Consider the following 61,436-nt stretch of genomic DNA (forward strand, 5'->3'; position numbering starts at 1 on the left):
GAAGTTATCACTGAGATCGTTGAGCACACTTAAAATCTATGTTTTTATTTTCTATGTTTCTTTTTTTTATTATTAGTTTTGAATATACAGTACATTGGTTAGACATTTATAAAGTTTATAAAACAATCCTCCTAATTGCTCCTCTCCTCTGGTTTTCCACCTAGCCAATATATTAATACTAACTGCATTCCTGATGCAGTGCTTTCCATCGCCACGACCACCTATCAAGTACTAATTTGTACTTCTTTAACCATTCTCCCCATTCTTCCAGCCCCCCCCAAACATCCCTGCTCTCTGTCTGTCACCAGATTGTCCTTTGTATTTGTGAGTCTGTTTTTGATTAGTTTCTTTTTTGTTCCTTTGATTCCACATGTAAGTGAAATCATATGGTATTTATCTTTCTCTGTCTGACTTATTTCACTCAGCATAATAACCTCTAGGTCAATCCATGTCATTGCAAATGGTAAGATTTCATTTTAATGGCTGAATAATATTCCATTGCATATATGAACCATAACTTCTTTATCTAATCATCTGTTGATGGGCATTTTGGTTGTTTCCATATTTTGGCTATTGTAAATTGTGCTGCCATGAATACTGGGGTGCATAGATCTTTATTGTTTTGGTGTTTTTTTTTGGGGGATAAATACCCAGAAGTACAATTGCTGGGTCAAAAGATATATTCATTTTTAATTTTTTGAGAAAACTCCAGACTGTTTTCCATAGTGGCTATTCCAATTTGCAATCCCACCAACAATGTATGAGGGTTCTCTTTTTTCTGCATACTTGCCAACACTTGTTGTTCTTTGATTTATTGATGATAGCCATTCTGACAGGCATCGGGTAATAGCTCATTGTGGTTTTAATTTGCATTTATTTGATGATTAGTGATGCTGAGCATCTTTTCATATATCTATCTATTGGCCGTTTGTATTTCCTCTTTGGAGAAATATCTGTTCAGGTCTTCTGACCATTTTTTAAATTGGATCATTTGTTTTTTAGGTGTTGAGTTGTATAAGTTCTTTATATATTTTGGATATTAACCTCTTATCAGATATATCATTAGTGAATATCTTCTCCCAATCAGTTGGTTGTCTTTTTGTTTTGTTGATGGTTTCTTTTGCTGTACAAAACTTTTTAGTTTGATGTAGTTCCCTTTGTTTATTTTTTCTTTTGTTTCCCTTGCCTGGGGAGATATATCCAAAAAGAAATTGCTGTTAGCAATATCAGAGAGTTTACTGCCTACGTTTTCTTTTAGAAGTGTTATGGTTTGGGGTCTTACATTTAAATCTTTAATCCATTTCGAATCTATCTTGTATAAGGTGCAAGAAAGTGATCCAGTTTCTTTTTCTTTTTTTTGCATGTATCTGTCTAATTTTCCCAGCCCCATTTATTGAAGAGACTGTCTTTACTCCCTTGTATATTCATACTTCTTTTGTCATATATTAAGTGAGCATATAGGTATGGATTTACTTGTAGGCTCTCTATTTTGTTCCATTGATCTATGTGTCTGTTTTTATACCAATACCATGCTGTTTTGATTACTGTAGCCCTGTAGTATAGTTTGATAACAAGTAATGTGATACCTCCAACTTCGTTCTTTCTCAAGATTGGCTATTTGGGGTCTATTATAGTTCTATATAAATTTTAGGATTATTTGTTCTAGCTCTCTGAAAAATGTCATTGATATTTTGATAGGGATTACATTGAATCTATAGATTGCTTTGGGTAGTATGGCCATTTTAATGATGTTGATTCTGCCTACCCATGAGCACAGTATATACTTCCATTTATTTGTATCTTCTTCAATTTCTTTTTCAATGGTTTATAATTTTCTGAGAACAGGTCTTTTACTTCCTTGGTTAACTTGATTCCCAGGTATTTTATTGTTTTTGATGCAATCATAAATGAGATCATGAGCTCTGAATTTGGTAAACTGCTTGTCTTCATATTGTTTAGTTCTTTTTCTGAAGCTTTGTTTTGTTCTTTCATTTGGGATGTTTCTTTGTCTCCTCATTTTGGCTGCCTTCTTGTATTTGCTTCTATGTATTAGACAGAGCTGCTATATCTCCTGGTCTTAGTGGAGTGACCTTATGTAGTAGGTGTTTTGTGGGGCCTAGTGGCGGAATCTCTCTGGTCACCTGAGCTGGGTGTTCCTTTGTGGGTTGTGTGTGCCATCCTGTTGTAGTAGTTGACCCTTGATTGCTGTTAGCAGGTCAGTAGGAGAGATTTCCCCTCAGGCTGATTAGTGGTGAGGACTGGCATGACTACAGTGGAGGAACTATTCTGCTGGGGCTGACTCTACAGGGAAGGACTCACTTTAGCGAGGCTCTGGTGCCTGCACAGTCTGCCTTTGGAGTGTGTCATTTGTGGAGGTTGTTGTTTGGTGCTCTAGTGTGGTCTAAAGCTGGCCACCAGGTGTGTTGGTTCTGGGGCCTCTTGGGCAGTGCTCTGTTGCGGGCCAAGGTCAGCCGCTGCCTATATCCTGCTTGGAGCCACTTGATGTGAGCTACAAAATGACCTTCAGATGGTTGCCACTTGTGCTGGGCTTGTGGATGCCTGGGAGAGGCTTAGTTGTGAACCAAGGTCAGTTGCCATTAGTGTTGGGCTTGTGGCTGCTTAGCAAGAGGTACAGGGCTTGCCAAGGCCAGTTGCTGCTATAATGGGTTTTGTGAACCTTTGAGAGATTTTAGGAAAGTCCATGGCAGAGCCAAGACAGGCTGTTTGTATTGAGAAGCCACTGGAAGTGGCTTGGATGAACCCACATGTTGGTGGGGGAAGGCCTCAGGGAATCACCAGGATGGGGCTAACAGTGTTAAATAAGTTATGGAGATTCAGATACAGCACCTGCCTGTGTCTGCATGCTGGATGAAGGGAAGACTCAACAAATAATAGTTCGAAAATTTACCAATTATTCTCTCAAGTCACAAGTATTTGATCTGAATTTTAGTCTTCTCATTTATGATATGGAAATAATAATAATAGTATCTAGCTCAAAGGTTGTTGTGTGGATTAAATGATAAATCAGCATAAAACTCTGAATAAGACTCTGAAACAAAGTAAGCACTGGTTGATGTTCTCTAAGATTGAGGTTAATACTATTTTTATTTTCTCTAACCTTAGGGTGTTTTGTGCAAATGGAAAGAACCATAAGAGCCATATTTATTAAGAAAAAGTTGTTGTTATTTTAAAAATTAAGCTTATATTAGCCCTGAGAGTACCTCAGTGTAGCTAGGGCTAGGCACACATTTCTGCCTTGGGTATGAAACAATGAAGAACAGACAGAGGTATCTCAGTGGGCAAGCCAGTTAATGGGCCAGGGGGAGCCCATAGAAGACACTATCTTCAAGGACACTGCCACCATAACTAATCCTTGACAGATTTCTAGTCATAAAAGTTTGATTTTGTTGGTCCATGGTGGATTGACAAACTCAGAGGAAAGACAGCAAAGGTAGGAAGTATCTAACATTTTGAGTGCCTATTATTTGCAAAGCCACCTGCTACATACGTTATAAATGCTAATTCATTTAAACCTATCAAAACCTTTTAAAATAGAAAGTGGAGAAAATTTAGGCTTATAGAGAGTCCTAATAATTTGTCCAAGTGATAAGTGACCTGATCAGCTTCTGAACTCAGATTTGTATAATTTCAAACTCTCATCCTTTCCTCTCTCTGAAACTGACATATACTAAGCAAATTAACTTTGATAAGAGACTGGTATATAAACCAAAAAGACAATACATTGTTTTACAATGGTGTCTTTAACCTTTCCAGTGAGTGGAATACTTAAATCTGCTATTTATGACATTCACCTGTGATAGATTACTTGCGAAACAAAATTCCTAATCAGAAGGGAATCCACCTAGTCTGGAGGAGTAACTCTTCCTGGCCACAGGGTTTATTGAGTTCTCCTTGCCCCCTAGGCCTAGCCAAATCTTTCTCTTGGTTTTAGGTATTCTTCTTCATGCAGGCTGGCTACTATTGCTCTGAACAACCACGGTCTAGGGAAGGAAGAATTAGGCATTGAAGCAAATACTTTCTTCCCATGGCCTTTCTCCTTTCTTCTGGCACCAATGGGTCTGCTTTGTGGGCCCTTCTGCTGAACTAGAAGTGATAAGAACTACTTCTGGATTTATAGTAGAATAGACAGATCTACTAATTTAGCCTGTTTTGACCTGTGGCTACTTTAGCCTCTACTTCCTGCACTTGGTCCAGCCTAGTTCACTAGAGTTCTACAAAAATACCTGGGAGCAAAGCACCTGTTAAATAATTGTGATGGTTTGCTTGGCTCTTTTCTGAGCTTGCTTCTTTATGGATGCTTGACAGAGAGAGGGAAGAAAAATCTGGGTATTCCTGGGTCTTGGACAAAGTAACAACACATGAGATTAATTTTAATATTGTCCCCCATATTCTCTATCTGCCAGATTCCATAATCATCTCACCTGAACATGGTTAAATAAACATTGCCAAATCTTCAGTCATAGATTCCCTGTCTAAATTCCATGGAAACCAACCTTTTTTTGCTAAAACACTTTTTTCTTAAGACAAAATTATAATAGTCTAGTGTTCTTTCATATCAACTCCATTCTGACAGCATGTTGATAAGATGGCATTCCAATGACAATCTTGATTTACTAGGTCTTCATGATTTCACCATTTTTTTTTCAGCCCTGAACATGTAAACTTTTCCATGGCTTAAATATCTAAATAGCTCATTTATCTACTTATATATTGGTCTTATTCTTTCAATTACAGAGCTAAATCTTATTTCCAAGTTTGAGGGCAACTAAGTTTAGGCCATTTATGTCTGACTACATTAAGTAAATTTGTTACTAACACCCTCCTAGAGATACATGGATTCATTTAAATGGAAAATTTATTAAGAAATTTATTTTCAAATAGACAGGTTGTATTGAATAATTATATATGACAAGAATCTGAGGAAAAATTTATCTCCATTACAGGAGCATCCACTGCAAACACCATAATAAACTCTATCATGCTTGTATTATTTTTACCTGAATTATCTCAAAAAAAAATGTTTTCCCTTTTTCCTAAACCTTTACCCAGGAAATACAAAGTTCTTATGACTGAACTGGAAAAGTAAGAGGTTTAGGAAGAATAAGATAAACTAGCAATTTTTTTCAAAATCACATGGTAACCCATTATTAACTAAAGACTACACACATAATGTATAATTTCCATACAAAGTTAAACTGAAAAAGGTCCTCCAAAGTTCGATTTCTACACATTTAAACATATCTGAATACTGAATTTTAGTTATTGAGTAGACAAAATTAAACTTGTTTCAAACTTATTAAACTGAAAAAGCAGGGACAGTTTTCTCCAAACCAGTAGGCTTTTTCATTCAGGCTATTTTCCATTCTCATTAAATGGCAACATCTACTATGAGGTGCATGGATCCACAGGCATGGGAATAATTTTGAATTTCTGGTGGAAGGAGCCAATGGTTCATAGTTTAGGGAAGAACATTCAGTTTGGAAATGTTCTATATTAGTGTAACAAAGTGGAAATATCTGAACTGAAAATCTCTAACATGCTACTACAGTTTGGAATGAACTGTTCTCGTGTCGGATCATCAATACACATCAATAACTTTCAATTGAGAATTTATGATGATAAATCAAATAGCATCTCCTTTCTTCTCCTTTCGATCTCCTTCCTTTCCCCTTCCATCTCCTCCTCTTATTCTTATTAATAGTCTTATTCTTATTTTTCAGTTCATTTTGCTGTTTGGATCATAGAGAGTATGAGCTAGAATTTATAAGATTGCTATAATCATGATACTTGTTGATATTGGATCAACAAGTTTGGATCATAGAGAGTATGAGCTAGAATTTATAGGATTGCTATAATCATGATTCTTGTTGATATTAGGTAGGACACATAAGGATCAAAGCAAAGTCCTTAATGCCAAGCTATCAGGAGTATTGGGATCCATTTAAAATCTTTTCAGTGCTATTGTTTGCATTTTCAGTAGTGTGAGTTATACAATAAGAACATGTGTGTAGTTACTGATTTGGGGGGAAAATGTAGGTTTAATAAAAAAACTTCACAAAAACACACTTTTGTCGGGCTTGAGACATCACTTTACTTACTCTCATTATGCTAATGGGCACCATAGATCATTATAATTTCCTAAGATCTTGCAAGAGATAGCAACCTATATATTCACTTTATTATAGCTGAGACCTTAGAGAGGCCAGAGCTACCATGGAAAGGTCACTTAACACTTTAGAATCAAAAAGTTCTGCAACAGCAAAGGGTTCTGCTGAAATGAGACTAAATTGCAACTGCTAATTATACATGCCCATCAACTATGTGATTACACTATGTGTCAGAAATAACTTTTATCTCAGTCCTTTTCTCACCCAAAGTTTTAAATTTAGTTTTTTTTCACAGCTTTATTATTCCTGGAAGAGAATCCCATATTTTATAATGGAATTTAATGGGAAACTTAGTTTGGCTAAGATGTACTCATTCTATAAGATAAGACAGATCTACCAATATGCCACAGCAAAGGTACCATTTCTGCCACTAAAAGAGAAACAAAACCAAGAGACCCTAAATTTACACACACACACACACACACACACACACACACACACACACACTCACACTCACATGTCTAGCTCAAACCTATATTGTTAATCAAATGTTTTTGTGTATTTACTTAACCGGGAACTTTCTAATACTTTAGGTCGGTGCCATCCGTTTGGGAAATTAAGACTAGTGTTTTCCCAACCTTTTTCCAGGCTCAGAAAACTAATCAGCAAGGCTGAGAGGTTACTAAATAACGTACTTTAGGTTTGAAAAACCATTTCATAAGATAACTCTTTTATTTATTGTGCTTTTTGTTACTTTTCTTTATTAAAACTGTAGAGCTCAACTGAAAATTACAATGATAGCAGTTATGTTTTAGTAAGTGTGGAAATGTTCCCATCAAAAATAATCCTGATGAAGGAAAAAAACACTTAGCTATGGGATTTGAACAAATGTATGTTAAAATAATTATACAGTATACCATTGGGAGTGATATAGCTGCAACTGTAGTTATAACATGCACATATACTCAAATAACCTAAATAATATGCATATTGTATTTATTACAAATTATTCCTAAATTACAGGATAATGATAGTCCAGTCCTTGATTATTGAGGCTATATTTTCTACCTTTACATGTGGAAAAAATATTGTAAATATGTGCTAACTTTTGCTCTAATGAAAACAATATGAATTTTTAAATTGGGATATAAAAGTAAGCATCACTCTCCCTGAATAAAAATATGGAACAAATTATAGGCCAAATATTTTTTCTACACATGAAGCTGAGCTAATGATTCTGCTTTAAAACAAATTAAAACTAGTCTAGTGGTTACCAGAGGGTGGGGGAGGGGAAGAGGGGAGGTAGATGGGGTAAAAGGACAAATATGTGGTGACAGAAAGAAATCTAACTATGGGTGATAAGCACATCAATGCAATGTGTGTGTGTGTGTGTGTGTGTGCATGATATCTATATATATATATATATATATATATATATATGCCTTACTGTTGAATTGTACACTTGAAACTTACTGGATTTCATTAACCTATGTCACCATAATAAAGTACGTACGTACATACATACATACATACATACACACACACACACACATGCAAACACACATACATATATAGAAACATACATACAAATAAAAATATATTTATTGTTATCCTAGCATAGTTCTTAAAAGAAAATATTATTGATGCTAGAATATTGATATGTAAAGTTAAGTTTGTCTGTTAAAGAGGTGTTTATCTACAAGGACTTTAAATCTCATAAATTATTCACAAGACTTTGGCCGAGGAGGTTCATCTTCTCCTTCAACTAAAGTTGCTATCACTCAACAAGAATGGCAAGGACACCATTCCCGTATTTAAGGTGCTTTCTATAGATGGAAGAAGACAAGATCTACATACCTGGAAAAATTGAAAAACGCCCTCCTGTGGTATATGTGAATACATAGGCAAAGTATCCTAAAATAAGAGGGAACATTGAAAAGGGGGAATTTGTAAAGAAAATCCAACAAGATGTAAATGTTGTTTTCAAATGGCGTAGACTTTAGCTTGGTAGGAAATTAAGTGTACTTCATGGGATGTTTCCTCAGATGCCTAAACTTTTTTGCCTTTTTAAGATATTTAAATAATTTTAAAATGTGTTCCAATTTTAGGAAATGCAGCATAGCTTCTTGTAAGAAAGTCAACCTGATTATAAAGCAACTGGAGACAGAAAGGCCAGGCCCCTTTGACTCTACATGGGTCAGTGGGAGAGAAGGAACGACCGCTCTGTTCCAGGGCTGGGTCTTCAGAGTTGAAGGCAGAGGGTAGAAAAACCCCAGCGCTTGCATGGATTTTGTCAATTTGCCTTAGGAGAGAGTAAGTTGTTCTGATGTAGCATAAAGGCTCAGAGACACATGAAGCAGGGTATTCACAAAGCGGCACCCAAACCCAATTTAGGACCGTTGTCAAGAATGCCATGGCTGCAGGTAAGTGATGCTGGATGCTCCTCTTCATCAACAGGGGCAAGTCCTGGGCTTTTTAGGAGCCCTCTTCTTTTTTTTCTCTGATGGCCACTAGAGAGTTTTATGTAAGATTGGTGACTAAGGAAACCCTCTTGCCCTGCAGAGGTGACCCAGGCTCTGCAGCAGTTGAAAAAGAGAGAGCAGTGCTGAGTGCCAAGGCTAGGAAAGGAGTCAGGGGCTTGATTGAAAGGGCCTTGGGCACCATGCTAAGAACTGCAGAAGCAGGGCAGCATCAGGTGTGTATTGAAGTCCCACCAGATATAGAATCCTACTGCAAGGGGGATTTTTTATTCATTTCTGTGCAATGGCTTAACTACTAAAACAAGCCAACTGGAAAAATGAAAAGGTACCCACTTTGTATGTCCCTGAATAAAATAAAAAGAGTTTCGTTCCTTTCTCCTTTGAGTGAGGGGATGGATGGGGATGGGCACAAAGATCCACAGCCAGGGGAGGCATGCAGTCAGGAGAGCAGCAGGGCCATCCTGTGGGCCTCCTGTGGGCCTCCTGTGGGCTATCTTGTGGACCTCCTATGGGTCTCCTGTGGGCCATCCTGTGGGCAGAGAGATAGGAAGTAGGGCAAACACTGTCACAAAGACGTTATCTGGCTGGCCCACCTTGAAGGTCACTTGTCTATGCATTCCTTGGCTGGGCTTCACTTAGCTCTGTGACTCTAAAACTGGCATAAGCACTGGAGATAACAGGGGTTCAGCATTGGCTTATGACTGAATTGTCTGAATGAGCTGAGACTGGTTTCTAAAAGATAATACCACGGCAAGGATAGAGGGTATAAATATCTTGCAAAAGCCAGTGATGTTCAGATCCTGGACCTGGATGGTGGCTGGGGGAGTGGACAAAGGGCAGCAGCTTTAAGAATTATTCTGATAGTTCTTAAAGGGACACTGATTGCTTGTGAGGACTGAAGGATAAAAATGGGTCAAGAATGACTCTAAGACTTCTGATCCAGGCAATTGGACTTTAAGTAGAAGAGCATGATTTTGAGAAAGAATAATGAATTTGGTTTAGATCACATGAAGAGTTAGAGAAGAGTTTTATACCCCTATAATCAATAAAATTCATATTTATTATAAAAGTAAATGTATCAAAGAACACTTAGAAATGCAATTAAATTTGTTTTTTGAAATAATGTAAACTGTGCATAATACAGATTGTTTTCTGTAGGTGTTGCAAGTTTTTTCTGGCAATAGACGAGAGAGAGAGAGAGAGAGAGAGAGAATGATTAATAGATGATAGATGATAGATAATTGCTAGATAGATAGATAGATGATAGATGATAGATGATAGATAGATAGATAAGAGAGAGAGATACTTGATAGACAGAAGAAACACAATATTAGAATAATGTAGAGTAATAAATTTTATTACTGGGAGTCTTCCTAGATTAGCAAACCCAACCCCATTAATAGATGAGGAAACTAAGAATCAGAGAGGCTGGTATTCTCCACTCTACAAATCTTTAGGGCACTGACCATGTGCCAGGCTCTTACTCGGTGCTGGACATATAAAGTAAACAGAACACAGTACCCATATGCAAGGAGCTCATAGCCCAGCTAGTGTGTGATAGTGTCCAGTAAGCAGGAAATTACACATAGCCGAAAGAAGTATTTTGAGAACAGCATGCTGAAGCTGCAAGGTGCACCCGATTCAAGCTTGAGAGCAGCATTCCAAAGATCATATGTGAGCTGACCTGGGAAGAATGAGCAGAAGTCAGATAAATATAGTGGTTGTAAAATAGTGCCCCAGGAAGACCAAGGTGAGGAAAAGCATAGTGCATGTAGTTAATTAAAGGAGTTTGAATACAAGGGAATTCTAGTTCTGGATTTTGGAGACAATAGTCTTCTGATTCCTAGTTCAGTGCTATTTTTAGAACACTACTTGTCTCTGTGGGTCTCCTAACAAGTATGTGATGATTCAGCACAAATATCAATACTCTTACATAGAAAAAAGGAAGCACACATATAATGGCACATGCTTGCTTACCCAGAGAAAATGAAAACTTTCAAACTCTCTTGTTTAAAATGTCTCTTTAGCGGAATAATTACTTTGTATTATAGCCTTTCATTTCCTCCAAAAATGTTTACATCAATAGGTTCATGCTATAAAGCTCTTAAGTCTGGAAGGAATTTCAAGGGATCACTTTGTCAGTCAGTAATGAAGGAAGCATGAGGGCATGGTGCAGAGGGAGCAGTGTCACCACCCCGGTGTAGGCAATCAAAGGATCATTATCTGTAGAGAACTTAAAAATTAATAGTTAAACTGACCAAAATTGTTCTACTTTTCACTGTTACTATATGCAATCTGACAGTTTTCAGTAATATCAGTAATAAAACATTCCTCTCTGCCAAGGCAAATTGCTCCCACTGACCCTCAGTAAGTAAACCACTGCACTTCGTATATACCGGCACATGCAGGAAGCACAGCACCCATATAGGCTACATGAAGTCCCCATGTTCATCTCTTCAGTTCATATTACCACATAGCTTGAGGAGTAAAGATCATGTGTATGAAAAACCCCCATCAATGTTTATCTTCCTAAAATTATGATATATCTCCAAAGAAGATTCTTATCTCTCAAATCTCAAATTCTTTTTGAGTGAAGGCCCCCGGCATCTGATGTTCTATGCTGTCACTTCTGCATTCACAGGCTTACCAGGCACAGTCCTTGCTCATCCTCTCCAACTGGGCTGTCTGGCACGTGCTTGGGGGAATAAACACCGAGGGGTCTTTAATGCCCAGTTGTATGTCGAAAAACCGTGTGGACAATAACACACTATAATTTTTGGTGAAGGTTTCCTGGACAGGATAGCAATCTTTGATTGTATAAATGCCAATCCAGGTTTCATCTATAAGAGTAAAGGAAGTTGACTTTTTAATATAGAAAAAAGGCAAAATGCCTTTTTTTTTTATTGTGGTAAAATATACATAGTTTACCATTTTAACTATTTTTAAGTACAGTTCAGTGGCATTAAGTACATTGACATCATTGTTGTGCAACCATCACTACCACCCTCTCCAGAACTTGTTCATATTCCCCAATTGAAACTCTATGCCCATTAAACACTAACTCCTCATTCCCCTCCCCCAGTCCCTGGCAACCACCACCTTACTTTCTGTCTCTATGAACTTGATTACTCTAGGTACCTCATATCAGTAGAATTAAACAGTATTTGTCCTTTAGTGACTGGTTTATTTCACTCAGCATAATGTCCTCAAAGTTCATCCATGCTGTAGTATGTGTCAGAATTTCCTTCCTTTATAAGGCTAAATAATATTCCACTGTATGAATATACCACATTTTGTTTATCCATTCATCTGCTGATGGGCACTTGGGTTGTTTCTACCTTCTGATGATTTTGAATAATTCTGCTATAAACATGGATGTTCAACTCTCTGATCCCTTGCTTTCAATTCTTTTAGGTATATACCGAGAAGTGCAATTGCTGAGTCATATGGTAATTCCATACTTAATTTTTTTCGGGTGAGCTGCCATACTGTTTCTACAGTATATAAACCTGTTTTTGACAGTCTTGGGGTAGGTGTGTTGGCAGTAGAGCAGAGAAGAGCCTCACATCTATGTATAAAAGCAAACACTCAAAATAATGGAAGTAAATCTGGTGACTGAAACTTTAGAAAGTAATGTGGGGGAAGGAAAAGGAAGCCCCCAATTCTAATGTGTGCCTTAGACGAATACCTTCCCTGTCACTGGTCTCTGAGGGGGATGAGAGATCATTAAGTGACAGAATCAAGGCTAGGTTTATAAGAGCTAATGTGGCAGAAAGGTACCAGTAGTTCTAGAAGGCTGAGGTGTATCAAATATGATGCTTAGATCCTAGTGCTACACAACTAGCTGAGTACACATGGGGATGTCAGCAGGGCAGGGGGTGGGGCTTTAAACAATTCAATTAAGCTTATAAATTTCCCTAACAGCTATTTTCCTTAATGGACTTAAATATTTTTTCCCATCATGCTTCCTGAGATGCAGCCCTCCCATACTTTTTTGAACCCTTACATGATCTTGCTGACTTTCTGTCAGACCACTCCTGGACAGTAATCTGCTCCTGCGGCCCGCCTATGGAGTACTGGTCCTCAAAGGTAGAGTTCTGGGGAATGTCAAGAGGGTCCCAGGGGTCCGTCAGGATGATCTTGGAGCACTGTTTGGTGGCTTGTTCAATCTGAAACATCACTCCATCTTTATAGAGCAAAATATATTCAAACAATCTGAAAGACAGATTAAAAGAGAATAGTTCAGGACTTTAAGTTACTATTATCATGGCTTTACCAGTACAAAAGCCAAAAGCCTTTGATATAAATTACTCTTAAAAATACAAAACAAATAGTTTTGCTTGTAGGCAATCTTTTCTTTATTTACTTATTTATAAACACTAGATATACAAACAACCCAAATAAGAACTAATCAAAGCTCAGAGCTCAAAACTGAATATTCACTGGACAATTACTTATCTAGTACCATATGCCAGACTCTGTCCTTAGGATACAAACATGAGAAAGACCTGGTCCTCGGTTAACAGGTGGCTTGTAATCTATCTTTTAGATAGAGGGACGCAGGAGGATTTGACTCTTGGCTTGGATGAGTTCTCTTTGCTGCACTAAGTCAAGGAATTACAGGGATGTGTATACTGAATGTAGGACAAGAACTCATTGAGGATGGATCAGGCACCTGTGCCTCATTGTCTTAACTTTCAATCATGAGGGCTTTGATGAGGAGGTACAGCTGTGCTGAGAATGGGAACCGCTCACGTACTGGAAGGAGGCTAAGACAAGCCAGGGCAAAAGTTGAAGGGATCCCAGAGTGACTGGCTTCCCACGCAGTTTGTCTACATGCTCTCTGCCTCATTTCTTGTGCCCTTGTGCACACCCTATTCCTAGGCTGTGCTGAGAGTCAGCAGACCTCTCCATGATCACCTTGCGTACTGTGTTGTCAATAGTCCTCTGTCATTCTTGAAGCTAAGAAATTTTGGTGTTGAGTGAAGACACTGAATTTCTATGTGTTTGGTTGTCCACCCAAAACTTAGGCCATGCTGCCGGTTGAGCAAAGTAAGGTTGCAGCCTTGATCTCAAAAAGTGAAATATGCAACACCTAAGGGTGGAAGAGCTTAGAGAAGTGGCTTTTAATGAGCAACTAAAGATAGCCAACGCAAACTATCGGTGGTATATAAATCTCTACTCCACAGCACCCATGAGGGATGCCTGTTGTCCATCCCAAGTCTGAGCTTAGAAATTACATCCTTTGGGAAAAAGTATCATAAATGATCACTGTCTATATAGTCAAAACAGTATTACTGTTGGCATTATGCTTCCATTTTCTATGAGCTGGTACAAAAGTATATACATGGCCACATTTTATACATTTAGATATATCTAGCCTGATATTCCAGAAAATATATGAAATGGCTTATAAGGCTAAACCAAAACACAGACATTTAGAAGTAAGAATGTATGTAGACAGAAATGTAAGTGTTCCTTTTATTTCATATTGCTCAAAAATGGAGCCAGCCTCTTAAATATACATGTAAGATTCACATCAAACCCTTTGGAGGAATTTAGGGTCAGATTGTCACTGTTTTCTCATCAAGTCCCTGGCACATCAGAGTCTAAACATTCATGGAAGGAATATAAAAGCAGCAGCAGTTTCAGAGCGTAGTCCATTCATAAATATGGGAATTTTTGTGCGTACACAAATCCAGTCCCACAGACCCACCCACCTCCCTCAAAACACTTGTACTGTTTGCCTGCGAGGGTGGTCAGTATTCTCCTCACCATCAGCATCATCCTCTTGCACTTTCCCAAGTTTAAGGTGTTTAGCCTAGCGGGTCATTCCTAGTTTTTGCTGAAACTCCAGTTGTGTGCTTCCCAAATTGCCATGATTGTCTTCTGGAAGATATGCAGGCATGTTCCTTCTTGAGAACAGCCCTCAGCCCCTGAATCCACAAGAGGACAGAAGTGAGGTCTTGGCAGCCACATGTGCACACATGGCTTGGTCATACTCAGCAGAGTTGGCCAGGCCAGAGATGGATGCCTGACACAGGGCAGGACAAATAGCTTCTTTCCCTGAGATACGTGGAATTGTGAAAAAAGTTCTGCCAGTCAATCTCTTTGTGTTTCTGGATATGTCATAAATAAACACAGAAGCTGTGGGAGGCTAGTTTCCAACATGTGAATTGAGTAAGAGCAAAGAATATAGCAGAGAGAAGCAGGAGCAGCCTGGGATTCAAACAGCTGTTCAGTTCCTGGATACATTTCTTTTCTGAGGCCCAGTGCCTGAAGATCCCCCTGCAAAGTTGTTAAGTTTCCTTTGTTCTAATAAACTTCCCTTTTTCTGCTTAGAACTTTTTGCGTGACTCATAACCAGGGCTTGTTTCTAATATAGTTGAAGACCCCACTGTTCCATCTAGAGCTAGGTAATAGCTGCCAGCACAGCTGTTCTGGGAGAGGCACAGCATAGCCTACTTCAGAACCAAGTGCCAACAACACTTGGTCAGTCGCCTGCCAGGGATGGGCAGGGACAGCAGGAGAAGAACTCTGCCAATTTCATTGTTTTCCTGAGGCTAGCTCTGCCTATACGACTAAGTACAATTTAATTTTAAAATGAGAATTCCAGGCTTGCAACAATCATTAAAAAATGTTAACATTTGTTCATTCTGGGTGGTCTGAACACATGTGTTTGTTCTGGTGTTTTCTGTTCTTTTCTGTTTCAAAATATATTTTTAATTGAGGGCATAGTCTGATATTGCACTATGCTGACAACGCTTTAAGCAAAACAGAAAATATTAATTTAATGAAAAACAAAATAGAACTGTAATAATTCATTTTTCAAAATACCATGTGGATTAAATGTAAATACTGCTTTGTTTGAACTTTTGGAAAAGATTTTCATGATGCTCTAGCAGCTTGTATGTTTACATGAACATATGCATAGTTAAGATGTAAGGTTCTTTATTGAAAATAGGATATAGGGCATGGAGCCCGACAGAGCCAGAAGGGTAAAACTCAGAGGGCAGCCAGGGTTCAAATGAGTCATTGGCTTGAGATGCTGTGTGGGTAATAACTGTAGACCCAAAGGACTGACCAAATTCAACAGAAACTGGATCCTGGGAGGTGAGATCAAAGCCTGGCATTGAAGTGAAGGAAGTTGTCACAAACTGTGCCGGTGGGATGCGGTCAAGCAAGATAAGGTGCTAGAATAAATGTCTAGGACAAGTCAGGCAGGCCAGCCCTGGGTCAATGACAGAGTGCAAATTCCTTGCTGACCAGACACCAAGCAAAGCACATTCCAGGGGAGATCTCACACCAGGCCTCAGCTGTGAGTAAGGTCAGGCTCTCAGGTCTGGCCAAGGATCCGTGGCAACCTCAGTGCACAGAAGGTGCCCAGAGCTCTACTTTTCCTCTGGGACAATGAATTTTTATTGCTTTTGACAAAATTCTCAGGCTGCGTTGACAATTTCTATTATTTCCTAAAAATCTATTTTCTTAAAAGTTAGGCTCTACCATTTCCATGTTTTCCAAAACAATGAAAACCTGTGGAAGTTCTATTTATTTTGAAAATAGGTTTCTGGTTTTTGTAAAACTGATTCATGTCTGATATAGAAAATTCATACAATACAGAAATGGAAAAAAGGAATAAAAATTATTCAGAAATTCTTAACTGATAGAAATAACTGTGCATGTGTGTCTAAAGGTATGTTGATTTTTTAATTTAAATTTTTAGTTTTAATTGTGGTAAAATACATATAGCACAAAATTGACCATCTTAACCATTTTTAAGTGTACAGTTCAGTAGTGCTAAGTACATTCACATTGTTGTGAGACTGACCAATCTCCAGAACTCTTTATTTTGCAAAATTGAAATTCTATATCCATTAAACAACCCCCCATTCCCCCATCCCCCAGCTCCGGGCAACTACCATTCTACTTTCTATCTCTATGTATTTGATCACCCTAAATATCTCATATAAGTAGAATCATACAGTAGTTGTCCTTTTGTGATTGGCATATTGCACTTAGCATGATATCCTCAAGGTTCATCCATGTTGTAGCACATCAGAATTTTCCTTCCTTTTTAAAGGTTAGGAATTTTCCTTTTTATGCATATATCACATTTTGTTTATCCATTCATCCACGGATTGACACTGGGTTAGTTCTAACTTTTGGCTATTATGAATAATGCTTCTATGAATATGGGTGTGCAAATATCATATTGATTTATCAATCTGTGTATTATACACATTTTATGAAATTGAACATTATTTCTTTTCAAACCTGCATTTTAAAAATTTATTTAGTTTTGAGTATACAGTACATTGGTTAGACATCTATATAGCTCATAAAATGATCTCTCCAGTTGCTTCCTCCCTCCCCTGACCCTCCATCTAGCCAACGTATTAATGCTAACTGCATTCTCTATGCCATGCTCCCCTTCCCCATGACCATCCATCAGCTACTAATTTGTACTTCTTTAACCCTCCTCCCCATTCTCCCAACTCCCCAACTCCCCTCCTCTCTGTCTATCACCAAATTGTCCACTATATTTGTGAGTCTGTTTTTGATTAGTTTGTTCTTTTTATTCCTTAGATTCCACATATAAGTGAAATCGCATAGTGTTTATCTTTCTCTGACTTTCCTTCTAGGTCCATCAAAGCAATATCTTTTTCCATCCCTTTCCTTTTAGTCTGTGTGTGTCTTTTAATCTGAAGTGAATCTCTTGTAGGCAGCATGTAGGGGTCTTATTTTCTTATCCATTCATCCACTCTATCTTTTAGTTGGAGCACTTAATTCTTTTCCATTTGAGTTACTTATTGATAGGAATGTTATTGTTACCATTCTTTATTCCTGTTTTTGATACATGCTTTTTCTTCTTAAAGAAGTCCCTCCAACATTTCCTGTCATACTGGCTTGGTGGTGATAAATTCCTTTAGCCTATTTTTGCCCGAGAAGCTCTTTACCTGTGATTCAACTAAATGATAGCTTTACTGGATAAAATATTCTTAGTTGTAGATCCTGGTTCTTCATCCTGTTGAATATTTTTTGCCAAGCCCTTCTCTCCTGCATAGTTTTTTTGAGAAATCAGGTGCCAGTCTTATGGGTGTTCTCTTGTAGGTAATTATCTGCTTTTCTCATGCTGCTTTTAAGAGTTTTTTTCTTTATATTTAAACTTTGGCATTTTAATTACGATGTGTCTTGGTGTGGGCCTCTTTGGATCCCTGGTTTTTGGGGTTCTCTGAGCTTCCTGGGGTTGTATGTCTATTTCCTTCACCAGGTTAGGGAAGTTTTCCATCATTATTTCTTCAAATAGATGTTCAACATCTTGTTTACCTTCAGGTATGCCAATCAGATAGATATTTTGACCTTTAATAGTTTCCCATATTCTCCTTAGATTATTTTTATAGTTTTGGCATCTTTTTTCTTGCCATTCTGATTGACTATCCTTGGCTTTCCCATTTTCTAGATACGTCATTTGATCCTCTTCTTTATTCACTTTGTTTATTCCATTTAATATACTTCTCATTTCAGATAATGTGTTCTTCATTTCAGACTGGTTCCCTTTTGTAATTTCCATTTCTATTTTTTATGTTTTTGATCTATTTGTTGAAATTCTCACTGAATTTATCTACACTCCCCAAAAGTTCATTAAGCATCTTTATAACCAGTTTTTTGAACTCTACATCTGTTAGATTACTTGACTCCATTATATCTGGATCTCTGTTCTGTTCTATCACATGGTTTCTGCTTCTTTGTCTTCCCATTTGGCTGCCTTTCCGTGTATGTTTCTGTGTACTAAGCAAAGCTCCTAAGTCTTCCGGTCTTATTAGTGTAGATTTGTGAAGTAGGTGTCCAGTGGCACAGTCCTGAGAGGGATTCAGCCGTAGACCAAATTTAGCCCAAGCCCCTACCCCTCCGGGACTACCTGTTGAGATTCAGCAAGCAATCCAAAGATGCTGTGCTTATAGCTACCTCAAAAGGCCACACCAGAAACCAAGGCCAGCTGCCTCCACTGTGAATCTAGGTTCAGCAAGGAGCACCTGATTCACTGAGGATATACCTGGATGTGGCTTGGGTCGGGCAGCAAGTTGGGGGAGATGGAGTTTCAGGGAATCCTCTGGGCAAAGAGACCTTTGTTATCCAGTTTGATGACATCTCTGCTATGGAGGCACTGTGTCTGTGCACAGGTAGTGGGGAGGGCTCAACAGGGAACAATGGATACCGCTGGCACTTCTGTACAGCGAGTCTTGCTTCGGTGCTCCAACAATGTCTCTTTTTAAGTCCCTGGTGCCCCTTTAGCATAGCCGAATTGGCACTGGTGCTCAGAGTGAGCAGGTCCATCACTGTGAAAAACACGGCCCCTATAAGAGGAGTCTGCTGCCGCCGCTGCCACTGCCGCAACCTCTGTCCCACTCAGCCACTCCAGACCGGACAGCTCGTGCCCTACCTCATCCTACATTCTGCCATTGCAGGGTAATTTCTTGGATTTCTCCCTAGTTGTATGGCTTGTTCATCTAGATCCCAGGTGATTTTCTCCTTGTTTGCTCCTTGTTTCTGTCACAACTTTGATTTGATCGCCAGAGGGATGAACAGAGCCTCTATCAACTATGCCATTTTTTTCCTCCCTAACCTGCATTTTTTAATTTAAAATTTTCTTCTCGTTATCTTTCCTAGTCAAATACAGCTCAATGAAATCATTTTTTTCCTAATTTATTATAAAATATTTTAAATATGCAAGAGTTGAAAGATCAGTACAATGATTACCTTTATATCTATCACTTAGATTCACACATGGTTACATTTTGTTGTATTTGTTATGTCTATTTTATAATTATTTCTCAGAAACAAGGACTTCCTGCCTCATGTCCACAATACCATTATCACACTTAAGAAATAAATTCATTCTCTAATATCAGCTAATATCTGGTTTATGTTAAATCGTACCTGAAATATATTTTAAAGCTAATTTCTTAAATAAAAATCCAATCGACGTTCAAGCATTATATTTGGTTGTTATGTCTCTTCTCTTTTAAAAATCTGGAACACTACTACTATATTTTTAACATGGCATTGACTTTTTGAAGATTCTATGTTTGCAGGTATTCTACATTCTAGATTTCTTTGATAGTTTCCTCATGATGTCATTTAACTTGTTCCTCTTTTGATTAGACATGTGTTAAGGAAATTTTGGAAAGAGCGTGTTGTTGGTAAGGCTGTGTACTTCATGTTGCATCACATAAGAAGACACGTGATGTCCCATCCTACTATTGATGCTACTAACTTTAATGACCAAGTTATGTGGTTAGTCCAGATGTGTCTGTCATAAAAGTGATACCTTTTGCAATTACCAATTTGTGAGTGATACTTCATGATGCTGGGGATATTCTGTTACCTTATAACTGTCAATTAGTGGTTTTAGGTAAAAGTATTTTCTGAATAATGGCATAGCAAATGACATCTATTTATCTATCTATCTATCATCTATCTATCTATCTATCTATCTATCTATCTATCTATCTATCTATCTATCATCTATCTATCTAAGTACCACTCTGCCTCTTGGGTTTTTATTTATTCAACATAAGACAAAATAATTATTCCTTGCGATGCTTGAATTGTCCTTAGTTCGGTCAATGGGAGCTCCTTCCAACTGGTATTTGTGGCTTTTGGCATAATCCCATTAGTCTTTGAGTGCTTCCTGGCTTTCTATGACACAAGGTGTCCCTGGCTTACCTTGGACTTCCCTGGTGCCAAATCAGATATCAGTCATTTATCTAAAGAACCCTGGAACTTAGTTGGAAACAACTTATAAACTGATATCGGGGGTGGTAGATGTACTCGTTGTCACTGGGATGTCATTGCTTTGAGGACCTTGTAGTGGTCAGAGTTTTCTACATTAAAAAAAAAAGAATGAATTCACATTGATATTTCCAATTTAAATTTAACATTATAGGTTGTTCCCTGTTGTTTTTATATTCGTATCTTTTCTCTTAAAATAAAAATCATGCTTCCTAAAATCATTAGCAAATTTATTGCTTTATGCTATAATAGTTACAAAATAATAATTTCAAAACAATATCAGAACTGCTGAGTGAAATTTAAGATTTCATTGCAGCACTTTTTGTCCTCAGAATATAAGTCACTAGGATTTAGAGCCAGTACTACGTTAAAAATGCACTTGGGATAATCTATTCTCTGTGTGGTCATGTTCCCAGATTGATATATCGTTAGGTTCAATTATTTCAGTTTGTTCTCAATTCAGGGACTTTACACTTTTCCTCTTTGATTTATTATATTATTTAAATATGTAAAAATTTTCATGTTTCAAAATTCAGAACGATATATAAAGGGAAATCTCACTCCTATTTCAATCCCCTCCCCCCAATCCTTAATCCTCTCTGTGGAAAACACTGTTCACTGGCTTCCATGTTATTTTCCTTCTTGTCTTTTGACAAAAAAATAAAGAAATGCATGTGTGCATTCTCATTTCCCTCTCTTCTTTACAGAAAAATGTAGCACACTATATACACTTTTCTGCACCTTGTTTTTTTTTCTCATTAGAGGTTGTTGTTTACTCTTCTTTATGGCAGTATAAAAATTTATTGTGTATAAGTACCATTGTTTAGTCAGTCTCCTATTGATGAATACTGAGTTGTTTCCCTTCCTATGAGATTGCCCCAAAAGCCACAATGAATAATCTTCCGCTATTTTGTAGGTGTATATTTAGGGTAAACTACTAGATGTGATATTATTAGGTCAAAAGGTATTTTGTTAAATGTTATCAGATTTCATTCTATAGGGTTGCACATTTTGCACTCCTCTCAGCATTGTATGAGAGTGCCTGTCTTCTTTGTAGTCTTGCCAACAGAACATGTTGTCAGGCTTGAATTTATGCCAATTTGATAAGTAAGAAATGTTATCTGTCAGGTGTTTTCTTAAGAACTTTTTTTTGAGGTAAGTATAACATATATACAATAGACTGCATATATCTACAGTGTAGAGCTTGAGCAATTTTACAAAATGAACTGGAAGGCATCCCAGAAGTCTTTTGCAGTAGTGTGGTTCAAATTCGCCTTCACCCAATACAGTCCATTGAGCATCTTTTCATATATTTAAGGGCCACTTGACTTTTTTTCTGTGAAATGACTCCTCATTTCTCTGCACCTGATGTTTTTTCCCTCAATTTTCTATAGCTCATTAATTAACCTTTTGTGTCTAAGTTGCAGATATTTTTCTCTGCCATTTGTTTGTTGACTTTAAATTTTTTCTACAAAGCAAAAGATTTTGCATTTTTTTTGTCAAATTCCCTTTATTACTTTTGAATTTTCTGATATTTAGAAAAACTTTCCCTATTTCCAGGTTATAAAATAATTCACTATTATCTCTGTATAGTTTCATTTTGTTAAAATTTAGATCTTCAATCTATTTGGAGTTTATTCTTGTGTATGGTGTGATATCAGAATGCAGTTTTATCTTTTCCCAATTATTATAAGACCATTGATTAAAAAGTTGATCTTTTTTCAAGTGATTTAAGATGTCGCCTTATCCTATACCAATTCCAGTTGCATGTGGGTTTATTTCAGGACTGCTTTATTCTATTGCATTGTCTATATATCCATGCACCTGTCTCACTGCTTTAATTACAGAGACTTAATAGCGTGTTTCATAATCTGGTAGAATGTACTAGTCCTTCCACTGTTTCCTTCTTTTCCAAGGTTTTCCTAAATATTTAGTTTTTTTTCATTTTTCCATATAAAATTTAGAACCAAGTTATTTAGCTCCTAAAAACCCCCAAACACTTTGCATCTGGGGGAAGGATTGAGTTAAATTTATATATTAATGTAGAAAGAATGGATATCTTTATACTTTTGAGTCATCCTATTACCATAAAAAAATCTCTTTCCATTTTTTCAAATCTTATTTTGTGTCTTTTTGTATATTTCAGGAGTGTTTGAATTTTTTCCTATACAGATTTTGAACATTTCCTTTAAATTTATTCCTAAGTAGTTTATCTTTTGTTGTCGCTGTTGTTGTTTTAAACAAAATCTTCTCTTCCATTGTATTTTCTAGCAGACCTTTCATGCTAATTTTATATACAGCTACCTTACTAAATTATCTTGTTTGCATTAGTTTTCTTTTTTAGATCTTTTGTGTTTTCCAAGTATACTGAATCCATATCATTGGCAGAGATGGATTTTATCTCTTCTAATTCTTGTACATCTAATTATTTTACCTTTCTGATTATGTTGGCCAATAAATCCAACACAATATCAAATAAAATAAAGATAATGGACATCTTTGCCTCCTTCCTGGGTTTAGTAGGAAAAGAGGCTATAATTTCAATACTAAGTAAATTAAAAACTATACAGAGTTTATTATATTAAGAAAGTATCAATTAGTTCTTAGTTAATGCTTTGTATCAGAAATGCTTATTGAATTTTATCAAAAGGATTTCTGGAAACTGAAAAGATGATCACATGTTTATTTTCATAGGTGCTTATGGATTCCCTAAAACTGAATTATCCTTGCATTTCTAGAAAAAGCCTCACTTGATCATAATGTATTCTTTTTTTTATGTGCTGTTAATTTGCTCTTTGGAATTTTTAATCAATTATTGTTTCTATTTTCATAAATGAGAATGCTTTACAATAATTTTATTAGATGCATATTCTCATATATATGTACCATATTTTGTTTCCATAATCCCTACTCATGACCACTTAGACCATTTCTAATTTGTTAATATTAATGATACTAAATAAAAATTGGAGATAAACCCTTTTTCCTTCCTGTGTTTACAATCAAATGGAAAATTTATAGACTGTCCTCGTTGGAGCAAAGGAAATTCCTATTTTATATTTTATGAGATACTACTATTTCCCAAAAAGGAACACTGGAATTTTAACCGGATATAAAGCTTCATCAAATTTTCTTTTTTCTTTTTTCTTTTTTTAAATGACAGTTTATTTATTTATTTATTTTTTCATACCATATATATATAATTTTTTTAACATTTTATTTTTTTACTTTCCCCCTCCCTGCTCCCTTCTGGTAACCACTAGTCCATTGTCCATGTCCATGAGTCTCTGTTTGTTTGCCTGTTCATTTGTTGCTTTTACATTTATATCCCACATATGTGATAACATGTGATTTTTCAACCTCTTCTGTCTGGCTTATTTCACTTAATATGATTTTTTCAAGGTCCATCCATGTTGTTCCAAGTGGCAGTATTTCATCTCTTCTTATGGTTGAGTAATATTCCATTGCATACAGCTTCTTTAGCTTCATCTATCACAGGACACTTCAGTTGCTTCCATGTCCTGGCCACTGTGAATAATGCTGCTATGAACATCGGTGTGTAAATATCTTTTTGAATGTGAGTTTTTGAGTCTTTGGGGTAAAGAGCCAGTAGAGGTATTGCTGGATCAAATGGTAGGTCAATTACATCAATTTCTTTCTACTAGATACTAAAAGTTTACCTTACTATAAGGCAGGAGAAAACATTTCTGTATAGTTTTTCTACTTCAGGATAAGGTTTATAGACAACACCAAAAGCACTGTAAAGAAGCTTAGGGCAAGGAATCAAGGTTCCCAGTCTACCACTGGTGAGCTGTATGATCATAATTTTAATCTCCTTATTTCTCATATGTAAAAAGAGACTAAAATTTTAAAGCTGAAAGCACTATTATGATGATGATTTTCGATAATGGATATAAAATTGTTATATATTTTAATATATGTACTGCCTAAGCATGTACAAAATTATTATATAAATGTAAGGATTTATAGCTTTGTAAGAAAGTCTGATTATAGTTGTGTTTACTATAATTAGTTCATTTTTAACAAGGAAACTACTCATTTAACTTGTATAACACTTGATCTACTATGTAACAAGAAGGGTTAATTCATTCAGGTCAGATGGCAAGATAAAGAGAGAGAACATTCCTAAGTGCTATAGTGGATCTTTTTATAGAATACCCAGAAGGTATTCCCACTCTTTCTCCCTTGTCTGCCTCTCAATACAGAGGCTGAGAAATTATACTCATATACTCATTTTCTTAGTCTCCTTTGTAGCTACAGGTATAATTGGTTCTGGCACTGGACAACTAAAAGGAAGTCTGTAAGGAGAAAGAATTCCCTGGAAATTTCTCTCAAAAGAGAAAAGGAGAATAAAGGAGATATGGTATATATATATATACCATCCTCCTATTACTATTAAGCCATAACAATGATAAAATATTGCCATTTGTAACAAGGATGGATCTTGAGTTTATCACGCCAAGTGAAATAAGTCAGACAGAAAAGGACAAGAACCATACGATTTCACCTACATGTGGGATATAAAACAAAAAGCAACAAATTAAACAAACAAAACAAACTCATAGATACAGACAACAGAATGGTGGTTACCAGAAGGGAATGGAGAGGGTGGAGGACAAAGAGTATAAAGAAGGTCGAATATATCCTGATGAAAGGAAACTAGACTTGGGTGGTGAGCACACAACGGGGTGTACAGATGTTGTATTCTAAAGTTGTACATCTGAAATTTATATAATAGTATTAACCAATGTTACCCCAATGCATTTAATTTAAAAAATTCAATGTTAAAAAAAGAGAAGAGAATCTCTGTTCTATTCCTCTTCTTTCATTTCCTGTCTTTGAACATACGTGTGTAAGGATATAATGCTTGCAGTGGAGATAGCATGCCATCTTGCAACTAAGCCCACATAAGAATGGCAGAGTAGATGGATGGAAAAGAACCTGAGGCCTTGATGAAACTGTTAAGTCAAATCCGAAACATGCATCGCCAGAATTCTGAGGTAAAAAAGAAACATATTTGTAGTTTAAGCCTCTGCAAGTCAGACTTGCTGAGGCTGAAAGCACTTTAAATGAAATAAGCAAAAACCACTGTTTTACAAGGCATTACCTATTGAATTCCTTATAACAAGTCTATGAGGGCCTTCTCTTCCAGAATAAGCAGAGCCCAAGAATTTGGCTAATCCTAAAACCCAAAATACCAGAGCCTGGCCTGGGCATAGATGACCCTGAACAGCTACTGTTTTATAGCCGAGAGGCAATCATTTTTCTGTCCTGAATTAGGGTAGTCAAGAGAAAAAACAAACAAATAATAAATAAAATAAAACAATATAAGGATTGGAAAATTCAGCTGACTGAATTAGCTTTTTTCTTTTTCTTTTTTAACAGATAAGAAAATATGAGGGTCAGAACATAACTTAATAGTAAATAATAGTGCCAGAATTCGACTCCAGGTCTGATCTCCAATCAGACTCATTCTAATTCGCTGATACCAGGCTACTTCTCTCCTTCTACAGGGGAAAGACTGATTCTTCCCATTCACAAAGAACTAGTTGGCCATCCAAGATATATTAAATTACAGCAAAGGGAGTAGACAGATATTATATTGTGATTACAAAAGACCTTTGGCTTTTATGTAAGAAACTGGACAAACTTTGGATTTGTTTGATATGCAATATAATAGATTAGTAATGCATGCCAGCTCTCTGACTCTTAGCAGGAACAATTAAGCTGAGGCCTCTTGCCATTCTGGCGTATACTAAGACTGAGTTACACCCTACAGTAATTATGAGACATAAAAGAAAAATATCATTTTGAAATTGCTGTGTTAGACCCAAACTCATTGTGCAGGCTGATACCAACCACATATAACAAAAGGGAAGATAAATTACTTGAGAATACAGCCTTAGGAAAAGTGAAATCAAAGAACTATTATGTGTTCAATTTAAGAAACTGTAAGGTGATGGACCTCCACTAATTGGATTCCAGTACAAAAGAGGAAAACAGTGCTTAAGAAATTGAAGAGACTTTTTTTTCAAAAAATGTATCTGGATGAATATTGGCAATGTGTAGGCATATATTCTTTCATCTGATGGACAATAATTTTTAAAAAAACTGTTCATAAGACAATAATTCAAGAAGACTTTTTTTTTTTTTTACCACCACTAAAAATACCCGGATTCATTAGTACTGAAATATCCATGTTGCCATGGTACACAGTGATTTCTAGAACTACATATTGGAGGTATAGAAGAGGTTGGGAGGGTACAAGAATAGTCATGCTCATACAGTCAGCACTATGCTTTTCAGTAGAAATGTATCAGTCCCCTTCACATTGGAATATAAATACACATATCCTTCCAGCTAATAGTTAATGAAACTAAAATATAAGTCTCATTTTTTACCCTTCTAGCTAATAGTTAATGAAACTAAAATATAATTCTTATTTTTTGCATTCACTGAAATTTGGGGTGATACTGCATTTAAGAAAAAAAGCAGTAATGTGTGACCACAAGGATAGCTTTCTAGTGAAAAACACGATTATTAAAATAGAAAATGCAGTGGAGGTAGTGTAAAGCACACTGGCTATAAAAAAAAACAAACAAACAAAAAAATACAGAAACAGTAAATTGAAAGGTATTATTAAAGAACTCAGAAAAAAAAGTATGTAAAGTGAAGAAAAGGCTAAAAAAAGGTAAATTTTGGGGACAGATGTAAGAGAACCAATACATGTAAGTAGACAGATATTCTACAAGAAGCAAAGAGAGAAAACAGAGTATCAAATCTCTGGCAATAAAATCTCCCTAGAGCGAGGCATAACCTGGAGACATTAATTAATAAAGTTCAAGGGTAATAGAAACAACCTACAAACGCTTGGGCTGAAAAAAAAATTATTGAAACTAAATCTAAATTACTTTGGTATTAGACTTCTCACCTAGAGCTCTAAGTGCCATAAAAAATTTTAAGCAAAAATATTATTACCCAATGAATTGGATACCCCCAAAATTATCGTTATGTAGGACAGCAATAAGTAGATGTTCTCAGATATTCAAAGTCTCTGAAAGTATACCACCGCAGCAATATCTTCAAGAAAACAAATTGAATAGTTCTCTAGCTAACTGAAACATGAATCAAAATAAAGGATTCAGATACATAAGAATATGAGAGTAAAAGAAATTGCAGTGGATAATAATATGCGTAAAATAATGTTTCCTTTTTTAATATACTGTGTGGCAAAGCTTCTTAGAAGTTTGTACAAACACACAACTATAAAAATTGATCTGCATTTTAACAAGTGAAGAAGTTGACTTTTTAGAGGTTTGACTCAGCATGATGAAAGAAAGGTTTAAAAATCCAAGTACTTTAAATTCTCTTCAACACACTGAGTAAGACCTAAATAAATACTTTTCTTTCACAAAAACAAACAAACAAAAAAACAAACAAACAAAAAACCAAAAAACAACAACAAAAAAACCCAACTTGTGTCCTGGTGTCAGAAAAGTGGATTCCCAAGCTTCATTCTCTAACTCCTTAAGGAGCACTGGTATCTCATGAGGGTGGCTCTTCTGTGGTCCCAAGGGTAAGCCAGACAACACCTGGAGCAGGGCCAGAAGAATCACTGTCCAAAATACAGAGTGTGTGACAAAGGGGAGAGGTAGAGGGCTTATATACGCCCTCTGGGTGGGAGAGAGGGCGAGAGGGCTCCACTACAACACTGCTTAAAAACTTTTCAAAATATGGATAGGAAGTGTAATTTGATGTCAAAAATTATTCTTAACAAAGGGAATATATGATGTAAAATATAAATGGATAATGCTATAAAACCATTTCACAAATCCATGAGTGTATTAAAAATGTAATTATGAGAAAAAAGAAAATACAAATATAGAATATTAGGAAGAACAAAAGGTATCAATAGATAAGGTAGAGTTGTTTAAAAGTTAATAAAATATCATGTACAAACATATCAGTAGAATTTTGATGAAATGGAAGATTTCCTAGGAAAATGTAAATAACAAAAAATGAATCGGAATAAAGCAGAAAGTTAAGTGGATTAATAACCAGAGGAAAAACCCTTACAACAGCCTAATGAGATCTTACTTCTTCAAAACCATTGGGTCTAAATCATTTCATGAATTAGTCTTTTCCAATTTCAAGGCTTTAGAGCATAGAGAAATATAGAAAGCTTGCCAATTCTTTTACAAAACTATGAAAACTATGACACTAAAATATATAAAGCATAAAAATAAAAACTACAGATCAAATTTTAGCTATAGCTTAAAAACAAATCTTAAGTAAAATAATAGCACATCAAATCAAGCAGCCTGCTACAAAAATATACATAATGATAAATTAGAATTTATTTTGGGAATGCAAAGATTGTTTAATGTTAGGTAATCTATTAGTACAAATCAGTAGGCTGCTGAAGTTTCATATCCATGCTGGTTAGAATAAATTCTTTATAAAATAGTCAGAAATATATTTATCGAACATGATAGAGTATCTTCGTTATACCAGTAGCCTGTAGGAGACTTAACAGTGAAATTAGAGGCATTCGCACTAGAGTAAGAATGAAGACAAGGGGATATGACATCACTACAGGTATGTAATTTTGCCCTTCTCTTTTCATTTTTATCATATTAGAAATCACCAAAAATAATTGGTCTTATTTTATAGGTGTGAGTGTGGGAAACACGAATACTCATATTCTGCCAGTAGAAATATCAGTTGAAACAAGTTTCCTGAAGGGTAAAGCTGTCAAAAACTTTAAAATGCGCAAATCCCTTTTCTATCATTTTCTTACCTAGGAATTTATCGAAAATATATTTAAAAGTGGTACACATATAATTGCACACAAATACAAGGTTATACATGTAGTTATTAATACTAGTAAAAACTGAGGGTAAAGAAAAATAGTTGTCCCATAATAAGGTACTGCTTAAAGAAACACTATGTGTCCATAAGCTAGAATATTATGGTCACTAAAAATGATTTAGTTAAGAATTACTTAGTGGCATGAGAAACATGCACAATATTTTGTTAAATAAAAAAACTTCATAGCATGTTTCCATTTAAATTTTTAAGTTGTATATACAGGTTAAGGGAAAAAATTCAGAAGCATATTTACTAGGATTGTTAATCCTAAATGGATTACTCTCTTTATTTTGCCTTTCTGTGTTATCTAAATTTTCCACCATGAACATGTATAATGCTAGTAACTCAAAAGCCATAAAAGTGAAATTTATTCAACTTCTGGTCAAAATGGCTGAGTAGGTAAATGTTGTTCTCACCTCTTCCCAGACTACATCAAAATTGCCACTAAATTATAGAACCACACTTGAGAACCATCTGAAGACTAGACAAATAGAACTTCGTAATAAGGATATAAAGAAGCCACATCAAGACTAATAAGAGGGGCAGAGACACCAAAATGGGCTGGTCGTACACTCACATGTGACAGTTAAGAATTGGAAGAGATATCTCATTTGCAGAAGTCCCCACTGAAGGGCGAAGTCCCCAGCCCCATAGAGGGCTCCCCAGCCAAGAGCACCAGTGCTAGAAAGAAAAGTCCCCACAACTTTTGGCTGCAAAACCCAGTGGGGATTCCCTCCAGGTGAGAGAGAAGGCTGCCAAAGTCCAAGGCATCCTTTTAAAGGGCCCAAGCACAGACTCACTCACTCACAAATACTTGCCCAAAGTTCCAAAAAAGGAACAGCTGCTTGAAACGTGCCAGGGACATACAAAGAAGAGCTGAATTGTCTGGTGTCAGGGAAAGAGTTGGAGGGGCAGCTCTTTCCAGTGCTGGTGGACACCACTGTTCTTCTGTTGAGCCCTACCCCAACATAGTCTCCACACAGGTGGACACAATATCCGAGTTTCCATCAACCTGGCTAACACCATTCCCCCTACCCTAGTGATTCCAAAACCTGTCTCACAGAACTTGAAGGCCCACCCAAACTGCTTCCAATAGTTTTTCAATATAAATAGCCTGTCTTGTCTCATGCTGCAGAATTTTCTGAAATCTCTCAAAAGTCCACAAGCCCCAAACAAGCAGTGGCTGGCCTCAATGTGCTCTTTACTTCTTGATAAGAAGTACTGACACTACTGGCACTAGTGGAAGACAGCCTTGGTTCACAGCATAACCACTCCCAGGTGCATCCAAACCCAGCACAGGCAGTTACCAATCAAAGATCATTTCATAGCTCCTACCATGTGACCTTAAGCCAGACACAAGCAGCTGCTGATTTTGGCCTCCACTAGAGCCACTCCCAAGAGGCTGCAGAACCAACACACAAGGTGGCCAGCTTCAGATCACACCAGAGCATCACCCAATAAGCACCACACAGGACACACTCAAAGGGTGGACTTGACAAGCACCTAAGCCCCACTAAAGCAAATCTCACTCCGTGGAGTCAGTCCTATATAATAGACTGTCTGCAGAAGTTATGGCTGGTCCTCACAGCCAATCAGCCTAAGGATCAATCCCACCCACTGACGTAGTAATAGCAATCAAGGTTCAACTACAGCAGGAGAGGACACAAAACCCACACAAGGGACAACCCTGGAACACCTGACTCAGGTGAGCAGGGAGACTGCCACTGGGCCCCACAGAACAATTACATCTAAGGCCACTCTGCCAAGATGCAGTAGCTCTTCCTAATACATAGAAGAAAAAAAAAAAACACAGGGAGGCAAACAAAATGAGGAAACAAAGAAAATGTAATAAACAAAAAACAACAACAACAACAACAAAAAAAAAACAAGAGGAAACTCCAGAGAAAGAACTCAACAAAATGGAGGCAAGATGCAGAATTCAAAACCCTGGTTATAAGGATGCTCAATGAACTTAGGGAGAGAATAGATTATCTCAGTGAGAACTTCAACAAATAGATAGGAAATATTTTTTAAAAAGAGAGACAGAATACATAAAAAATAGATTTAGACAGAAATGAAGAATATAATAACTGAAAGGAAGAATACAGTAGATGGAATCAACAGCAGATTAGAAGAAGCCAAGGATCGAATCAATGATTTGGAGACAAGACAGCAGAAAACTCCCAATCAGAACAGCAAAAAGAAAAAAAGAATTTAAAAAAGACGATAGTCTTAAGAGACCTCTGGGAAAACATCAAGCATAACAACATTCACATTGTAGGTGTCCTCGAGGGAGAAGAGAGAGATCAAGGGATTGAAAATCTACTTGTTTTCTGGTAGCTCTGTGTCTGCACTGTTTCTTTGCCCTAGTGTTTCTGTCTGTTACTTTAGTTTGATGGTAGTCTATGATTTCCCCCTCTGTTTCCTCTCTGTTTATGTTATGTGTCTTAGTTTTGGATTTTTTTGTGTGTGGTTACCATGAAGTTTATGTAAAAGAAAGCTTCATATACATAATAGTCCTTTTTCTTCTGCATGCATCTTATCTCCATTCCCCTTTGCAAATTCAGACCTTTACCCTCTAGCCTTTTATGTTTTTGTTGTCACAAATTATCCCTATTTATGCTGTGAGTTCACTGGATAACCACGGTGGCAACTGTATGAAGGTTCTTCAAAAGAGAAGAATAGAACTATCATACCAGCAATGCTCTTCTGGGTATGTAACCAAAACATTTGAAAACATTTACCTATAAAAATATATGTAAACCTATGTTCCTCGTAGCATTATTCATAGTAGCCAAGACATGGAAACAACTAACGTATCCTTCAATGGCTGCTTGGATAAAGAAGATGTGGTACATACACGTAACGGAATATTGCTCAGATGTAAGAAAAGATGAAATAATTCTGTATGCGACAATATGTTGGATCTTGACATTTTCAAGCTCAGTGAAATAAGTCAGACAGAAAAAGTTGAGAATCACATAATTTCACTCATATGTGGGATATAAACCTGAAAGCAACAAATGAAGATGACAAACAAACAAATGAACAAAAGCTCATGGACACAAACAACAGTTTAGTGGTTACCAGAGGGGAAGGAGAGGGAAGGAGGAAGAAAAGAGTAAAGGTGGTCAAATATATGGCAACAGAAGGAGATTTTATTTTGGGTGGTGAATTGAATTATACACATGAAATCTACATAATTTAATTAACCAATGTCAACCCAATAAATTTAATTTAAAAAAATTTCTTTCTTTTTGAAGAAAGAATGACTGAAAACTTCCCTAACCTGTTGAAAGAAACAGATATACAAGTCCAGGAAGCTCTAAGATTCCCAAACAAGATGAACACAAAGAGACCCACACCAAGACACATCATAATCAAAATGCCAAAGGTTAGAAACGAAGATTTTTAAAGTAATAAGAGAAAAGCAATTAGTTACCTACAAGAGAGCTCCCATGAGACTGTCAGTTGATTTCTCAACAGAAAATTTTCAGGCTGGAAAGCATTGGCACAAGCTATTCAAAGTGATGAAAAGTAAGGACCTACAACCAAAATTACTCTACCCAGCAAAGCTATCACTAAGAATCGAAGAAAGAAAAAAGAGCTTCCTGGACAAGAAAAAGCTAAAGGAGTTCACCACCACCAAACCACTATGCCAACATATATTAAAGAAAAGAAAAAAATTAAAAAATTTCAATAAGAAAATATCACAAGGAAAAAAATGCTCACTGCCAAACACATAATAAAAGCAGTGGATCTACCAACACTAAAGTTAGTACAAAAAAGAAAAGCCAAAAGTAGGATGATCATGTGTAATTACAAAGGTAAATTAAGGGATACACACACATGCACCCACACACAAAGTAAAACAAAATGACAAAAACATAAAGAGAGGATGAGTAAAAATGGTGGTGATTATAGAATGTTTGAAATTAAGTGACCACAGACTGCTATAAATATAGCTTGATATATATTAAGCACATGATAACCACAACCAAAAATTCTTAAGACATATACAAGAAATAAAGAGAAAAGAATCCAAACATAACACTATAGAAAGTCATCAACATACAAAAGAAGAAAGCAAGAGAATAAGAAAGGAACAAAGAACTACAAAAACAATAAAAAAAACAATTAATGGCAATAACTACACCTTTATTAATAATTACTTTAAATGTAAATGGATTAAATGTTCCAATCCAAAAGACAAATGTTCCAATCCAAAAGACAAATGGATAAAGAAGTGGTACATACATACAATAAATATTATTCATCCATAGAAATGAATAGTCTTGCCATTTCTGACAACATGGTTGGACCTAGAGGATATTGTGCTAAGTGAGATAGGTTGGACAGATAAAGACAAATACCATGTGATTTCACTTATATGTGAAATCTAAAAAGCAAAGTAAACCAACAAGTAAGACAGAAGCAGACTCATAGATGCAGAGAAAAAACTGATGATTGCCAGGTTGAGGGGCTAGGTGAAGAATCTGAAGGGATTACATAGAAATTGGCAGTTACAAAACAGTCACAGGATATACAGTACAGTTTAGAGAATATAGTCAATAATGCTGTTATAACTTGACGTGGTATCAGGTAGTTTACAAGACTATTGAGGGGAATCACTTTGTAAGTTATATAAATGTTTGACCACTATGCTGTACACCTGAACCTAATACAACATTGAGTGTCAACTAATTGAAAAATAAAAATAAATTTTAAAAAGAAAAAAATGGAATTTATTCACTCAACATACATTAATTGAGACTTTCTATATGCTAAGCACCTCTATATGCTGATAAACCATATTTATAATATTCTCTCACTCTAGGGAAGAGAGACAGACAATAAACACCAGACTACTGAACTGACAAGACAATGTTACACAGTGATAGTGCCCTGAAGGAAACAGAATGAGATGTGATGGAGAGCAGCTTGTGAGAAGGAGTTTCTTGAATGGTCACAGAAAAGTCCCTCTGAGGAGATGATGAGCTAAGATTTGAATGATGGGAAGCCAGGAGTTCAAAGATGATAGAAATAGTTTGTATGGATGAGCTTGCAGAATGTTTTGTTAAGTGGCAAAAAGGCCATTATGAACCAGTACATGTTACAATATGTATACTGTGCATCTAAAAATTCCCTAGGATATTCAGAAGGTATTAACAGTAGTCATACTAGTTGGGCAGTTATGGACCATTAATCATTTTTACTTTTTCTCTTTGCATATCTGTATTTCAGACATCCTTCTACAATGAATATGTTATCATTATTACTCATCCCCTAAATAATTTTAAAATTTAAGTCAGACCCCATTCTATGGTGCTGGAGATAAAACAGCAACCAAACAAAAATCCATGACTTATGAAGCTTTCCTTTGGGACAGGATAGGCAGGGGTGATGAGGGGGACAGACTTAAAAAAAATTAATAAGTATGTTAGATAGTGGTAAGTATCTTGAATATATAAGGCAGTGAGGTGTGGTATATAAGAATATGGAGAGGAGAGACAGTCTAATTTGGGAGTGGATCATGCAGCTTTTTAGGGAAAAGGCTTTTTAGGCAGAAGGAACAACAACACAAGTGCCAAAGGGGTAAGCATGCTAAGGCCATGGGCTGTAGTGAGTGAGGTGATAATGTAATAATGGATGGATGATGGACTGACAATATCAGAGACAAGAAGTGGAGGGGTAGGGGAGCAGATCCCATAGAGTGGTCAGGTCCTTGTAAGGACACTTATGCTGAAAGACAGTAAGGCATTGGAGGGTTTTGAACAGATGAGTAACATGTTACATTTTTAGCAGAATCATCTGGGCTCCTGTGTTGAGAACAGGCCAATGAAGGCAGGGGCAAAAGTAAGGGAACTCACTAAGAGGCTATTGCAAAAAATCTAAGCAAGAATAATGAAGATTTAGACCAAGATGAGAGTGAAACTGTGTTCAAATTCTGGGTCTATATCAAAATTAGAGTCAAAGGGATTTGCTTAGGGATTACTTGAAGCAAGGGGAGAAAAAGAAATCAGTGATGACTCTAAGGGTTGATCCTGAGCAGTTTGCTATTGGCTGAGATAAAACTTCAAGAGGAAGAACTTTTGTTTATTTGTTTGTAGGGAAGGCATGAGTTTGAAATGACCATTAAAGATTCAAATGAGGAATTCAATAACATATTTGGGTATATGAGTGTAGAGTTAAGGAGAGAGCTATAGGCTGAAGATATACATGTGATAGACATGTGATATACAAGATATACATTAGAGTCTCCCATGGCATTTAAAACTATGACCTAAATGACAGAAAAGTAAACGGCCGTAAAGCCTCTGCCCTGGGACATTCTACTATTAATGATCTGAGAGAAGAGGAGGAGACTGAGAAGAAGCGGAAATAAGTGGAAGAGGAATCCAGAAGAGTGTAGTACTCTGAAAGCCACTTGAAGAAAGTATGTCAAGATGGAAGAAATGACCAACAGTAAAATGAGAACTTATAAAAGATCACTTGTGGAGTAATGTGGAGTGCATTGCTCTTGACCAGAGCAGTTTCAGTAGAGCTGTGATGGTGAAAGTTTCTTGAAGCGGGTTCAAGAGAGCATGGGAAGAAAGAAATTGGGGTCAGCATGAGATTTGCTTTAAATGGGGTTTTGGCTAGTAGAATCGAGAGGAGAATTTTTTTTCTTTAAAGATGGGTAAACTAAAAGAAATTATAATGGGGGGGAAATAGAAGATTTACTGGAATTGGAGAAATATAAGACTATAACATTTATTCCAGGAAAAACAAACCACTAATTGGTGAAGTATTTTCAGATCTTTGGGCACTTTGCCCCTGACCATCATCTTTGAGGTCAGAATCAGGAAGAAAGAGCTCAAAAGCTCAAGGTTAATGGAGAGAAGTAAAGATGTTTTCAGAGTAGTATGGCGACCACCTCCAACTTCTATTTATAAGTTAGTCTTATACCCTACCATTCCTTTTACTTTCCTGTGCTTATCTTCCTTGGAACTCCTTGTTCCTCACTGTCTGCTTCTCTCTTCACATCCCAGCATCAATCCTCTGAAATCCAGAGTCAATAGACCCATCGAATTAAGACTCTTAAACTTCATATGCTTCCAAGAAAATCTTTTTTCTTGAAGAAAAATGCAGTATTGCAAATCAGCATGGTTTATTTTTCAAGGATCAAAAGGCTGTAAGCAGTCATACTTCTGAGCTAATAAAAGAAACTGCTGGTTCCAGCCATCAGAGATCAAGAGGAAGGAATAAAGTGAAGAAGAATTATATCCCTGAAATTCTGAAAATCATGATTTCATAAAATGAAAGCCCAATCCATGAAAAACAAGGTTTGTGATCAAATAAATTTGTTGAACACTTAGTACTAATTTACCTTCCTTAGCCACAGACACATTCTGAGAAGTTATAATGATGTTACCCTGACAGATCCAAAAGGAAACAAACTTACAAAAAAACATACATGCTCTCCCCTCACTCTCATTGAACAATTTAGTGTAGAGCCATTAGATAGGGCCAACAAGGTAGGCATCTGCATGACCTGGCCTGGGGTGCAGAGCCCAAGCAGGGTGAGGAGGACCCCCATGCACGATTGGTTACCAACTGCAACTGAATTATGGAAGCTAGTTTTCTCTAAGCAGGGAATTACAAAAATGAATAAGAGGAAACTAGAATGAATCACATGGTGGTAGATTAGAATTGGTGGTATTGGTATAAATACCTCTATGAATTAGAATTGAAAGCTTAGAAATAAATGTAGGTGTAAATGTGTGTATATATGTGTAAGCAATTGTGCGTATGTGTGTGTGTGTGTGTGTGCGTGTGTGTGTATTCAAACCTATATCCCCTTGTTTTGTCTTCTGAGAAGGCTTAGGAGCAACCCCGCCCCACAGCCATAAGCACAACTAGAGCAGGGATCTTGGCTTCCAAATATTATTCTCTAGTAAAAGTAACTAGAGATTCTAGAAATGGATTATTCCAAGATTCTGGCAGGGAAACTACAGATGATCTTGGAATACGTGGTAGTGCCAGAAGGCAAGGAAATGCTCAAAGAATAAGAGAGACATGTCAAAAGAACATAGAAGCCAATTCGAAGAAGGTCCTACTGGCCAAATCTGAGGCAATTTGAACATGGAAATAAACAATGAGAGTAAATGAAACACAATGAGAATCCCTGAGTCCATGCTAATATAAATAAATGGGGTATGTACATGGTTTTAAAATATCTCCCTACAAAATAGTTACTACTCACAAAGTAAAAAAATATCACTTCCCACTGACGAAATCTTGCAGACATCAGTTAATCAAGTGATCAAAGTAAACATCGGGATGCAAAAAGAATAGAGTATTGCCTCTGTAATACTCCTACTATAAGTGAATAACTTGAATCTAATTATGAAGAAAAATCAGGCAAACCCAAATCGAGAAACATCCTACCAAAAAACTGGCCTGTAATCTTCAAAAGTATCAAAGTGCAAAAAGACCAAGGAACTGTTCCAGACACAAAGAGGCCAAAAAGACACAACACCTAAATGCAACACTTGAATATAAACTGGGCCCATTTACTATAAAGAACATAAAAAGGACAGATGGCAAAACTCAAATGAGATCTGAATTTCAAATGGCAAAATGAATCCATGTAAATTTTCTGATTTTAATGGTTGTGTTGTAGTTATGCAGGAGAGTGTCGTTGTTGGTAGCAAATACACACTAGGGTTATATTTGGGAGTTGTAGGTATTTGGGAGTTGTAGGGATATCAAGTTGGCAACTCACTCTCAAATAGTTCAGGTGGAAAAATGGTGGCTGTGGACTATAATTGCAACTTTTCTGTGTGAGATAGTTTCAAAATAGAATAAAATTATATATTTGGAGAAAAAAAAGACTCATCCTGATTCTCAAGCACATATGGTCACTGAAGTTACTTAATGTGATAATATTCCTTGGAATTCATCTTCCCCAGCAGATATGTGGAGGAACACTTCTGTGAGCAGTCCCATCAGTCTCTGATGGGAGACTGGGAGACTCCCTTATATACAGGAAGACTCCACAGACAGGAAAGCCTTCTAAGTTAGAGTCCAAAGCATTTAAGGGTAGCTTCGTCTTTTCTTCGCCCATGAATACAAACTTTGGTGAAAAGGAGAAGAGAGAAAAATAACTCTGAATTTAGTTACACAAAGGGACAAGCCAAGAAAAATTTTAGAATCTATGTCAAGTTCATTGGATCACGGTAGAAACAGGAATCAGCCTGATATAATATAAGTACAATTAGTGACTTTATGGTATCGTTTAATCTCTCTGTACATAATTTAAGAAATAAAGTCTAAGTATTATTTAGTATCATCATTGAAGATATCATCAAAATAAATTAAAAGTTGAAAACCACTGATGTTCTGAGAAGTTAAGGACCTTGTTTTCGTGAAGCCAGAATTAAAATCCATGTTTGGCATCCCATAACTGTCTAAATGGATGCCCATGCTATCTCCATGACACTAGGTGGTTTTCTAAAAAAATAGAGAAGAGAAATGATATTCTGTTCTCCAAGAAATAAAATGCTCTGAGAAAACTGAGGTAGACATAGACTGGTTAGAATTTGAATAAAAATCCACTTGCCAAACCATTTAAGGCATACTTTTCTTTTAATCTTTTACAAAAAAAAAAAAAAAAAATCCCCAAACAGGTATATTGGTTGTTGTTTCCATTTTTTTTTTTAATTTTCAATTATAGTTGACATTCAATATTATATTAGTTTCAGGTACACAGCATAGTGGTTAGACATTCATGTAATTTATGAAGTGATCCCCCCAATAAGCCTAGTACCCACCTGACACTATACATAGATACTACAATATTATTGGTTATATTCCCTGTGTTATTCTTCACATCCCTGTGACTATTTTGTAACTACCAATTTGTGCTTCTTAATTTTTCACCCATCCCCTCCCCCCAACTCCTCTCCCATCTGGTGACCATCAGTTTGTTCTCTGTATTTATGAGTTTGTTGCTATTTTGTTTGTTCATTTATTTTGTTTTTTTAGATTCCACATACAAGTGTGGAATCTAAAAAACTGACTTTTTCACTTAGCATAGTAGCCTCTAGTTTCATCCATTTTGTTGCAAATCATAAGATTTAATTATTTTTGCTCTTTTTATATTCCATTGTATATACGTACTACATCCTCTTTATCCAATCATCTATTGATGGACACTTAGATTGCTTCCATATTTTGGCTACTGTAAATAATATTGCAATGAACATAGAGATGCATATCTCTTTTTGAATTAGTGTTTTGGATTTCTTCAGATAAATACCCCAAAGTGGATCATATGATAGTTCTATTTAAAATTTTTTCAGGAACCTCCAAATTATTTTCCATAGTGGCTGTACCAATTTGCAATCTCATCAACAATGCACAAGGGCTCCTTTCTCTCCATTTCCTTCCCAGCACTTGTTATTTTTTGATCTATTAATGATGGCTATTCTGACAGGTGTGAGGTGATATATCATTGTGGTCTTAATTTGCATTTCCCTGATGATTAGTGACACTAAGCATCTTTTCTATTGGCCATCTGTATGTCTTCTTTGCAGAGACATCTATTCAGGTCCTCTGCTCAGTTTAGGTTTGGTTGTTGAATAGTCTTTTAAGATATTATTGCTGACGTACCTATGCACATTCTCTTAATGCCTCTCTGCTCATTCTACATGAATAGCTTCATTAATTGCAACACCCAAGCCACCATTTTATAAGTGGAAGCAGTGAGTTACTGGTGGCTTAATAAAATTCCTTGAGTATCTACATTCTCTAAAGTTCAACAAGTTGACTATGAAAATAATCTTGCTCTTCCTCATGTAATACCTGTGAGCTTAATCAAGGAATCAGGAAAGACAGTTGGAAGCAGAAAACAAAACAGTATCAATTACTAACATTTCCCATTCTCTCTTAAGGTTTGTCTTATTTGAAGTTTGTACAGTTGTTTCATCTTTTCCATAATCTCAGAGTAAAGAGAGCCTGGAAAATCCTAGTCTTTCTACAATAACTATCAGTGGGATTTTCCATAACTATCTGGATGCAAAATAAAAATCTTAAAAAGTTGATCCAATTCTAAAATTTACTTCTCAACTTACTAATAAATAGAGAGAAAACCCATCCACATTTTCTTCAAATAATATCTGATTTCTTGGCCAGACTGCTAATACCTGAAAAAGTTGTTGAGTTTGTTTCAACAAAACTATACTCAAAGAGCTGTAAAATGCATTTATGCATTAAACATTCTTTTTTACATGTGACTTAGGGCTAGAGATGGGACTGTGAGACAGAATCTTCCCAAGAAATTGGAAAGAAAGGGAATAAAATTGTCTTCTAAAAGTTAAACTGAAATCAACACTTGATGGATTGGGGCAGAGAAATGAGAAATCTAGGCCAGCAAGATTTGGCTGTGACCCCACTACAGATACAGTACACATATCTAAAGACTATATTTATCAATCGTGAAGTCATAGAAGAAGAAGGGTTGCTAAAGCAGACCTGAGTAGTCCCCACCAAGGCTCTGTGCAGTGTGGAGAAAATCTGGGCCAGCAGTGAATCAGTGACAAGGCATCTCTATGGTGAAAATGAATTTATCACTTTATCTTAGCCTGATTACCCTGGGCTGGCCTATGTTATTCATGATGGAAAGCTCAATATTGAGCATATGGCCTGGCCTAGAGCAGGAAATCATTAGATTCAACGAATTTGCTCCAAGTCTTCGCTCACAATCTCCTGATTATAATTTGGCTTCCATACAGTTCTGCCTTTAGGGAGAATGACCTACTCTTGTGGATTTGAATTCTGGCCCCCATGCTGGCTATAGCACTCATTGAAATACAGTTCAGCATTTGAGCTTGCTTACTCAGACTCAGCTCCCAAAAGAAGGGCCCCTGAGTGCACTGAGGGATCAAGTTTCTGAGCCCACAAGGGCTGGCAGCTAGCTTCTGGGCCATGGTAAATTCACCAAGGTGTGATGGTAACGGTGGTGACAGGGATAACTGTGGCCATGTGCTAAGCGCCCTCTATGTGTCAGACACTGCACTATATGCTTTATATACTTGAATTCCTTTAATCTCTGCAATAATCCAGTAAAGTAGGCATTATTAGTATTCCTATTTTGTAAATGAGGAACCTGAAGCTCAGAAAGCTTTAGTAACTTACCCAAAGACCCACACTAGGAATCTGGATTCAGAACAAGATTTGTTTGACTCTAAAGCTTAATCTCTTAAAGTCTGAAAATACTATCTCTGGAGGATGAACCCTATCCTTCTCCTGGCCATCTTCTGCTTCAATAGTGTGCTTTAGGCCATCCAGTCCATCTTCAGCATGACTATTCATCAATATACCACTACTGTACCAACCTTCATATCAGTGCACATAAAGAGTAGCAATAAATTCTTAACAGAAGTGCAGAAAGTCAAACCCTATCTCAGTGAACAGCATCACTGTCACTGTCTATTCCATGTAATCATATGGTAAGCTTCAGAAGCCAAAAATGACACTTCCCTCTCCATCGCCACTTTGGCCACACACATTCTAATCATTTGCATATCCTTCAGTAAACCTCTTTAATAATTCCCTAATGTATCCACTTCTCACTATCACCGTTCTCACTACCTGTCTTTCAACTGGACCTCTATGAAAGTCTACCAGGCAATATTCTTGCTCCCACTCTTGCTCTCCTTCACTCTCAACCATGCAGCTAGTGATCTCTATATTATTAAATCATAGCATTCCACTGTTTAAAAATCTTTCAGGGGAAACCTAATCTCTCATCATACTCTGTGCCTCAGACCTAATAGTGATTGGAATATACTCAGCCATGTCTGCTCCAAGATGACACACAAGCCAAGCCTGGGAATACACTCTCATCCCCCTGGACCATTCTTCCCTCCACACCTCCTCTGGTCAGCTCATATAGGAATTTTGGGACTTTCTCATGTTTCACCTCCTCCAGGGAGCCTGAGTTAGGTGCCCATCTGAGGTGCTCTTATCACATCCAGCTCATCCCTCATCTCACTGTATGGTAATTTTTTATTTATATGACTCCAACCCCAGACTATGACCTCCATGAAGCCCAGGATCCACTCTTTATACACAGTGCCTGACATGCACACAGAAAAAGTGCATGTGGAATGAATGAATGAACAAACGAATGAGAAACTGGTATATCATAGGTGTCAGAATCCACCCACTTCCTTGAGTCCCAGCTGTGTGATCTTGAGAAAGTTGTTTCACCTCCCTAGACCTCAGATTCTCTGTAAAACAGAGATCATAAATCCTATACTGTTAAGTTCTTATGAGACTTAAACTAAATCATATAACATGTGGAAAGTCCTCAGCACCATTCCTGGTATATAAGTGCTTAAATGTTGATTGTTATTATTATTGCTATGTCACTGGAGACCTAACAGAAAGTATTCATGTTCTTGAAAGGCCTCACAGATATTCCCAGACCTCATGATGACTCAGCCACTCCTGGACTCCTCAGCATTCATGTTTTATGTTTTATAATGTATTATCTTGCACTCTCGAATATACTACTTTGAAAGTATCTGTAGATCTTACTCCCCACTGGAGCCTTAACCCATGGACAGTTACATGGCATCTCTTAATGATGCAAAAGCAGCATAACCCTGAGAGGAACACACCAGAGAAACAGGAAGGCTGTGGAATTGACAGGTGGTGATCTCAAAATAGAAATCAGGTGTTAAAAGGGTCAAGGCAAGAAGAGGTCTCAAACAGAGGATGTCCTTTTTCACAACAGATATGGAAAAGTGAATTAACAGACCAGTGGTTTTAAAAAATTATAGTGTAGCCCTTCAATAAAATATTGTGCAGCCATTAAAAACAGGTAAGGGGCCAATTAATAAAATGGCAAAAAAAAAGAGAGAGAGAGAGAGAGAGAGAGAGAGATTATGTTATATTAAAAGATATGGATAATATATGCTTTTTGATCACACTATGTGAAATTCGCTTTAAAAAAATTTAAGGAAGTGGACCAAAATTTCAATAGTTGTAACAGGGTGATGAATTTGTGGACAATATTGTCTTTGATCGAGTCCCCACGCCTTTTGTGGTGTTGTCTTATTCTGTTAGAGTGTAAAGACTAATTCTTAAAGAATATGTGTTTTTAAATATATACCTCCCTCGCAGATGGCTCCCAGAAGAGAAGAGATAGTGCAGAAGACACGCCTTAGGCAGAAGGGGGCTCCAAGAGCCTCGGGCCTGGGCACGCGGGCGCCCGACAGTGCAATCCCGCCCATGACGGATCCCTTCTTTATCGGCCACCGCCCCGCTAGGTCCCACTGAGTGCCCGCCATTAGGCTGCCCTTGGTGGGCGAGCCCTCCGCAAACGTCCGACTTTGCTGTATATCCCCCGAGAGATCCTCCTTGCAAAGTTTCTCTTTGATAAGGATGGAGGCCCTGCGACCAGCTGGTAATCGAACACCTGGGCACAGCCCCGGAGGCCTCCCCACACCCGGCCACCTCGGCCGCCCACCCGGCGCCCCACGTACCTCTTACAGGGAATGAGCGCCTTCCTCTCGTCCAGCACCCGGACGCGCTGGTTGAGCCCGTCGTAGGAGAGCAGCGCCCGGCTGTTGCGCCCGCTGCTCTGCCGGTATAGTACCTGGCGCCCCTCCCACTGCTGCGGCGCCTGGCAGGGGCGCGGCGCCCCTGGATTGCCCCAAGCCCCGGCTCGCAGCGCCGCCGCCCCTGGGCCGTAGAGGCCGCCCAGCGCCCAGACCCAGAAGCCACCCAGCAGCCAGGCGCATAGGGCCCTTAGGGCCCCCCGGAGAGGAGCGCGCCCTGGCATCACCATCCGTTGCTCCTGCTACCCGCCGAGGGCCAGCCGGAGCCTAAGGGGGCGCTGAGCAGCCTGGGCGCAGTGCGGCCGAGGCGCGGGCGGCGGCGCGTGGTCTCCTGCACAGTGCCTGAGTGTGGTCTCGGCGAAGTTGCTGCCTGTCCCCACCACGGCCTTTACAACTGTTGAGATCAGGACGCGCCAGGCCGGGAGCTGAGACCAGGGGCCTGGGAAAGCTTGGGTGAGCCACGCAGGAGTTATTTCTGCCTTGGCCCGTGCCCGCTGCAGCTTGTTTTCACTTGCTCTCTGCTGCCAACAGGAAATGCAGTGGCAGTAGTGCCATTAGCATCCTGAAGGGCATCCACGTTTTAAAAAGGGAAAGAGGTGGTGATGAAAAAGGATATGTTTCTTCCCGAACTTCAGTGTTCATCAGGTAACCACACACTGGGGAACAAAATCATACTTAGGAAAGCAGTGCTGTTGCACTTGCTATGTTCCACATAACTTGCCCCTTTCGCTAAAACTGCCGCCTCTTCCTCCAAATTAAAAATGGAAAGAAGGGCCCCTTCCTGAAGAAATAACACCAATCACTCATCATAGCCATTTCCCAGTCTAGAGCCGAGGGGACTAGGGATAAGCCCTTGACCTTCCGCTGAGGATTCAGAGACATTTTCTCCATGCCATACTTGCAGTGAGACTGCTCCCCTCACCCATCATCTGACAATACCACAAGCCTAGATGTTGTGGGTCTGGGAGTTTAGTATTTTCAAGGACAAAATCAATTGGGTGTACAATTTATGTCTATGTAATGTTAGGATCTATGATATGGAATCAAAAAAAAAAAAGAAGCAACTTAAAAAAAAGACCCTTGCTTTCCAAGTTTATAGTTTCTTTTTATTTGATCTGCATTTTAAGGATGAGGATGAATGAGCCAGGTGAAAGAGGGAGAGAACGTTCCTGGATGAAAGACATGGAAAATGAATGTAATGTTGGGGTTCAAGTGTGAGACAGAGGGTACTCTGTCACTCAAGGCCCTGAAAGCCATTTTAAGGATTTGGTATTAATACCGAGGGTAGTTGGAACCATGGATAAATTCAAAGCTAGGGAGGGGCATCACCAGGTAAATACCTTAAGGAGCTCACTCAGGCATCAATGTGGAGAATAGATCGGGCAAGGCAGAAAGCTGGGAGAAGAAGGAGGAAGATGCTGTCATAAATCAGACAGGTGACACAGACTGCTGGAGCTAAGGCGGTGATAGTGGGAATGAAGACGGTAGAATAGAGTTGGGAACTACAAAAAAAGGATTTAGACTCAGGGAGGTTTCTGGGGATTCAGTCCTGAGCTAGAGAAGATAAATTCAGTTTGTGATTGGTTGACTTTGAGATGACTGTGCGATACGCAGGTGGAAACACTCTAGGGATAATTGGATAAGTACTTCCAGAGACTAGCAAGGCTAAGGGTCTGGATGTGGGAGGCATTTGGCATCTAGGTGGATATTGAAGCCAAATAGTAAAACTGTGGTTCTCCACCCAGGATGACTTTGCCCTACCCCAGGGGACAACTGGCAATATCTGGAGACATTTTTGATTATCACAACAGGGTGGCAGGTAAGCTGCCCGTGGCATTTAGTGGGAGGAGGCCAGGGGTACTACTACCAAAATGCACAGGACAGCCTCCTCTTCCTTCCAATCAAGAATTATCCAGCCTCAGTGTCAATAATGCTGAAGCTGGGAAAACCTGAAGTAGCAGGGAATGAAGAGAGCAAGAAGAGGGCTGAAGATGGAGCCCCAAAGAACTCCAGATATTTAAAGCAGGAGTCCCCAACCCCAGGTCTTGGACTAGTACCGGTCTGTGGCCTGTTAGGAACCAGGCTGCACAGCAGGAGGTGAGCGGCAAGCCAGTGAACAAAGCTTCATCTATATTTGCAGCCACTCCCCAGCGTTAGCATCACTGCCTCAGCTCCACCTCAGATCATCAGGCATTAGATTCTCTTAGGAGCACCGGGTCCCTGGTGCCAAAAAGGCTGGGGACCTCTGATTTAAAGGATGGGTAGAGAAGCAGGCACTTGAGATTGAAAATAAATCACCAGAGAGAAGCCACTGACCAGGGCAACTTCCTCAGTTACAGGAGCTTTTGGTAAGTCAATGTCAAGTATGGGGTAATGGATTGAGTGCCAAAGTAGAACATATAGAGGTAAGTGGGTTAACAGAATATTCTGATGAATCCTTTGCTATTGCACTGTCCCGGAAACATTAGGGACAGACTATCAAAGGACCTAATGGGGTAAGCAAAGAGCTTTACAGAGAAAGGCTCTTTTCACCCTTTCTTAAAAGATGCCATCGAGAACATCAGGGAAGCACCTGAAATATGACTTGGTAGTTGCATAAACAAATGCAGCAGGTTCGAATTGGCTGCAGACACATGAGCTTTCTCCAAGTTTTCTCTCCTCGACCAATTCACAAGAAAAGGGCACGCAGTTCAGCTCTTTCTCAAAACTGTATTTTCTTACCTCGTAGGAGCTCAGGCTGAAAATCTTTTTCATGAAGCCAAGTGTTTACTCTCATAAGATTTTCCTGCTGGAAATGCCTTAAGATCTCTTTGGGCTATCCTCTTTGCTTGTTATCTAGCTAGCCTGGTTTGACACTTTTGAAATTTGACATCTGTCCTACAGAAAGCCGGAATGCCTCTCTGAATTGGCCTGGCTGTATCTGGGCACCCTGGGCTTCCTCTAAATAGAACCGGACTCCTGTGGTAAATCCTGACGAGTATTTGTCTCATTAATCCTTTTAATTTACCATGCTTAATTCATGCCTCCCCCCACATAATAAAATATATTTAAAGTGCTTGGCACCATGTCTAGCCCATTGTAAATGATCCATAAATGTCAGTCGTGTTTTTCGTTCCTTGGGCTATTTTAATCCTCAGTCCTAACTAAGGTCGAAAGTAAACTAACTTGGTGGATCTAACCTTTACAGAGAGAATAAAACCTGTCTTCCTTAAGTTTTTAAAGACTAAAACTGTGTTTTTAAAGATTAACATTCAGAGAGCACGTTTGCATGTTCTAATGCCTTAAGAAAATATCATACACCAGCAGTCTTACTGCCTGAAGATTGAGGTACCCTTACAACAATAAAGCCACCCTTTTCTGTGGATCGCTGAGCCAGCAGTTGTTTTTACTACCTCTTCCTAATAAAAAATAAGAGAAAGAAAGGAAAACATACATACTTGCTTTCCATGCCACACAGCTTCTTACTCGATTGAAATAACAGTTTCCAAGCACATCAAAAGTCAAAATTTTAGGCTGCTGGGTTGGAAATCACTTGTTATGGAGAGGGAAAAAGTCTTTCAGACTTTGGTGTGTCCCAAGTTTTCTTTGTTTTCTTATGGGTTTCATTCATGTCAGAGAGAGGAATAGGGAGACAGAAGAAGAACAGGGGAGATTTGGTAGATGGAGGACATTTCTCAAACTAGAATATGCTACTGAACTTTCAGGCAGTTCTGTTTTGGAGCAGGTACAGACCAAATGCCATTCTGGAAAAAATTGAGCCCAAACTAATGTCTACTAGTCACAACGATAACAAAAAACAAATTTCATACAACGTTGGGGAGGTGTGAGGGTTGTTTGTTTACATAACGTGTCCATCCTCTTCCAACGACTACTGCACTCTCTCCGTCCCACATGTCACTGCTCAGCGCTTCTCATGTCCCCTACTGGAGAAAGCAAGTATGTTTCTGACTTAACGGCAGCAGACATTCCGATTTCCCTCCAACTCTATTCTTGCGAAACCTGTAAGGCAAAAGGCGCAAAGTTCAGCTTTGACTCGAGTGTCTTTTCCTCTCTTGAAATCCTCTCTTGCGCCCTCTTGGATCCGGTGTCCAAAACGACTGCCAGAGGCTCTTTTTCTTGGTCCAAAGAGAAAGCACTGGCCAGACTAAAAAGGAGGGACTTTAGGGGAATGCAGGGTTCCAGCCCTGGGCTGCGGCCCGGAGGAGATGATGTCACCACTTCAGCAAAGAGAAGGCTGGGGGTGGAGCGGCCGAGGGGGAGCCCGCGCCGCGCCAGCAGCTGCCAAGGGAACGTTCCGAGCTCACGTCAGGGGAGGTGTCGGGATAAATAGGCTCCTGCAATGGCCGTGGCTGGCTGCGTTTGGAGCTGCCTGGTCCGGGACTGGAGCTGTAAGGGCGGGTTCGCGCCCCGGAGACTGAGAGCTGGAGCAGCTCATGCTCTGTGCGCCAGATTCCTGATATCCCCGGCCAGCCCCAGCGGCTCCGCATCGCTGCCGACAAAAGTTTGGGGAGCTCTGTCCCTTAAAGGACTTCCTCCTCGGAGAGGGGAGAGCGAAAGACTAGGAGGGCGGATAGAGAAGGGCCCTTTTTGCTTGTCGGGGTCGCAGCGCAGGGTAGCGCCATGCTACTCTCCATCCTGGCCGCGTTGTGCCTGTGGCTGCGTCTGGCGCTGGGCGTACGCGGCGCGCCGTGTGAGGCGGTGCGCATTCCCATGTGCAAGCATATGCCCTGGAACATCACGCGGATGCCCAACCACCTGCACCACAGCACACAAGAGAACGCCATCCTGGCAATAGAGCAGTACGAGGAGCTGGTGGATGTGAACTGCAGCGCCGTGCTGCGCTTCTTCCTCTGTGCCATGTACGCGCCCATCTGCACCTTGGAGTTCCTGCACGACCCCATCAAGCCGTGCAAGTCCGTATGCCAGCGCGCGCGTGACGACTGCGAGCCCCTCATGAAGATGTACAACCACAGCTGGCCTGAGAGCCTGGCCTGCGACGACCTGCCTGTCTATGACCGCGGCGTGTGCATCTCTCCTGAGGCCATCGTCACTGACCTCCCAGAGGGTGAGGCCAGGGGAAGGACTGAGAGGGTTAAAGAGGCATCCTTCGCTGTCTCTGCCACGTGAGAACCCGGCAGCCACACCTACAGCTGCCAGCGGGTGATCAGTCACCTCCCCCACCCCCCACCCCCCAATCCCAATTGCGAGTGTTAGAGGAATTGGGAAGGGCTGGTGACTTGACTTCTGGAAAAGTCTGGTTTCTCTACAGGAATTTCAGGAATTGAAGAACACTAAGTCCCAAGGTGGCGGGGGCGGGGAGCGGGGATTTCTTACAAAGGGAGCCACTGGAGACGTTTACATTTACAATGACAGAATAGTAATCGCAGCAGTAGTAAACAGGTGTTTAGGGCTTATAGTGGGTGTGAGCCAGCGTAAAAGACTTTACATATATCATTTAATACTCAAAACAATCGCACGGAGATTCTTAATTTAGTGTTAGCTCTTGAAAAATCTTTCTGTAAAAAGCAGTTTCAGTTGTCACTCCTTACCAAGAGCGCAGCTTGTAAAATTTAGTCCCCCTGCAAAATTGTGATGTGGTTCTTGGTCTTTGACCAGGGGCCAACATCTGTGGAATCTTAGTTAACTGGATCTCCTCTTCCACTTTCTTCTTTTCTCTTTTGTCATTTTGCTGTTTTCCTAGGATGAAAGAACGGGTTTAAATCCACTTGTTGAAATGAAACCTAAGAATATTTTTGCATTCTTTTATCCCTGACCCATATTGCTGCACATTTAAAAAGATAATGGTATTGCTTTAGTATAGTTTCTTAAGTTATACCTCAGAGCATTGCCCAAAACGCGAAGAAAGAGAAATAAAGTGAAGAGAAAGATTGAAGCTCCTAACTCAGAATTTTTGAAAAACCTATTTCTTGCTTAAATTATATAAATGATATAGGGTTATGCTTGCTTTGAATTATGTGGCTGTGGACTGTTTTGCACTGCAAAGTGTGAGGTGGAGATTTAGAAATATTCTGATTATTTTGATTAGTGTAAACTGTCAGCTTGGAAAAATAACATTTTACAATGGATTTGAGAAGGAATCACATAATTTGTCCAGGTTGGCTGTATGTATCAGGTGGGTTAACATCAATTTGTGCTGGATAGGCATCCTTACCTAAAAGTCTTTCTTTCCTAAGCCTAAGGATTTCTATATGAAAGAAAGTCAAAAATCATGTGCCATTTTTACTATTTAGTATTATTTTTGTGTGATGCTGTGTTAGTTTAAGTCTCCAGATGGTTCCTTATTCCAGCTAGGTGAACAAACCAAATCATTGACCATACCTCTGTGGCCCTGCATGTGTTTCAGATGCTAAGTGGTTAGACATCACGCCGGACATGATGGTACAGGAAAGGCCTCTTGACATTGACTGTAAACGCCTAAGCCCCGGTGAGTTCCTTGTCCTCAAGGCTCTGTTTCCTTCTCCTCAGAGTGATTTGTGAACCCTTTTCCAGCTTTCTGTCTTTCTCTTATGTTCTTTAGACCGGTGCAAGTGCAAAAAGGTGAAGCCAACTCTGGCAACGTATCTGAGCAAAAACTACAGTTATGGTAAGTCATCTGATGAGACCATTCATTTTCAGACTTGGCACATCACAAAGCCAAGGCTGTGGGTCATAAAGTAAACAAGTGGGTTGGTGATCTTTCTAGTTAACTATGTGGGTTTCAGATGGCACAATAACAAATATAAAACTTCTTGGTTTTCTGGGTATATCAAATAAACACAAAGTAAATTACCTATGTGAGAACTGTGATGTGGCTCAGATTGCAAGTTTGATATCATGATCCTCCTTGTCTTGATGAGAGGTGCTGCTCAGCCAGGACAGCACACCTCACCTGTTCTCTTACTAAGATTTCATTGCTGTGGAAAGGATGAGTGAGTGATCCACGGATTTAATTATCTGAGGCCCAGAGGTCCAGGAATTAAGCCCTGACCATGTATCTTTTTACTCATTAATAGCTATGAATATTTAACATCTTAAAGAAATTGTGGGAATATGTTAATCACAAGACTCTATGGCTACAAGTATTAATGTAACTTAAATGCCCTCTTTGCTCCTATTTGGAAAGAACAAACTTTCTTCAAAAACAAAAATTTTTGAATGTTTTAAGTAAATTTAATTATGCTACCATCACTTGAAAGTAAATTTAATTAAATGTTCTTTTAAGATATCTATTTGGGCTATTTTATGTTTCTTTGCATTTCTTAAATTATTTCTTCTGAAATAAAAACTGGGGAAAATGTTCATTTTGTTTGCTAACTTAGTTTTCCACATTTCAAATTGAAATTTTATATAATAAAAACTTTTATATTATATACACACATGAAAGTAAGAAGATCATGGCAATATAAAAATCTAAAAAATAACCTTTTTTTTTAGATTTGAGAATCATACGTAGCCAATGTGGGTAATTCAACCAAAAAAAATACACTTTCTTTTCTAGTAGTTTTTTGTTGTTTAAAACCATTCTATGGAGATATATTGTCTTAATCTAATCTGCTTAGTCCATCACCTGACACTATTAAGCCTTAGTTACTTATCTGAATTTTATGCTCACGCTGTTCTTTGGGGTATCATGGCCTCATAAGTACTTTGATGATGAAACCATTTCTATTTAAATCCTTTGGCTCCTTCATAAACCAGCTTCCTAGGATAGAATCCAAGAGAGATCCATACTAGGCTGATTACAACACCCTGGCAGGCAGTAATAGCAAGAGACCAAAAGGGCCAGAATTTAAGGTATGATCAGATACAGTGACATTAACAGCCATCTGTAATAACAGTTCTACCTCTACTCATTCCAGACCACACTTTTACAGTTCGGGAAATTAGAAGATCGAGAATAGTGATTTTCAGAGATTCCTTTTGATCTAAAATGTTATTGCTTTCATAACTTCCTCTAGAACAGAGGTAGTTTAAGCCTCACATGGTGATTGAATCATACGAACTTTAAGGTGGCTTCTGAATCGAGAATGTATGATTCTCACTTCAAATCATCACAAGGCAGAGAATAAACAAATATTTGTTTCTAAGAAATTTTTAGTGACATTCTGTGTAACTAAATTTCCTGATATTTTTTGGAGGGGGAAGGGGGAAAGCTAATTTTAGAATTACAGAATTTTAGGGCTGAGAAAGATCTGTGGAATTCTCTAACTCTATCTATAGCCCAATGAGGAGCAGTCACTGACCCAAAGGCAGAACCCAGACTAAGCCTGCTTGTTAATGTACTTTTACTTCTTGCAGTGTGATTCAGAACTTTTAAGACAATGTTGACAATATGGGCGGCCTTACATTTAGTATACAATTGTGTGGGCTTTCTGCCTGCATTTGGACAGCTTGGACATGACCATAATTACAGGAGTGATTCCTTGAGAGATACTCAGGGATTGGCATGAATACAAAATCCCTATTTTTCTCCAAAGGCTTCAACAACACTTATATCAATTTTTAAATTGCAGTCATTCATGCCAAAATAAAAGCTGTGCAGAGGAGTGGTTGTAATGAAGTAACGACAGTGGTGGATGTGAAAGAGATCTTCAAGTCCTCATCACCCATCCCTCGAACTCAAGTCCCACTCATTACGAATTCCTCCTGCCAGTGTCCTCACATATTGCCCCATCAAGACGTTCTCATCATGTGTTACGAGTGGCGCTCACGGTAGGCATGGAGGGGCAGAAGAAACTGCACACAGTTTCAAAAACATGAATTCCATTTAGCAGTCATGATTTTTTAAAAAATGGCACCAGCTTTTCTTAAAAGTAGTTTTAATGGATGCCTTTGTTGGGACATCATATATCCTAAATATCAATTAATTCTTCATAAAATTAAGGAAAAACAGAAATATGAGTATTTGAATAAAATCTTTAAAAATCAATTTCAGAATTAAGCAATTTCAAAAACTTATAGGCAGATAAATTACTTGAGTAAAATCAGTTCTTTCCAAATTATTCAAATCTATGTTAGTGTGGCAAATACTGAATTATTAAAGCTATCTCTTTAATAACTTACATATCAAGTAAAGATGGCCAGTTGAGACTACAGGTCCACATATTTTCCTTATACGCACTTAATTTATATATTTGTTTGTTAGAGTATTACACACACATGTGCATGTATGCTCACACATATATATTGCCTATCTCTAGCTATGAGTGTGTGTCTCCCCACATTTATTTCCTTAGCATTTTTTTATATATTGGTACTTTCCTTATAATATAAAAATCAAACACTTCAGCACAGGTTCCAGGATGAGCCCCATAATTTGCTGCAATACACTTCTCCAGCAAAATTACTTACATAACATTTCTCTTTGATTCTCTGCCATTAATACTTATCTGTTTGTTTCTTCTAGAGACAGCTCAAAATTATTTCTCAAAAAAAAATCTATTGAAATTGACCTCACTTGAAAATTTTCTTGTTCTGTTTTCTATCAGTACTTGAGTATCCTCCTCATACGCATATACCACCTTATGTTCTTGGTTTTAGAGCTGTTCTATTTATATTTTGTCTCTCTAAAGAAGCTGAATGAATGAATGTTAAACGAATATTTCTGGGCTCATCTTTTGCATGGTGCTTGTATCTGCTACAGTACTAGGTACTGTTCTGAGGATGTAGCAGGTTGCTAGTCAACAAATTCTATTTAGACAGATGAATGGATTATAAATGAGTTAAACAATAGCTTTCATGTCATCTTTCCCAAGTTAGCTTGTAAATTTTATGTAATTCGATCAAAATCCCAGAATTAAAAATTTTATGGATGATCAGGATTTATGTTTTCATAAATCCATTTGGAAGAATAAACTAGTAAGGGTATGTAAAGAAGATTTTGAAAGTAAGAGGGATGAGAGGAAATCTGCCTTATGAGACACGCAAAATAGGTATAATGTTACACTTATTAAAACCATGTGGTGCAAGTCTTGAAACAGATTCTAATGCATAAAAGAACTTATGTAAGAAATATGCCGAGTCAATGGGAAATGAAAATAATTAATGAAAGTTGCAAATATTTTTATTTGAAAAAATAGAACATATTTTTATTTTATACTGTATTACAAAATAAATTGCAAATGGGTAAGAGATAAATATTTCAAAAACTTAATGAAAGAGGATAAAATTAGGTAAATAAATGTGTGATATCAGAATGGCAGAATACTTTGTAAACATAAAAGTATGTAAGAAATTATAAAGGAAAACATCAGTACACATATTTGACCACATACTAGCATGTACATAAAAATTACAAATAAAAATAGAATTCAAAAGTTGAGAAAAATACTCATAACAGGTATGACAAAGAAACAGTAACCTTACTCTCTGAAGAGTTAATATTTAAAATATTAAGACTGCAACATAGAAATATGTGTACATAAATCTATACAGACAAGATCCTAAAGAAGAAATATGAGTAGGTAAAACATTTTAAAAAATTGTCTCCTTAATTCCTCAATCCAAATAAAAACAAGATTCAATTTTTACTTAGTCTTAATTTTAGTGAATTGAATGCAAATTCAATCATTTTGAAAACAATTTAGCACTATGCATTGAAAACCTTTTAAAAAATTTCTCTTTGACCCAGTTATTTCAGAAATCTATCCTAATGAAATAATAAGCCAGTACACACTATATACAAGGACTATTCAATGCAACACTGGTAATGATAGCTAAGCAAAAGAAGGAGGTTCAAGGGTAGTTATTATGGATATCTATAATATGAATATATATTATAGATAGCCATAGTTGTAATCGAATTTGGTTATTAAAGTTATGTTTTTAAATCTAATTGTATCAGAAAAAAACATATAATACAATAATAAAATAAAATGTGCAATACGATCTAAATATACAGTGTGATCTAAAATAGATATAAGTGCAAAGAGGAATGAAAGGATATATCAACAAAAAATAAATGGTAGATTGTGGGGTTAAGGGTTATTGAAGAATTTTTAAATTTTTTTTATACTTTTAAACTTTTTACTTTCATAATCAGAAGTTGTTTATTAAAGTATATTACTTTTTTCAGGATGATGCTTCTTGAAAATTGTTTAGTTGAAAAATGGAGAGATCAACTTAGTAAAAGATCTATAGTAAGTATAATTAGCAATAGTAGGAATATGGATATAAGTTCACATAAAGAAATTCTGTAGAATTTGGGTATTTTTCCCATTCTTTCATCTCCAAGCTATCATGGGAGCCATCAATAGCTGCACTATTTGTCTTTTGAATAGGTAGTTACAAAGATAGCTATTCTCACTTGGAATTTTTATTGTAAACCTCTCCAACTTTAAAGGCAATTTGATTGCATTCAATGCTGATCTACTGATTATTTCCAGATTAAATTAGTTTTTTGGTTTCTTTATTGTATTACATTTAATTGTTTTAGTAAACAGTCAGGTACTGGAGCAGAATTAACACCCAGAGGGATTAAAACAGACATATACATGTAGGGGTGTGTATAACTCGTTCTAAACCTCATCCTATCACTGTACAAAGCAGAGTCTTTCCCTGTATTTAAAATAATTTTAAGAGTTTTGTCAAAATAAATTATATAAAAAAGTAATTATTTTGTATTATCCATGATTTTAGTGGTAACATCATAGGAATATTGGTAATGCAATGAGAGGTGTTAGAATAATCTTTTGCCCAGAGATGTGAAGTCATACCAGAACTAAAGAAATATGGTCGTTGGCTTGAAATTTTTAAAGCATTCCCTCTCTTGAAAATATGTTGAGATATAGTCAAGAAAATCTATGTTTTCAGTTCCACAAAGGTACTGCTACTGCTATAATTTCTTCATTTGTATAAATAAAAATTCTTGGTTAGGGGAGAGTATATATTAATAATGACTTATGGAAATTGTAGTTTCAACACAGCCTCTTCTACTCAGTGCATTTCTGAATAAAGGAACCAAACACTACTGTTACATCTGAGCTAAAAACTCACAAGCTGCTCGGGAACACTCTTAGTCTTACTAGACAAAAAATTCTGGCAGAATTAGTTATCAGGTTTCCAAGACTACAGTAGATTAGAAGCATTAATGTAGAAGTTTACAATAAGGACCTGAAGGGAAAGAAAGCTTTCAAGAATCACAGCTGTTTGGACCATTCAGTATTGCAGGAAATATTATAATATACTTCAGTAAGAATTTGAAAATATCACTATATAATAGCAACGTATAGTGATGTGTTTATTGTTTTAGAACACCCTAGGAGTTATTTCATTGTATTTCATTTTATTTCATTGTATTTCTCATACCTAGAACAATGCCTGGCCAATGGTCATGCTCAAACTCTTTGCTGATTGAAATATACTCTAACAAAGGAGCGACTTGTGTGTTATAATAAAAAGCATGTCTATTCAAGTGGACTTACTTTTTCCTTATATGCAACTGTTTAAATAAATAATATTTATTTATATTATAAATAGTAGATCTTTTTCTATCAAGGAAACTTAACTGTCCAGAATGACGCATTTCCCAGCAGTCCTGGGTAGCTAACACTTGAGTGGATTCATGCAGGCTAGGCTTCTGTTTTCATTGGATGTAAGAGAATTAAGTGAATTTATAAATGTAGTAAGAGGCCTCTGATTTTCGGTGAGTCAGGATAAATTTCTACTTTTAGCAATGTCAACCCTTTTTAGAAGGCTTTGCTATGTAGGAATGTTACATTACAGGGCCAATGGGAAAAAAATTCATAGGTTAGGGCTTTGGGCTCTGGAGTCAGACTGGTTGATTTGAATTCTAGCTCTGACATTTACCAGCTGTGTGACACTCTGCAAATAACCTCAGTGTGTTTGTTTCATGGTCATAACTATGGTGTCCACATAGAAGGGCTGTTGTGAGTTTCAATGAAATGAGTACATGTCAAGACTTTATCATATATTCAGCACTTTCCAAAGTATCTAATTCCAAAGTTGAGTACATGATAAGTGTTCAACACAGGTTAGTTATTATAATCATTGTCATGATTTGTATGTTATAGTGAAAAAAATTCATTAATTCTGTTATTAGTTTAATAGCATAAAGGAGTGAGATGTACTTGACAGTCATGTTTACAAATTGCCTCCCAGCAGTGGGAAGAGAGGCTACAGGAACAGCAGAGGACAATCCAGGATAAGAAGCGAACAGCTGGGCGCACCAGTCGTAGTAATCCTCTGAAACCAAAGGGAAAGCCACCTGCTCCCAAACCAGCCAGCCCCAAGAAGAATATTAAAGCTAGGAGTGTCCAAAAGAAAACAAACCCGAAAAGAGTGTGAGCTAACTGCTTTCCAAAAAGGAGACTTCCTCTCAGGATGAGGCCGGGCACTGCCCAGACAGCCTGTGGGAGGTCACACACCCCTTGTCTTAAGAACGACAGTATTCTTCATAGACAAATCTTGCATTTTTCTTAGTGATATGCTTCATGTTTTTCTTTCTAAGCCACTAAAAGCCATCGTGGTAGGTATGCCCTTTGGTATAGAAGGTATATGAAAACAGGTTTAAAAAGTTTATCGTGTTCAGAGTAGCCTGTGCGCATACTTTATGAGAGCTTTGTGTGGGGAAATATGTTTTCGTTCTTACAATTTGATCTAATATGCACATTGTAATAGGAATGCCATATTACAAACAAAACACCTAATTTTTTTACAGTATGTTTTATTTCTGTTTGACTTCCGTTATTAGAATCTGAGATTTTTAAAATGTTATTGAAAATATAAAGATTTTAAGGAGGAAAGCAAAAGAATGAATGTTTAAAAGATGTGTTTACTGTTTGCATAAAAATTTTTGTGGTGTAAGGAGACTTTTGAACAATCTAGCGAAGTAGATTATAGAAAATTGTAATAAGTTTTTTTAAAAGAAGTCTTTCTGCTCTGTTTTTAGCTAGAAACTCTAAAAAATTAAACAATAATAATAATAAATAAAAAGGAAAGGCAGGCAGACAATGTCTGGATCCTTGTTTTCTGGCTACCATGCCATGGTGGAGATGCTCTGATTTTACATTCACAATGCTTCTCATCAGTACCCTTTAAGTAGCAGCTGAAACAGTTTCTTTCTCTTGTTATGACTTAAGTACCAATTAATTAACACCAAGTATTTACACCTGTAGCTGTGATGCTTGTCTCTCTTTCCAGGACTTCCTAGTTATCCTGAGGCCAAACCTCTCTGCTGGTTGCTGATGCTTTACAAGGGGGCTGTGGGCCTGAGGTAGGAGGGTCAAGATCCAAAGCACCTGTTTCTCAGCCTGCTATTGCACTGCTGCCACATACCAACTCTACACCTGAAAAAGGCAACTATAGTCACTTGTCCATCCACTATTCAGGAATGCAGAGGAACAATCTGAAAGCTTAAAAGTTAAATCTCCTTTAGCCGTACCATTGTTCCTGCTTCTCAGAGAGGGAGTAAGATACATGTTGCATTCGTACAAGGTAAATGAACAAATAATTTAATTTCATCTCTATAGCCAACGAGACACAGAAGTGATGTGGGGAGAGTGGAAGAATAATAGGACTAATGAGATTGTTGACACAGGCACCCATCTCCTCCTAAAAGTGTAACTTTGCTTGCATTGCTACCCCAGGGCAGCAGTTAAAGGAATCCATTAGATCAACCCACACATGGGTGTCAATAAAATCCTCAGTGTGTGTTTCTGCTGTATAAAAGCCAAACCTCTTTGATTCTTAAGGAAGCCAGACTAAAGAAACCTATGAAAGGCCATTAAAAGGCACTGGTAGCCTAGTGTACCTCCTTAGCATAGTAGGAATTCTTTGGAGGAGCGAAGTTAGGAATGGAACTCTCCATGGAAAAGGAGAAAAAATGCTTAGTAAAACCTATTTTTTAAGTGCAAAACAATAAGAATTCGGAGATGACTTTACAAATTTAAACACTGCTTTCTTTGAAGACTTAACTGAAATCATAGACTGCTTATTACACAAAAAACTTTATCAGGCACATTTATCAGTTTGATTAATCAGTAAAAGATTAACCAGGCCACCATTTCATTACTTATTGTGAAAAAGTTGAAAATGAACATCAGCCCACACTGAACATAATATAACAAAATGGAAGTGGCCCTTGTGTGAGAGCCAAAAATTTATTCTTCTCACTTAAATATTTCTCCATCTAAATACATGGGAGAGGAGGTAAACATAAATATATGGAGAGGAAAGCTGAGTTTCTGTCTCTGAAATGGGAATTATTTGAGAGCTGAGTTACTTTAATCAAAAAAAAAAACCCCTTAATTTGCAATATGTTTATCAATACATTTTCTGACTGAGGTCAACTGGAGGCATTTATTTTTAAATAATTTTCTTGATCTTTTAATAATATGGTAAACGTATTTTCTATAATGCATTTAATAAATGCATAAAATAGAAAAGATAAAATAATGGAATTAAAATCCTACCTAATCACACTTGCCACCACGCAGAGGTAATCACTGTTAGTATTTTGGTATATAATTTTCCAATTGTTTCCTATGCATTTATATAATGATTTGAAAAAAATAAAACTAGGAACCTATTATATATGCTGTTTCATAACCTGCTTTCTTCACTCAGCCCTTTACTGAGATTAGTTCTCATGTCGGTAAAGCCAGTGCTGCTTCATTTATAACGGCTGTGTTGTACTCCACGGTATGCATTATTCAACAAATTCTTAGGTTATTAGGGATTTAGGTTGTTTCTTAACTGAACATACTGAATAACTGAATAAATATCTTGATGGCTAGTGTTTGTGCACATCCTTAATTAGTTCTTTGGGATTTTCATTTAAGTAGCATTGCTAGGCTGTGGAGCATGCCAAGCAAGGAAAGTTCTTGATCATATTGTCAGTTATCCTCTAAAATGCTTGGATTACAGATGTATAAAAGTGCTGACTTTCCAACCCTTTGTTTCCTTCTGCCCATAGTTTTATAAATTTTAGCTGGGAATTGAATGTCATCTTGGGCGAAGTGCCTCTTCCTCTGTGAGCCATCAGCTGGCAACATTCTCAACACTTTCAACCTCCAGGCAGCTGGGAAATGAATGACTAAGTATCTCGAGCTGGGCATGGTAGGTAGGAAGGTAGTTAGGTGGGTAGCTATGTAGATACATAGATCGATGATAGATTCCTTGACTTGTGGAGAAAACCTATGCAACCTTCTCAATTTTTTTTAATGAATCAAAGTTAATAATATTCCTTATCAGCTAGAGAAACCAAAGAATTAGAGTTTAGCAGAAATGCCAATAGATGTTTTTCTCTTTCCAGGCTTCTTTTAAGAGACATAAAGACTTAGATAAATAACCTCAGTTTCTTACTTTCCATTTCTAAACCAATACAGTCTGACCACACTTTTGGTTTCTGCCCTTGGATGCTCATAAGATTGCCCACTGCAAACTTAGAATAAAACTCCTTTATTTCAGCTAGCTCAGGGGTGCTTCTGCTTGGTGAAACCAGACCCTGAATAAAAAAGAAGGGAACATTTTACCACAAATCTCTACCTGCTGTTATCACCAATTCAAAAAGCAAAAAAATGATTATAAGCATGGAATAAAAAAGTTAAATGGGACCTTAGAAGTCATCACCTAGCTTGCTGAAGAAAGTCTGTCAGAGCTTGTCTGGTATCTCACGTGTGACACATATATTTTCCCACTATTATTGAATTTTCAAAATCAGAAAAAAATGGGGCATACATAATTTTTATTTCTTCTAATGAACATATGTTACTTTAAAATTAGAAGATACTATAAAAATGAGAGAAATGGATTTAAGCCATGTAGACACCCAAACATAAAAACTATTTCATTGATTATGTTTGTTAGTCTTCAGAGAAGCAGACATCAAAAGGAAATTAGGTTAAATATGAAAGGATTCTATTAGAGGAAACACCTGTGAGAAAGAATAAGGAGCTAAATAGGGAAGAGGGAAGATTGGGTGGAAGCATTTCAGACTGCCTCAATGTCTAAGGAAGGCTTGGCAAGGCTACTGGGGAGCCTTGAGCCAAGCATCAAGAAGTCCCTCATCTGCCAGGGACAACTCTGCCTTTGTGTTTCACTGCACTCAGTTATTGACTGGGAGCTGCCCGTGGACAGCCTGGTCTTGCTGCAAAGATAGCAATTGATTTCAGACTGTAGTGTCTGGATACCCGGTTAATTATGGTCCTTGTATTTAGAGTCTATGACTCGCATTCTCAAGGCCATCACAGTATGACAACTGTAAAAATATTGAGATGTTTCCACTACATTTTCAGCATATTGTATAAAGTGGTACTGCCAAGCAACAAAATGTCTCTGTTAACTTCTGTAATTGTCATCAATATACTATTTGAATCCCTAAACCTCAAAAACTTTTCTTTAAATCTTTTTGTTTTTTATGTTTTATTTAAAATTTATTGAAGAGAAAATGTGTTAATCGCAGCTGCAAATTTGATGTATTTATTCTTCTACCTAAGAGACATCTCTTTATATTATAATGTTAGGAAACATTTTTTGAGGTATTTAATGGCAATAAGAAATTCTATGATATG

At 37.6% G+C, this 61,436-nt stretch overlaps 2 protein-coding genes across 4 annotated transcripts; one reads left to right on the forward strand and one right to left on the reverse strand.

Moving 5' to 3' along the window:
- Positions 1-9,897: 9,897 nt before the first annotated feature.
- On the reverse strand, positions 9,898-44,376 carry EPDR1 (ependymin related 1). 3 transcript variants are annotated; one of them, XM_039849263.1, is made up of 4 exons: positions 43,831-44,376; positions 12,615-12,823; positions 11,256-11,448; positions 9,898-10,292 (listed from the first exon to the last, which is right to left on the reverse strand). In XM_039849263.1, exons 1-4 carry the CDS (start codon positions 44,133-44,135, stop codon positions 10,277-10,279), a joined length of 723 nt encoding a protein of 240 aa, XP_039705197.1. In that variant the 5' UTR covers positions 44,136-44,376; the 3' UTR covers positions 9,898-10,276. The 3 variants fall into 3 exon arrangements, 2 of the variants coding, with proteins under 2 accessions (XP_039705197.1, XP_039705198.1); XM_039849264.1 differs by lacking the exons at positions 9,898-10,292; positions 11,256-11,448 and adding an exon at positions 27,899-28,014 and having other exon boundaries at positions 12,709-12,823; XR_005649946.1 differs by lacking the exons at positions 9,898-10,292; positions 11,256-11,448 and adding an exon at positions 14,384-14,544 and having other exon boundaries at positions 12,741-12,823.
- A 3,854-nt stretch (positions 44,377-48,230) lies between these two features.
- On the forward strand, positions 48,231-58,852 carry SFRP4 (secreted frizzled related protein 4). The gene is made up of 6 exons (XM_039849235.1): positions 48,231-48,970; positions 50,270-50,350; positions 50,444-50,509; positions 52,419-52,617; positions 54,980-55,043; positions 57,025-58,852. The coding sequence occupies exons 1-6, from the start codon at positions 48,526-48,528 to the stop codon at positions 57,208-57,210; spliced, it is 1,041 nt and encodes a 346-aa protein (XP_039705169.1). The 5' UTR covers positions 48,231-48,525; the 3' UTR covers positions 57,211-58,852.
- Positions 58,853-61,436: the final 2,584 nt, after the last annotated feature.

This window comes from Pteropus medius, unplaced genomic scaffold (genome assembly GCF_902729225.1).
Source record: "Pteropus medius unplaced genomic scaffold, Ma_sr-lr_union100, whole genome shotgun sequence".
Taxonomy (NCBI): Eukaryota; Metazoa; Chordata; class Mammalia; order Chiroptera; family Pteropodidae; genus Pteropus; species Pteropus medius.

Coding starts and splice junctions, on each gene's coding strand:
- EPDR1 (XM_039849263.1), bottom strand. CDS start 44,135: ATGGTGATGCCAGGGCGCGCTCCTCTCCGGGGGGCCCTAAGGGCCCTA. Junction 12,824..43,830: donor GCGCTCATTCCCTGTAAGAG/GTACGTGGGGCG, acceptor TCTGTCTTTCAG/ATTGTTTGAATATATTTTGC. Junction 11,449..12,614: donor CAGAAAGTCAGCAAGATCAT/GTAAGGGTTCAA, acceptor TTACTCTTATAG/ATGAAACCTGGATTGGCATT.
- SFRP4 (XM_039849235.1), top strand. CDS start 48,526: ATGCTACTCTCCATCCTGGCCGCGTTGTGCCTGTGGCTGCGTCTGGCG. Junction 48,971..50,269: donor CGTCACTGACCTCCCAGAGG/GTGAGGCCAGGG, acceptor CATGTGTTTCAG/ATGCTAAGTGGTTAGACATC. Junction 50,351..50,443: donor CTGTAAACGCCTAAGCCCCG/GTGAGTTCCTTG, acceptor TATGTTCTTTAG/ACCGGTGCAAGTGCAAAAAG.